Here is a 72,089-nt window from a genome sequence, read left to right as displayed (position 1 = left end):
AGCAAAAGCTGTACTAATTACATGACTTCACATGGTTGCGGCCTTTCTGCAAAAATTATTTTGGTTTGCCCTTTTCAAAGTGTCCATGCTGGCACTTAATGTAGGTGTAATGACTCCTCTGCTCCTGCATTATTGGATAATTGACACTACATATCCCAGGAGGCTTCAGGCTCCTACAGCAGTTAGAGGGGCAAAGCTTGTGTTGGGTGTAGTCAGTGCTGGGACAAGGTCATCTAGAGCTCGGGGCAAAGTTGACAAGCTGTGCCCCCCTCCCATGATGTATGAGCATATCTGGCTACAAAAACAGACTATTCTGCATGATTGCCTCTTAAGCGTTCCCTACACAAATCCTCTACCACCCTCAAATTTTCCCTTCTAGTACACATTGCCCACTTCACATACTACAGTACCCAGGGCACTGCCACCCTCTTGTCACAGCCCTGGGAGTATGGCAGCTGTCTGCACCTGGAAGCAACAGCTGCACTTCTGACTGCTGAAGATGGTGATGCAGTACTAGGCTTGGGAGTTGCAGGGCAACACTGAGTTACAGGATTGAAGCTTATGCAGCTAGAAGGAAGCCTTTCCTTGGTCTCCTCTTCAAGTGTTCAGTTTGTACAGCTAGGCTCCCTCTCCAATTGGCACAAATGTGTAGTGCTATACCAGTCTACTGACCACACTAGAGCTTGCTGCGTTTATTGTGCATTTGTTCTGCCTTTGTCCTGTATCCTATACTAAATAAGATTCTAAAGTCCAGAATGTTTATCCTTGCAGGGAAGCTTTGCAAAATCAAAACAGGGCTCCATGTGGTTGATTCAACTTTGCTCTTTGCAGCAGTATAGCACAAGAGCAAGAAGTGCATGCATACATGCAAATTTTACAGTATCTGGTTGGCCCTTAAGATGGATTCCAGAGAAAAGGAAAACCTTAAGAGGGTATCCAATGCACTCCATGACCGAGTGGACCATGCAGACCCCTCGTAGAAAGGGGATAGGGTACATAGAATAGAACCATTCCCAAGCATTACGAAGCTGTGTCAAAACTCTCAAACTGTTATATGCCTGTCCAAAACCCTTTCAGGGTGGCCATTCTCAGATCGTAACATGGAATCCACCAGAGGGAGGCTAGTGTAGTTTTCATTTAAGCACTACAAAACTGACATGAGATGGTATGATGGCTGCCTAGAACTTACTGCTTCAACTAACCTATACTCTGCCTCATGAATTCCCTAGCAGCCCATGCTAGCTTCCCTTAGCTCCTTGACACCACATTGCAGCTTTTGCTAGTCTAAGGGCCACTGTTATAGTTGGGGTCAGTGCTATCTTAAGAGTTCAAAGGCCCCAGGCAATTCAGTGCACTGAGGCCCTGCCTACACAATTACCCACAATAACAAAAATGCAAATTATCAATCAGGCGCTATTTATTGGTACAGCAGTGCCTGGCTAATGACAGCTTCCAAGATAAGCGGCTGGGTCTGGTGAAGCTTCCAAGATAAGCGGCTGGTTCTGGTGAATAGACGGCAGTCACTTGACTGTCCTGTGTCTGTTGCTGTGGAGGCAGTTGTGGGCTCCCCCCTCCATGGCCCAAGTGGCCTGACAGCAGCTCAGGGCCAACAGGTGCTTGCCACCTGCTAAGTTCGGCAGCAGAATGCACACAGGAATCGGGACTAATGCTTGGTGGGGCCCCCTGGGCAAGTTGAGCCCCTGGGGCAACTGGCCAGCATGCCCAATTCGTTAAGATGGCCCTGGTTAAGGTTAGACATACAAGTGGTGCTCATGGCTGGACCATTCCCAGAAGTAACCGGTTGCTTTGCATGGCACTGAACTCCTTGTTTGCATTAAAACACACCGTGAAGGACATGTCTAATTAAATGGGCCGTAAGCATTTGTGGAATCTCCACAAAGGGGTGTGAAAATGGCATGGCTCACTATAGTCTCAAGCGAGTGGCTACCAGTCTGGCATGCTAACTGGCCTCCTGTCAAGATGGTTCTATCGAAAATGTACTCCTAATCAAGATTAGGCTTGTTAGTGGGCGGGGTCCATCATAACGACTTGCAAACTAGCAGCTTTGGGACTATGCTAGTAGTTCAGTTCACTTTTGGCTTAACACTGTTGGCCAGTCAAGCCCTGATTAAGGGGGGGGGCCTTGAACTCCAAAATACTCTGCCTAACTTTTATTTTTTGATTCTGCCCCCCCCCCTCCTCCTGACTTAATCAAATAACATTGTATCTGGACCTCTTGGCATGGGTGGTGTTTATATCTCCTCACATGATTTGCATATAGTCTCCCATAAGTTTTGGATTTTTTTAATTTATTTTTTTAGCTATTCAAGAAGGCCTTGTTCCTTCCTCTTAGGGCTATTTCCCCAGGGTTGTGTTTTGAAGGATCACTTAACATGAAGAAGCTTGTTTCCCTTAATATGTAACTAACATGTTCCATTATGTAATGCAGATTTTAACTATGACTTGTACTACACTGATGAACAGTACCCTGTGGTCAAAGTGCTCAGAGACCCAGTCTACCTGGAGGTTCGCATCATCGGCAGAATGGATCCAAACCTGGTCCTTGTCCTAAACGACTGCTGGGCCACCAACTCCGCAGAGCCTACACTCCTTCCTCAATGGCCCATCTTGTTTGACAGGTGGGTAATCTGTAGTTTAGAAGCTATCCCATCTACCTTGTGCATATCTCCGTTCTGTATCTTAAGATTTTATTTTTTTCTTTTAGTTGCCCTTTTAATGGAGACAACTACATAAGCCAGCTGATCCCTGTTGGAGTTGCTTCACAGGCTGTACCTATACCAAGCTATTATAAGCGCTTTGTGGTCAGCACCTTCACATTTGTGGACTCCACCACCCAGCTTGCCCTTGAAGGCCTGGTAAATGAATACAAATTGTTTTGTCTATCTTCCTCCTTAATTCTTTGCTGTGATAAATATGTAAAACTTGTCTTCAGGTATACTTCCACTGCAGTGCTTCTGTTTGTGTTCCATCTGCCATGGACAGCTGTGTGGCTTCTTGTGGCCAAAGGAGGAGTGAGTATTTTTGTGAAGGGGTTCCCCCCCCCCCCCCCAAGGTGTCAATCGCTGAAATCTTGGTTTCCCAAAACTCACCTTAAATTAAAACAGTATAAACTTGGTGCTCTTGTCAAGCAGGCTGATCATGTAATTTCCCTTTTCAGGGAGAATGGCTGAACTCCAGTCTCTGAAGAACACAGTGACTTCTCAAGGACCTGTTGCATTTGTTTCTGTGGACAATGAAATCTTAAAACTGGAAGGTAATAAATCTGAGATGTGATTTTTTTTTTTTTTTTTTTTTTTTTTTTTTTGCAGGGGAGGATCTTTAGTTAAAATTCAGACAACTTTTTTTTTTTTCAATTTTATTTTTCCCTTTCCTATAGGTGCTGATCAATCGGATTACTCCACTCTGGACCTGGCTAGAGCACTAGCAACTGCTGGGGTTGTTGGGTCTGTGGCTGTTGCTGTTCTAGGATTGTGGCTTTACCGCAGGAGTCAAACATGTAACATTAAAACTGCAAATGTTTAAATAAAAAAATATTTTTAAAATCTTGTCTGTAAATTACTTTATTCCCAACATGGTTCCAGAAAGGCCTAAAACAAAAATCCACTTTTTGGTTTGAAATTGACTGGTCAAATTGCTGCCACCCAAAATAAAGGAACAGGTTATCTTCTAAATGGGCTGGGTTAGTGTATTATAACTTGCTTGCTAGCTCTGCTATTAGCCAATATAAAAACTTAAGGCAGGATATCATGTGACAAGCCTGAATGCTTGAGGTTGCTCTAACACCTTTAGTTGCTGGAAAATATTTGTGGTGGTTGGTGATACCACTAGGAAGTCACCTTTTTAACTAACTTAAAATGCTGTCCCAGTATAAGAGGGTTGTAAGAATGGGAAGGAAACAGACCTTGCAAATGGGAAGGTGGAGTTGTGAGAGGGGAGGAGCTGCCTATTTAAAGGCGGGCCCCCCGCCTCTTCTGGGCTGCCTATGGGATCGTTTATCCCTCCCGCCACTGCCTCTTTTCTACAACATTCCCTTCTTCCTTCCTTCTTGGTGGGCCCTCTTTATTTCACAGGCCTGCCCAAACGACGGTTTTGGCATGCTACTACCGTAGTTTATAATTATGCTATATTATCCATCTGGGCTCTATTCCCTGACCACAATTGAGTAATACACACCTTCAATGTGGTGGTCCATTAGGTGCTGAAAGTAGCAATAGCTGGTGATGAGACACACAACTAGGGTTGAGCGAACACCTAGATGTCCGTGTTCGACGGGTTCGGCCGAACTTTAAAAAAAAGTCCGGGTCCGTGTCCCGGACTTTTACCGAACTTTTCCCGGACACCGAACCCCATTGAAGTCAATGGGGACCCGAACTTTAAGGCACTAAAATGGCTCTAAAACACCAAAGGAAAGGGCTAGAGTGCTGCAAATGGCAGCAAAACGTAATTAAGAGCATGGCAAGTGCTCTGCAAACAAATGTGGATAGGGAAATAACTTAAAACAACAAAAAAAAACAGAAAAATAAAACAATGTTCTTCTTCATCTCTGAAGGACGAGGCCCATATGGAGTAGGAGGGAGGTTGAGGTGGTGGTGGATGTGGCGGTGACTAGACATATGCCGGTTTTCGGTAATTCGATATATCGCGGTATTGCATAGCCACGGTATTGTTATTGTGGCATTTTTAAAATACCGAGTTTCTCTGTCAAGTCTGCCTGACTTGTGAATTGATACATTTCAGTGAGCTGGATGACTCATTCACTCACTCAGCTAACACCTTTCAGCATTAAGTCTCCTAACTATAAACAAAAATGATTACATTTGTATCTTTTCCTTCCCTCTGCCAGGGAGAAAGGAAGTTTAACCTCTTAAAGACTGGATCTTTTTCTGACACTTGCTGTTTGCAAGTTAAAATCAGTTTTTTTTTTGCTAGAAAAGTACTTAGAACCCCCAAACATTTTATATATTTTTTTAGCAGAGACCCTACAGAATAAAATGGCGATTGTTGTAATATTTTATGTCACACTGTATTTGCGCAGCAGTCTTTCAAACGCAATGATTAGACTTTAATGAATAAAAAAAAAAAAAAAAACGTAACAGTAAAGTTATCCCAATTTTTTTTTTTTTTTTGTTACACAGAGAATCGTGAGAGAATCGTGATCTTTATTCCAAGCTAAAAAATCGTGATTCTCATTTTGGCCAGAATCGTGCAGCTCTAATAAATATATATATACACACACACACGCCTAGCAGCCCACATTACATTATTATATAGCCATCAAGCAGTGTCTGGCCTACCTGGTGATGACTGGTCCTGGCGCTCTGATCCGATGGCCTGGTCTTTAAAGGGGCAAATCCTTGCGATCCAGAAGTGGTTAAACCTGCAGGAGGACCGGTGTTTTTATCTATTAATGACTTTACTATTGCTTTAGGCCTGGTTCACATGTATGCGGGTTGGTGGTTCACATGTATGCGGGTTGGTGGTTCACATGTATGCGGGTTGGCGGCCCACATTTGCACAGGCATAGCAGCCCATTGATTTGAACGGGCTGCTATGCCCTCATTTTCCGCAGAAAAAAGGTGCATGCAGCATTTTTTTTAAATTCAGTGGCCTTGAAATCCATCCTGCTTTTGCACCATGCGACTAACCTGCAGTTCCTGCTCTGGCAAGCTTTCTGCATTTTTTGTATACGTGGGCACGGCATTTAAAAATAAACAGTTTGCGTGTGCAGCAACGGCAGGTAAGTCGCATGGTGCAAAAGAAGGATGGATTTCATGGCCACTGCATTTTTTTAAATTCTGCATGCACCTTTTTTCAGCTGAAAACGCAGGCATAGCAGCTCAAGCCCATTCACATCAATGGGCTGCTATGCCTGTGCAAATGTGGGCCCCCAACCCGCATACATGTGAACCAGGCCTAAAGCAATAGTAAAGTCATTAATAGATAAAAACACCGGTCCTCCTGCAGGTTTAACCAATTAATGACTTTACTATTGCTTTAGGCCTGGTTCACATGTATGCGGGTTGGGGGCCCACATTTGCACAGGCATAGCAGCCCATTGATGTGAATGGGCTTGAGCTGCTATGCCTGCGTTTTCAGCTGAAAAAAGGTGCATGCAGAATTTAAAAAAATGCAGTGGCCATGAAATCCATCCTTCTTTTGCACCATGCGACTTACCTGCCGTTGCTGCACACGCAAACTGTTTATTTTTAAATGCCGTGCCCACGTATACAAAAAATGCAGAAAGCTTGCCAGAGCAGGAACTGCAGGTTAGTCGCATGGTGCAAAAGCAGGATGGATTTCAAGGCCACTGAATTTTAAAAAAATGCTGCATGCACCTTTTTTCTGCGGAAAATGAGGGCATAGCAGCCCATTCAAATCAATGGGCTGCTATGCCTGTGCAAATGTGAACCACCAACCCGCATACATGTGAACCAGGCCTAAAGCAATAGTAAAGTAATTTATAAACAACACCTCCTTCAGGTTTAACCACTTCTTGACCACAAGGATTTGCCCTCTTAATGACCAGGCCATCGGATCGGAGCCGAGCGCCAGAACCAGTTATCACCAGTTAGGCCAGACACTGCTTGATGACCTATTTTAGGCCTGGTTCACAGAGTCTGTACTGACTGACTATATAATAATGTGCATAAGTGAACCAAAGCCCCTAAATTCAGCAATGAAATTGAAGTGAGGTGGAAATTTAATAATTTAAATTTAATAATAGAATACCGTGATAATACCGTATACCGTGGCAAAACCTTAATCAATTAATCGCAGCATGAAAATCTGATACCGTCACAAGCCTAGCGGTGACATAGGCGTGCGCACAGGGTGTGCTGGGTGTGCCTGGGCACACCCTAATCACCTAGGGCACATAGCATTGCCAGTGAGGAGATGGGAAAGATCTCCCTGGGACCTGCTCTGCTCTATTTCTCCTTGCCTACAGGTACATGGCCCCGATACATTACTCTCCCTGCTGGCAAACACATGCATGTGTATTTCAACTTTGGGGTGCACACCTTAATGCAATAGGCTGCGCACACCTATGGGCGGTGTAGGTGGAAGCGGCGGTGGAGGAGGACCAGGGCCGGATTAACAGCATCATGGGCTTGGTGCTGAGGATTTTGAAGGGCCTTAAGGGCCGTGCCTTGCCATGCACCCAGAGGAGGAAGGGTGCAGCCATGCATGCCTAATTCAACATGGGATGCTGTCTCTGAAGCCCATAAACACATCCATGCATCGCCAACTGTCCCTCCTTGTCCGGCCTTCACGCTGTGTGGGGAGGTTCTGAGGGTGCTGCCTGGGGAAGCGAGCATAGAAGCCAGACTTCTGTGTTTACAAGTGACAGAAGAGCGGTAACAGTGAATATGGCCAACCCGGGCCATAAAAGGTAGGGGCCTGGAGCTGCAGCTCCAATAGCCCCTACATTAATCTGGCCCTGAGGAGGAGGACGAGGTAGCCAACACTGCTTCTTTTCAAAAATTTTAAATGAGGGTACACCCCAAAAGAGTGAGAAAGAGCAAAAATGGAACAATGGGTGGGTAAGGTCGGTATCCATTGCTATTCTGCATAAGGTACGGAAAAGTCCCGTGGGATCCATGCCTGGTTCATTTTAATGAACGTGAGCTTGTCCACATTGTCTCTGGACAGGCGGCTGCGCTTGTCTGTTATAACGCCCCCAGCCGTGCTAAATACCCGTTCAGATAATACACTGGCTGCAGGGCACGCCAGCACCTCCAAGGCGTAAAGGGCAAGCTCAAGCCATGTGCCCAATTTGGAGACCCAGAAGTTGAAGGGGGCAGACCCGTCATTCACTACATGTAGGCGTGTGCACACATACTGCTCCACCATGTTGGTAAAATGCTGCCTCCTGCTAAGACGTTCCATCTGAGCTGCTGGTGCTGCTGTTTGTTGTGGCGTGCTGACAAAGCTTTTCCACATTTCGGCCATGCTAACCCTGCCTTCTGAGGTGCTGGCGGTGCCCTGGTTGCGTTGGCGACCTCCTCCTCCTCCTCCTCCTCTGCCTTGTGCTTCCACTGTGGCCCCGCTGTCAGATGGGAATGCCAGCAGCATGGCGTCTACCAGCGTGCGCTTGTACTCGCGCATCTTGCGATCGCGCTCCAGTGAGTGAATTAAGGACGGTACGTTGTCCTTGTAACGGGGATCCAGCAGCGTGGCCACCCAGTAATCAGCACAAGTTAGAATGTGGGCAACTCGGCGGTCGTTGTGGAGACACTGCAGCATGTAATCGCTCATGTGTGCCAGGCTGCCCAGAGGCAACGAAAGGCTGTCCTCTGTGGGAGGTGTATCGTCCGTGTCCTCTGTATCCCCCCAGCCACGCACCAGTGATGGCCATGAGCTGGCCTGGGTGCCACCCTGCTGTGAACATGGTTCCATCTCCTCCTCCAGCTCCTCCTCCTCCTCATCCTCCTCATCCTCCAGAACTGTGCCCCTGCTGGACAATTGCGTCCCTGGCGTTTGCGTGTGCAGGAACCCACCCTCGGAGCCCCTTGCGAATGACTGCCCTGAAAGCCTTGGAAATGTTACCTCTTCATCCTCCTCCTCCTCCTCATCCTGTGCCACATCCTCTTCCATCATCGCCCGAATTGTTTTTTCAAGGAGGCATGGAAGTGGGATAGTTAAGCTGAGAACGGCGTCATTGCCACTGGCCATGTTGGTGGAGTACTCAAAACAGCGCAACAAGGCACACAGGTCTCGCATGGAGGCCCAGTTAAATTAAATAGCGGAATAGAAAATATGATCCAAAAAAAGTGTATGTATATCACACGTACACAACCACACTGGGCCCCAATTACTATTGTTTGTACCCCTAAAAGGCTAGATGAGGAGTAGGGGGAGTATGGAACAGGCAGCACCCTCAAACCTTCAGAAGTATGAGATGAACCCCAACAACTTGGAAAGGTGGATCTCTCTCACACGTACCGACACAGACTATCCCGCAATTCAATTGATCCTCAAAGGTTTTTATTGAATAGCGGAATAGGAAATATGATCAAAAAAAGTGTATGTATCTCGCACGTACACAACCACACTAGGCCCCAATTACTATTGTTTGTACCCCTAAAAGGCTAGATGAGGAGTAGGGGGGGTATGGAACAGGCAGCACCCTCAAACCTTCAGAAGTATGAGATGAACCCCAACAACTTGGAAAGGTGGATCTCTCTCACACGTACCGACACAGACTATCCCCCAATTTAACTGATCCCCAAAGGTTTTTGATTAAATAGCGGAATAGAAAATATGATCCCAAAAAAGTGTATGTATATCACACGTACACAACCACACTGGGCCCCAATTACTATTGTTTGTACCCCTAAAAGGCTAGATGAGGAGTAGGGGGAGTATGGAACAGGCAGCACCCTCAAACCTTCAGAAGTATGAGATGAACCCCAACAACTTGGAAAGGTGGATCTCTCTCACACGTACCAACACAGACTATCCCCCAATTTAACTGATCCCCAAAGGTTTTTGATTAAATAGCGGAATAGAAAATATGATCCAAAAAAAGTGTATGTATATCACACGTACACAACCACACTAGGCCCCAATTACTATTGTTTGTACCCCTAAAAGGCTAGATGAGGAGTAGGGGGAGTATGGAACAGGCAGCACCCTCAAACCTTCAGAAGTATGAGATGAACCCCAACAACTTGGAAAGGTGGATCTCTCTCACACGTACCGACACAGACTATCCCCCAATTTAACTGATCCCCAAAGGTTTTTGATTAAATAGCGGAATAGAAAATATGATCCAAAAAAAGTGTATGTATATCACACGTACACAACCACACTAGGCCCCAATTACTATTGTTTGTACCCCTAAAAGGCTAGATGAGGAGTAGGGGGGGTATGGAACAGGCAGCACCCTCAAACCTTCAGAAGTATGAGATGAACCCCAACAACTTGGAAAGGTGGATCTCTCTCACACGTACCAACACAGACTATCCCCCAATTTAACTGATCCCCAAAGGTTTTTGATTAAATAGCGGAATAGAAAATATGATCCCAAAAAAGTGTATGTATATCACACGTACACAACCACACTAGGCCCCAATTACTATTGTTTGTACCCCTAAAAGGCTAGGAGTAGGGGGAGTATGGAACAGGCAGCACCCTCAAACCTTCAGAAGTATGAGATGAACCCCAACAACTTGGAAAGGTGGATCTCTCTCACACGTACCAACACAGACTATCCCCCAATTTAACTGATCCCCAGAGGTTTTTGATTAAATAGCGGAATAGAAAATATGATCCCAAAAAAGTGTATGTATATCACACGTACACAACCACACTAGGCCCCAATTACTATTGTTTGTACCCCTAAAAGGCTAGGAGTAGGGGGAGTATGGAACAGGCAGCACCCTCAAACCTTCAGAAGTATGAGATGAACCCCAACAACTTGGAAAGGTGGATCTCTCTCACACGTACCAACACAGACTATCCCCCAATTTAACTGATCCCCAGAGGTTTTTGATTAAATAGCGGAATAGAAAATATGATCCCAAAAAAGTGTATGTATATCACACGTACACAACCACACTAGGCCCCAATTACTATTGTTTGTACCCCTAAAAGGCTAGGAGTAGGGGGAGTATGGAACAGGCAGCACCCTCAAACCTTCAGAAGTATGAGATGAACCCCAACAACTTGGAAAGGTGGATCTCTCTCACACGTACCAACACAGACTATCCCCCAATTTAACTGATCCCCAAAGGTTTTTGATTAAATAGCGGAATAGAAAATATGATCCCAAAAAAGTGTATGTATATCACACGTACACAACCACACTAGGCCCCAATTACTATTGTTTGTACCCCTAAAAGGCTAGGAGTAGGGGGGAGTATGGAACAGGCAGCACCCTCAAACCTTCAGAAGTATGAGATGAACCCCAACAACTTGGAAAGGTGGATCTCTCTCACACGTACCAACACAGACTATCCCCCAATTTAACTGATCCCCAGAGGTTTTTGATTAAATAGCGGAATAGAAAATATGATCCCAAAAAAGTGTATGTATATCACACGTACACAACCACACTAGGCCCCAATTACTATTGTTTGTACCCCTAAAAGGCTAGGAGTAGGGGGGAGTATGGAACAGGCAGCACCCTCAAACCTTCAGAAGTATGAGATGAACCCCAACAACTTGGAAAGGTGGATCTCTCTCACACGTACCAACACAGACTATCCCCCAATTTAACTGATCCCCAGAGGTTTTTGATTAAATAGCGGAATAGAAAATATGATCCCAAAAAAGTGTATGTATATCACACGTACACAACCACACTAGGCCCCAATTACTATTGTTTGTACCCCTAAAAGGCTAGGAGTAGGGGGAGTATGGAACAGGCAGCACCCTCAAACCTTCAGAAGTATGAGATGAACCCCAACAACTTGGAAAGGTGGATCTCTCTCACACGTACCAACACAGACTATCCCCCAATTTAACTGATCCCCAGAGGTTTTTGATTAAATAGCGGAATAGAAAATATGATCCCAAAAAAGTGTATGTATATCACACGTACACAACCACACTAGGCCCCAATTACTATTGTTTGTACCCCTAAAAGGCTAGGAGTAGGGGGAGTATGGAACAGGCAGCACCCTCAAACCTTCAGAAGTATGAGATGAACCCCAACAACTTGGAAAGGTGGATCTCTCTCACACGTACCAACACAGACTATCCCCCAATTTAACTGATCCCCAAAGGTTTTTGATTAAATAGCGGAATAGAAAATATGATCCCAAAAAAGTGTATGTATATCACACGTACACAACCACACTAGGCCCCAATTACTATTGTTTGTACCCCTAAAAGGCTAGGAGTAGGGGGAGTATGGAACAGGCAGCACCCTCAAACCTTCAGAAGTATGAGATGAACCCCAACAACTTGGAAAGGTGGATCTCTCTCACACGTACCAACACAGACTATCCCCCAATTTAACTGATCCCCAAAGGTTTTTGATTAAATAGCGGAATAGAAAATATGATCCCAAAAAAGTGTATGTATATCACACGTACACAACCACACTAGGCCCCAATTACTATTGTTTGTACCCCTAAAAGGCTAGGAGTAGGGGGAGTATGGAACAGGCAGCACCCTCAAACCTTCAGAAGTATGAGATGAACCCCAACAACTTGGAAAGGTGGATCTCTCTCACACGTACCAACACAGACTATCCCCCAATTTAACTGATCCCCAGAGGTTTTTGATTAAATAGCGGAATAGAAAATATGATCCCAAAAAAGTGTATGTATATCACACGTACACAACCACACTAGGCCCCAATTACTATTGTTTGTACCCCTAAAAGGCTAGGAGTAGGGGGAGTATGGAACAGGCAGCACCCTCAAACCTTCAGAAGTATGAGATGAACCCCAACAACTTGGAAAGGTGGATCTCTCTCACACGTACCAACACAGACTATCCCCCAATTTAACTGATCCCCAAAGGTTTTTGATTAAATAGCGGAATAGAAAATATGATCCCAAAAAAGTGTATGTATATCACACGTACACAACCACACTAGGCCCCAATTACTATTGTTTGTACCCCTAAAAGGCTAGATGAGGAGTAGGGGGAGTATGGAACAGGCAGCACCCTCAAACCTTCAGTATGAGATTGTGTTCACTGTACCCCACAAAGATTGAGTTCACTGCACCCCACAATGATTGTGTTCACTGCACCCCACAAAGATTGTGTTCACTGCACCTCACAAAGATTCTGTTCACTGTACCCCACAAAGATTGTGTTCACTGCACCCCAAAAAGATTGTGTTCACTGCACCCCACAAAGATTCTGTTCACTGTACCCCACAAAGATTGTGTTCACTGCACCCCAAAAAGATTGTGTTCACTGCACCCCAAAAAGGATGTTGTTCACTGCACCCCAAAAAGGATTTTGTTCACTGCACCCCAAAAAGGATGTTGTTCACTCCACCCCAAAAAGATTGTGTTCACTGCACCCCACAAAGATTGTGTTCACTGCACCCCAAAAAGATTGTGTTCACTGCACCCCAAAAATGATTTTGTTCACTGCACCCCAAAAAGGATTTTGTTCACTGCACCCCAAAAAGGATGTTGTTCACTCCACCCCAAAAAGATTGTGTTCACTGCACCCCAAAAAGATTGTGTTCACTGCACCCCACAAAGGATTTTGTTCACTGCACCCCAAAAAGATTGTGTTCACTGCACCCCAAAAAGGATGTTGTTCACTGCACCCCAAAAAGGATTTTGTTCACTGCACCCCAAAAAGATTGTGTTCACTGCACCCCACAAAGGATTTTGTTCACTGCACCCCACAAAGATTGTGTTCACTGCACACCAAAAAGGATTGTGTTCACGGCACCCCAAAAAGATTTTGTTCACTGCACCCCAAAAAGATTGTGTTCACTGCAGCCCAAAAAGATTGTGTTCACTGCAGCCCAAAAAGATTGTGTTCACTGCAGCCCAAAAAGATTGTGTTCACTGCAGCCCAAAAAGATTGTGTTCACTGCAGCCCAAAAAGATTGTGTTCACTGCAGCTCACACACAGAAAAATGGATGTGGATCACTGACACCTGCCTATCTCCAATCCCACACCACACAGCAATATCGATTGTAGTTTGTAGAACACAGTTTCCCTAAAATTCAGCAGACTCTGTCCCTAACAGGATTGAGAAGAGATCGTAGATCAGGATTGAGTGCAGATTCACCCCACCCCCCACACAGCAATATCGATTGTAGTTTGTAGAACACAGTTTCCCTAAAATTCAGCAGACTCTGTCCCTAACAGGATTGAGAAGAGATCGTAGATCAGGATTGAGTGCAGATTCACCCCACCCCCCACACAGCAATATCGATTGTAGTTTGTAGAACACAGTTTCCCTAAAATTCAGCAGACTCTGTCCCTAACAGGATTGAGAAGAGATCGTAGATCAGGATTGAGTGCAGATTCACCCCACCCCCCACACAGCAATATCGATTGTAGTTTGTAGAAGACACTGACCCTATATAATTCAGCAGACTCTATCCCTAAAATGCCTACAACTCGCCCTGCCTAAACACTCCGACCTGTCCCTCAATTCTATCCGGACACAAATGGTTTTTTCCTGCCTATCTTTCCCTAATCAGCAGCCAGCACGTTGATGTGTGCTCTGTCCCTGAATCTAAGCAGCATAATGACGCCGCTGCGGCTGCCTCGAACTTATAAAGACTTGGTCACATGCTTCAGACGGCCAATCACAGCTACTGAGACATTTGCAGGCATGGCTGGGATGGCTTAAGGCACACCAGTTAAACGATTGTTGATTGGCTGTTGAAAGCCCGCCATGAAAAGAGCGCCAAAGCATGCAAAACCCGGAAATAAAACGACCGAACACGGATTTTTACCCGAACATACAGTAAAGTGTCCGTGTCCGTGTTCGGGTACAAAAAATCCAATTATTCGGTACGAACACGAATAATACAGTCCGTGTTCGCTCAACACTACACACAACCACAAGCCGTAACTTTGCTGGTGTGCGGTCGCGTGCGCACCCCCTAACATGTTGGCTTCATGAGTCCATCCTGGGCTTCCTCAAACCTAGCCTCAGCTTTCTGAAGGCTTTGGCTACTTGATGGTAGAACCTAATTCCTTGGAAAATCACCCAATTTTCCCAATGGGATTATGGCTGGGGGGTGTAATGTAGTTGCCACCCTCCCTATCAGCTGCTAATGCCAGGGGATATTGTTTGGTTAAAAAAAAAAAAGACTGACTGATGTATAAATTGACCAACTAATCTTGGAAGGGCGAGTAAAGCAGGGACTCCTTCTGCCTAGCACTGAGTGCCTTTTGGCCCCAGACTTGGCAGTTGTAGGCTTGCTATCCTAATAGTTGGTACATGTGTCCAGTAGAACCGCTGTAATGTTTTACTACCACAGGATTTTTACCTCAGGCTGTTGGAACACTATAAAAACACATGCTGCAATCTCTTGACATTTGCAACACTTTGCATGCAGGTCTTGAGCTAGGGTGGGCATTGTGAAGGGCTTTGACCTTCAGATTTTAGTCATGCACCCTAGGTCCCAGAAGGCTTTCTGGATATATTGATGGTTAAAAAAAAAAAAAAAACTCTGATGGGGGCAGTTGAGAAGGGAGCACTTGAGGAATTCATGGAAGACATTTAACTCTTTAGACTCCAATGAAGACTTATGTAATGGGGGCACAGGTTTAATCTTCTAATGCATACTTGCATTCCTTTTCCACTTCTGCACTGTGGGGGGTATAGGGAGTAAGAATTGTGCTAGGATTTTTTTTTTTTTGGATGTTTGGGGGGCATGTGTCAGGACAAATGCTACATCGGGGTCACTTTTATATTCCTGCCTTATTCAAAAATGGTTTATTTTCCTCAATCCTGCAAACAATCCCCCATAATGTGGAAGAAGTTTGTTTGAAACCTTATCAAAAAAAAATCCCAAGTAATTCAGACTTTAAAAAGTATTGATATGGGTCCCGCGCTATGGATCTAAGTAAGAGAATCTAGCTACTGCCCCACTGCAACTAACCACCCAAGGTGGCATCTAAATGAAAGTGGGTGTTGGCGTGTGAATTAACAAGAAATAGGGTATGGTTTTTAAATTATGACCGTGTGTGTATATGATAAACTATATGAAGTAGTGCATGTACAATAAATACTTAAAAAAATTCCATTACTTGCATATAAATCGAATGGTTCTATACACACTGTACTGTAAAGGTGCATGTGCAATAATGATAAAAGTGACTATGCGCCCAATACCTCAAGTGCAAAATATAACAGTGAAAAAAATGGCAGAAAAAAACCCTATATAAGGGGTATTCTGTAAAATGGGATGTATATCATTTACAAGGATATACAGTCCATACGATTGTGCTCAGCAGAGGTGTAACTAGAACTTTCAGGGCCCTGGTGCAAGAAACCATGAAGAGGGGGGTGCCCCCCACTGATCATGGGGCCCTTATGGTGTCACAAGCTCTGCACTCTGGGTCCATTCACACGTCTGTAAAATGGGTCTGCATCCATTCCACAATTTAGCTGAACGTTTACAGACCCATTGCTTTTCAATTCCAGTCTGAAAAATTAGGCATTCACAGGATAAAGAATTGTTGTCGGCCAGTACAGGCACCAAAAATTAGCCAACAGGAGTTCACCTGACAGCAAAGAACTTTGTATTCTGTGGCTGGAGGTTGCTGTGTGGAGCAGGGACAGACTGTATAGTGACAAAAGTCACTAGCTAATAAGTCCACAAAAGTCTTTTGTCAGTGTAGGGAGAGGTTGCTGTGTGGAGCTGGGACAGACTGTAGCAATTAGGCATCTAACGGACATAAAAGGCCTTTTATGCCGCTGTACCAAGACCGGGACCATGAATTGTTATGGGTGGTGGCGGATATTTGTGGCCTGTCATGAGGAATTTGAATGAAACATGGTCTACTGGTCACATGTGTTGAATTCCTCAGAGATCCATGCCTCATTCATTTTTTAGAAATGTGAGGTAGTCAACACTGTCGTGAGCTAGGCGAGTGAGCTTATCGGTCACAATCCTCCCTGCTGCGCTGAACGTCCTTTCGGACAGGACACTGGACGGGGGGCAAGCCAACAGTTCCATTGAAAATTGTGCAAGCTCTGGCCAGAGGTCAAGCCTGTCCACCCACTAGTACAGGGGTTCATCAATTCTCAGAGCATCCACATCGGCTTTTAACCCAATGTAGTTGGACACCTGTCAGTCTATGCGTTCCCTGATGCTGGAGCCTTTGCAGTCAACGCATAAGTCGCAGTAAGCTCAAAACTCACCTAGGAACAATCCACTGGACAGATGGAAAATAGGGTTTCCATCTGTCCAGATTTGACGGATCGGATGTCAGCGGACATGTCTCCGCTGACATCTGATGCCCCATAGACATACATGGGGGGACCGTTGAGATCCACCAAAAAAAAGACAGGCGGATCTGAACGGTCTGCCTTTGTGAAAGGGGCCTAAGAAGGCACCTGAACTCCATTACCGCGCCCAGTGGGAGCAACGCCGTCAGAACCCACAAAGCCACACTCCAGGCTCTCACCGTCCAGCCTCTTCTCCTTTTCCTCTCTCCTCACAATTGTCCTCCACTCCACCTTCCATCATGCCGTCCTCACGTTTTTCTAGAAAAAGGCAGGTTTCCGTGGCCCAAATGCTTGAGCGTAAAAAAAGATGATGCCGGATAACCCTCTTGCCCAACGGTTGACCGCTGGCTTGTCGGAACTGATAGCCCGCCAACTACTGCCATATAAACTGGTGGACTCTGAGGCCTTTCGAAAAATTGTGCCCATTGGAACACCACTATGGAAGGTCCCAGGAAGGAAATATTTCTTGCAGAAGAGCATCCCAGAGCTATATGGCCATATTCAGCGGTAAGTGAATGTATCTCTGGCACACAGTGTTGGTGCCAAGATACATCTGACCACAGACATGTGGTCTAGCAAACACGGGCAGGGAAGGTATATAACTTTTACTGCCTGCTGGGTGAACCTTCTGACGGCTGTCAAGCATGTAACCCGTGGCACCCGTGTAGATTTGGTTTTACCGCCACGGATTGCATGCAGGCCTGCCTCTTCTTCTCTTCCTACTCCATCCTCCCTCTCCTCTTTGGCTGACTCCTCCTTTTCCGCTGCTAACGTCTCTTCTGCTGCACCGCCCAAGATCCCTAGAACCTATTCGGCATGCTAGGTGAGACGTTGCTATGCTGTGCTGTGTCAGTTGTGCCTGGAAGCCAAGAGCCACACTGGTCCTTCACTCCTTTCATCTTTGCGTTCACAGGCAGATCAGTGGCTAACACCGCTCAATTTGACAGTTGGTAAAGTGGTGTGCGACAATGGTGCCAATCTGCTGAGCGTGCTGAAACAGGGCAAAATTGCACACATGCCATGCATGGCACACGTCCTGAACCTGGTCGTGCAGCGATTAGTTGTCAAATACCCTGGGGTCCAGGACGTCTTGCGGCAGGTCAGGAAAATCTCGGCCCATTTCAGAAGATCTTATACTGGTGTGAACCACCATGCGATCCGATTCTGCTGCGGACCAAAAAAAGGGTCCTGTGCGTGTTCACTACGATTGCGGTGTGAATTCAGCCATACAAACTGTATGACTGAATTTGCACCGCACAGACATCGCATGTGTAGCCCTGCCCCCTTGGGGGGGGGGGGTTGGGGGGGCTTGTTGCATGGCCGTCCTCGTCACCTCTTACACCCTGAACCTGCTCTGACCCATCTGACACCAGTGCCATCTTAAGAGCCTCATAAGCCCCTGGGCAATGCAGTGCACTGGGGCCCTGTCTACACAATCACCCACTAGAATAAAAATGCAAATTATCAATAAGGCTATATTTATTGGTACCTCCAACAAAATCAGTGTTTAAACATTAACACAACAAGAGAGAGAGAGAGAAAAAAAGCACACAGAGGATGTACATGGCAGATATAGGATGGCACACAGAGGATGTACATGGCAGGTATAGGATGGCAGAGACAGCGGATGTACATGACAGGTATATGATGGCACACAGTGAATGCACATGACAGGTATAGGATGGCATACAGAGGATGTACATAACAGATATAGGATGGCACAGTGAGATGACTTACAGGACAGGTACAGGTGGGCACATGGCAAGAATGTACATGGGAGGTATAGGATGGCACACAAGAGGATGTACATGACAGGTATAGGACGGCACACCGAGGATGGCTCACAGATAACGTACAGGACAGATATAGGATAGCACACAGAGGATGTACAGGGCAGGTATAGGATGGCATAGACAGAGTATGTACATGGCAGGTATGGGGTGGCACAGAGGGTGTACAGGACAGATATAGGATGGCACGCATAGGATGTACAGGACAGATATAGGATGGCACACAGGATGGCACAAAGAGGATGTACATGGCATGTAAAGGATGGCACAGACAGAGGATGTACATGGCAGGTATAGGATGGCACACAGAGGATGTACATGGCAGGTAAAGGATGGCACAGACAGAGGATGTACATGGCAGGTATAGGATGGCACAGACAGAGGATGTACATGGCAACTATAGGATGGCACACAGAGGGTGTACATGGCAAGTATAGGATGGCACACAGAGGATGTACATGGCAGGTAAAGGATGGCACAGACAGAGGATGTACATGGCAGGTAAAGGATGGCACAGACAGAGGATGTACATGGCAGGTATAGGATGGCACAGACAGAGGATGTACATGGCAACTATAGGATGGCACACAGAGGGTGTACATGGCAAGTATAGGATGGCACACAGAGGATGTACATGGCAAGTATAGGGTGGCACACAGAGGATGTACATGGCAGGTAAAGGATGGCACAGAGGATGTACATGGCAGGTATAGGATGGCACAGACAGAGGATGTACATGGCAAGTATAGGATGCCACACAGAGGATGGCACACAGAGGATGTACATGGCAGGTAAAGGATGGCACAGACAGAGGATGTACAGGGCAAGTATAGGATGCCACACAGAGGATGTACATGGCAGGTAAAGGATGACACAGACAGAGGATGTACATGGCAGGTATAGGATGGCACACAGAGGATGTACATGGCAAGTATAGGATGGCACAGTGAGATGACTTACAGGACAGGTACAGGTGGGCACATGGCACAGAATGTACATGGGAGGTATAGGATGGCACAGAAGAGGATGTACATGACAGGTATAGGACGGCACACCGAGGATGGCACACAGAGAATGTACAGGACAGATATAGGATAGCACACAGAGGATGTACATGGCAGGTATGGGATGACACAGATGATGTACATGGCAGGTATGGGATGGCATAGACAGAGTATGTACATGGCAGGTATGGTATGGCACAGAGGGCGTACAGGACAGATATAGGATGGCACGCATAGGATGTACAGGACAGATATAGGATGGCACACAGGATGGCACAAAGAGGATGTACATGGCATGTAAAGGATGGCACAGACAGAGGATGTACATGGCAGGTATAGGATGGCACACAGAGGATGTACATGGCAGGTAAAGGATGGCACAGACAGAGGATGTACATGGCAGGTATAGGATGGCACACAGAGGATGTACATGGCAAGTATAGGATGGCAAACAGAGGATGTGCATGGCAGGTAAAGGATGGCACAGACAGAGGATGTACATGGCAGGTATAGGATGGCACAGACAGAGGATGTACAGGGCAAGTATAGGATGCCACACAGAGGATGGCACACAGAGGATGTACATGGCAGGTAAAGGATGGCACAGACAGAGGATGTACATGGCAGGTATAGGATGGCACACAGAGGATGTACATGGCAAGTATAGGATGGCACAGACAGAGGATGTACATGGCAGGTAAAGGATGGCACAGACAGAGGATGTACATGGCAGGTATAGGATGGCACAGACAGAGGATGTACATGGCAACTATAGGATGGCACACAGAGGGTGTACATGGCAAGTATAGGATGGCACACAGAGGATGTACATGGTAAGTATAGGGTGGCACACAGAGGATGTACATGGCAGGTAAAGGATGGCACAGACAGAGGATGTATGTGGCAGGTATAGGATGGCACAGACAGAGGATGTACATGGCAAGTATAGGATGCCACACAGAGGATGTACATGGCAGGTAAAGGATGGCACAGACAGAGGATGTACATGGCAAGTATAGGATGGCACACAGAGGATGTACATGGCAGGTAAAGGATGGCACAGACAGAGGATGTACATGGCAGGTATAGAATGGCACACAGAGGATGTACATGGCAAGTATAGGATGGCACACAGAGGATGTACATGGCAAGTACAGGATGGCACACAGAGGATGTACATGGCAAGTATAGGATGGCACACAGAGGATGTACATGGCAGGTAAAGGATGACACAGACAGATGCTGTACATGGCAGGTATAGGATGGCACAGACAGAGGATGTACATGGCAAGTATAGGCTGGCACACAGAGGATGTACATGGCAGATATAGGATGACACACAGAGGATGTACATGGCAGGTAAAGGATGACACAGACAGAGGCTGTACATGGCAGATATAGGATGGCACAGACAGAGGATGTACATGGCAAGTATAGGATGGCTAACAGAGGATGTACATGGCAGATATAGGATGGCACACAGAGGATGTACATGGCAGATATAGGATAACACACAGAGGATGTACATGGCAGGTATAGGATGAAACACAGAGGATGTACATGGCAGGTATAGGATGGCACACATAGGATGTACATGACAGGTATATGATGGCACAGAGACAGAGGATGTACATAGCACACAGAGGGTGGCACACAGAGGGTGGCACAAAGAGGATGTACATGGCAAGTATAGGATGGCACACAGAGGATGGCACACATAGGATATACATGGCACACAGAGTCCCTTTCTTTTCACAGATCCGGCACATTCCACTCATCCACAGCCTGGGTAGCTTGAATCATCCAATTCTCAAAACTCTCTTCACCAGTAGGGGTGGGTGACTGCCCAGAAAAGAAGCGCAGCTTGCGATAATTCTGTGCGGTCCCACTGGCTCCGTTTAGGACTAGGCTATCCACCAACCGGCCCATGTCAGCATAGAAAGAGGCAGGGGGTACAGCAACCTTGTCTCCACTTTTGTTCACAGAGCTGGGACCTGGGCGAGAGCTCCCTGGTGGGGAAGGGGGTTTCCCTTCCCTGTCCTCATTCTTCTTCAGAGAGGAGAAAACTCTAGTCAGGACAGTCTCGTCCAGCATCACCCGGTCAGTTTGGAAGATGTCTGGAACTTTTCCCTTCCACTCTACCAATACTTGCACAGTGTCTAGGGCATAGTCATCCCTTGCATCCAGGATGTAGGCCGACTGCCCCGGTTTTAGGGCTCGCACCCAATGCCTGATCTCAGTTTCGGTGTGTTCGTATCCTGTGACTTCTAGGACCACACTCTGATCTAGACTAGCTCCTTGGTAAAGTGCCCACGACCTGGCAAGAGCAGGGTTCATTGCTTCTCCAGCTACTGGCCCTCTTGGAGGGGCACTCAGGGCAGAAGTGGCACTGGACATCCCAGGCGAGCCCCTAAATGTAGCCCTGCCCCCTTGGGGTTGGCTTGTTGTATGGGCGTCCTCGTCACCTCTTACACCCTGAACCTGCTCCGACCCATCTGACACTATCAGTTCTGTCATGGTAAATAATTGAGACCACAAAGGTTGCACTGAATGAACAATTTACTGCTCTTTTGGTTTTTGAAGTAAAATTAAAGTATTCAAACAAAATCAGAAATAATACAATTGTTGCAAAAGAGAGAAAGAGGATCCTGAATTCCCAACCAAGGATTTATGCCTTTTAGCTCAGCACTCAGGATCCAGAACACAGGCCACAAATATATATACACAAATAAATGTGTATGTATGCTAAGAGGATTGTGTTCAGCAACAGTTAACAATGCTTTAACTAGAAAATGTGGTTAGAGAGTGACCGCAGATAACAGTTACTATACTCAATTACTTAAATGCAAAGTAAACAGTATAATGATATAACATCAACTAGCAGAGTGCACTCTGTATGCTAACGGGGGCCCCCTTTAAGATGAATTGCAAGCGTCTCCTGGAGAGTGAGGCCTCACTTATCTTCACCGGCAAGAAATCCCACAATCCATGGAAAGTATTGTAATCCAACAAAGGAAAGGAGGTTGAACTATATTCCCCGATGTAATAGCAATTGTAATCCACAGAGAGGCAAATGCAGTTTGTCCTGTGAGTAACAACAGGTTAACAGCCTAGAACTGGATTGAGGGCTTAAGGCCTGGTTCACCCACCCCGCACTATATTTGTATCTGCAGTGTCCAGTGGTTTGACTGAGTGTCAGTATGGCCTGATCAAAGTACACAATCTGTTTGCCCTTCCCAGAATCAGTCTAGGTCTGAGTTGTAATAGAGATGTAGGTACTGGATGTCTCTCCCCCAAAACCGGGAGATCCGCTTCCCTCTGCGACCAGGCCCCGCTCTCATCAGTGTCACCGTCTGCCTGTCAGCAACCTTCCGCTCGGCCATGCTACCGAGGCTCCTCCGCACACTCACACCGCCGGCCTCACTCCAGTTTCCGCCACTAGGCCTCGGCCTAAGTCCCTGCGATCCGCAGCAGCTCTTCCCCTTCTTTCCAGTGCGCTGTCCTCGAGGCAAGAGAGCGAAGCAAAGTCCCGCCTCCCTTTATATAACCACTCCCAACAAGCTTCGCACGTCCTGTTGCTCCCTGGGAGAAGGATCCCTCTGTCTCAGCAGTGTATGGTCCTGGCTCCTCCCGGACTACATCTCCCATAATGCAAAAATCACTGTCTTGCAGAACATTAATAATAATAACAATGTGAACAATACTAGCCGTGCGACCCGGCTACATCCTCCCCCCACTTGAACATCTTTGATCCTTTAAAGATAAGGAGGTTCTCCTCCGGAAAGGTAAATGTTGACCCGGCTACTCATGTAATTTGTGAGTGAATAGAAAAGAGAATAAAATAAAAAAATAGAATAAACTAGAATGTAACCATCTTCTGAAATTTGGGTTTCAAATAGAATAATTTTAACGATACTGAACTATGGATGAACTCTCTCTTATCTGTAATCTGGTGAGTGTAACCCCCCCCCAATTGGAGGACACGAGTGAGAGCACTGGGAGCTGTCGCATCAAGGGAGTGTTTTTCCTGGATCTGTTTTCCAACCACCCCTGTTTTTGAAGCACTTTAACCACTTGCTACCCGCCCACCGTCATATGACGGCGCACCAGAACAGCCTCTCTTGCGTGCCCCCGGGGGCGCGCGGAGCGGCCATCGTGACGGTGCCGTTTTGTTAGGACACGGCGCAATCCCGATCTTGGTAGTCAATGACATGACTCTTTACAGATGTGATCGGCTGTGTCCAATCACAGCCGGTCACATGTAAATGAAGAAGTGCTGTTATTCGGCACTGTCAGAGTGTGAGGCGAGGAGAACCGATCAGCGGCTCCTCCTCATAGGGGAGACAAATACAAGTAATCAGGGCACTGATCATCAGTGCCCTGATTACACAGAATGTAAATAAAGTGCCAATTAGTGCCCGCCATCAGTGCCCACAATCAGTGCCCATAGTACTGCCAGTCTGTGTCCATCAGTGCCTGCTCATCTAGGCACTGATGGGCACTGACTGGCAGCACTGATTGTGGGCACTGATGGTGCTGCCCATCAGTGCTCATCAGTGCCACCCATCAGTGTCCATCAGTGCCGCCTGTCAGTGCCCATCAGTGCCACCCATCAGTGCTGCTTCTCAGTGCCCATCAGTGCCACCTATCAGTGATCATCAGTGCCACCTACCAGTGCTTATCAGTGCCACCTTTCAGTGCTCATCAGTGCCGCCCATCAGTGCTCATCAGTGCCACCCGTCAGTGTCCATCAGTGCCCATCAGTGCTGCCCGTCAGTGCCGCTTCTCAGTGCCCATCAGTGCCACCTATCAGTAATCATAAGTGCCACCTATCAGTGCTCATCAGTGCCGCCTATCAGTGCCACCTATCAGTGCCCATCAGTGTGGCATATTAGTACCTCCTCATCAGTGACACCTCATCAGTGCCCATCAGTGCAGCCTATCAGTGCCCATCTGTGCCGCCTCATCAGCGTACATCAGTGAAGGAGAAAAATGTATTTATTTTCAAAATTTACTCACAGAAAATAAGAAAAACTTTTTTTTTTTTTCAAAATTTTCTGTCTTTTTTCTTTTTTTTTGTAAGAAATAAAAAACCCAGAGGTGATTAAATACCACCAAAAGAAAGCTCTACTTGTATGAAAAAAAAAATAAAAATGTCATATGGATACAGTGTAGCATGACTGCGCAATTGTCATTCAAAGTGTGACAGCGCTGAAAGCTGAAGATTGACCTGGGCAGGAAGGGGGTGAAAGTGCCCTGTAGGCAAGTGGTAAATGGATATTAATACTTTGGAATGGTGAACAATTATAGAGCACTGAGCACAATCGTATTGACTGTATATCCTTGGAAATTATATACATCCCATGTTAGAGTATACCCCTTATATAGGGTTTTTTGCTGCTATTTTTCACTTTAACCACATAACGACCGCCCACCGCAGATATAGTGCGGCAGGCCGCCGCTGCTTTTTTTTTTGTAAGCCCGTGGCGTGTGAAACACACTCAGACTATCACCCGGTGCATAAAAAAGTGCACACACGCACAGGGTGTGCGAAATGGTCTTCCCTCCGAAGAGGTTGGACCCTGACTTTGATCCCCCAGGGCACAAGACTCCTAACAGGGACTGAGGTACTTCCAAAGGTTTGCCTGGCCAAAACCAGGCAAACCCTGTTCTCCAGGGGGACTGCCGAAACAGCCCACCCCAAGTACTAGGTGGGGCTCCCCCTAAGGGAGACCCCATGAGAGAGGGCAAACTAAGCCAGAAGGCCATATCCACCCCCTCCCAAGACTTTCAAGGCTGGGCCCAAGGACCCACACCCTACTCGTCATGCAGGAAAAAAAGGTGAAAGTGCAGTGACACTACAACAAAGAAAACACACACACAAACAAAAAGGTGGGGAAGGGGAATTGGGGAAAGTGCTATGGTGCCATAGTGAGGTACCATGGCAGGCCTTCCGGCCGGAATAAAAAAATTCCTCTGGTCCGAGCCAAAAGGCCTGTCCCAAGAGGCAGGTGTGAAAAAAAATGTGTATGGTGCAGTGACCAAGGTGCCGAAAAACTCAAGGCGAGCTGCCCCTCACCAGTGAGAATTAAGGCTCCCCTGGGCTGCCACCCCAGGGGCACGTACACCACAGGATTTTTTTCCGGTCTCGACCTCCAGCCAGACCCAGTGTAGCCCATCCTACCAGGAGGCATCGGATCTTTAGACAGTTTAGGGAGAGCCTGCCTTCAACTGGGGACAAGCCTTTTGCAAGGCCAGATTCAACCCAGGAGGAAAAGCCCTTCCACCGCCATCACCATTCCTTACCAATCACATCCAGGAGCAGTACTAACCGGTGGAACTACGCCGACTTTCCCGCTCCCTTCAAACTGATAGGGGCAGTTCCCATTCAAACCAGGAGGCAATGGACCCATCTGGCTTTCTCTGACAGTGCCTACTTCCCAGTCCCCCAGATTCTCCTGGGTGCCGTGGTTAATTTCAGCCCCTGCCGATACTAACCATCAAGGTCCATACCAACTGATAAGAACATATACTACACTTGATCTTAGCCAAAAGGCAGAGAAGCTGAAAACTGTATGGCTGAATTTGTACCGCACACACATCGTATGTAATTTTAGGAGCAGTGCGCTCCGAATTACATGCATTTACCTAGCACCTACCTGTAGGGTGCTACACCCCCCCACACCAAATGAGTCAGGTCCCTCTGACTCCGAGGCAGCCGCCTCCTATCAAAAACTCTGCCAAAAATCAGGAGTATACTACAAACCTGGAAAGGAGGAAAAGGGAAAAACTAATGTACAAATAAATTAGCGTGAAAAAATAAATCTTTACAATCTGCTGTACATGTATATTACACAGTTTAAGGTGCATGATAACTGAAGCACCCCCCACCAAATAAACTCATTTGGTGGGGAAAACACAGTGCAAACATCCTGACTGTCTGACTATAAGGTGGTCCCACCTGTATAGAGAAAAGGAAGAAAAAGTTAGTCAACTGCATACACATAGGAAATACAAGCCTAACTATCTGAACAGTTGAGGGGAAAGACCCTTCTTCTTGGGATGTAAGGGCGACCTTTTCACTCCCTCCCTGACTACCTCTGCTAGTCAGTGTCTTGACACGCTGGGGTCCTCCTTTAACTTGGAAGATCTTGTCCCCTAACACTAGCTGTCTAGACAGAGTCCTTTTTATTGAAGTGAGGTGCAGCGCCTCTGCTGTCCTTCCAAGCACTTCAGTAAGGAAACAGGGCAGGCCACAGTCTCTCATGGCCTACAGTCTTGCTGTATCAGGGAAACACAGGGGTCCAGCAGGGCTCCCCACACCAAAGTTCTTGACCGCTCACAAACTTTGTAGAGGCTTCTTCTGTAAAGACTGTGGATGAAGTCCCACACAGCCATTTGTAATCCACAACAGACCCCGACCCGATGGCCTAAAAAGGTCTAACAATGCAACACTTGACTTTCTTTCCCAAAGACCCTGGCCCGATGGCCCAAGGGGTCGATATCTCTTCAAAAGATGCAATTCAAAGTCAGCATTATATTTTCCAACAAAAGATTTCCTTGTTCAGTTGTGGTAGCCGGCCGGCCACACAAATTTTCTTTGTCTTAGTTATTCCTGAACTCCTTCCACTTTTGGTGAAGTACAGAAGAGTCTTAATTTTAAATGTAGTACTCTGGATGAGGCACTTGAACATATTCTCAGTTCTCATTCTTGACCCGGATGGACCAAGCATGTCTTGAGCCATTCGGGCAGCGGACCTCCACCCTATCAATATAGATGGAGCGTCCGTAATACCACTGAGCCTTGATTTTAGCAAACTTTTCTTTCAATCCCTCCTCTGGGGAATCCCGATATGGTTTGGGGACAAAGAGATAGTCCCAAATAAGCTCATCACACCACCAGTCCCTGAATTTCTCCACCAGCAGCATGACCTCCCTTGGAGCATAGGGGTAGTCATAACCATACTCCAGTGCAACCTTTTTTTGCTTCCAGCGCTGTATTCTAGATAACCTAGGAAGGGTTTTCTGGTTACCTATCCCTGGTGGAGAAAATGGGGTGTGAACTCTCTGCATCATTTCCTCATATGCAATGTTCTGATCTCGGGCCCTGGCAATGTTCCCTGGTGGGGTGAGGTCTGGTACCCTTGTAACATAGGCCACACAAAACCCCAATTTTTGAGCCAGTTCTCCTCTTTCAATGGCCTCTTTGGCTTCCTGATCAAAAGGCACAACAACTGATGTATAGCAGTAAACGTGTGACAGTGCTGGTGAAGGAGCCGGAACCGGAAGTGAGGGTTCGTGCGGTTCGTGCGGCAAGGGAGAGAGGAGGAAGGAAGAGGAGCTGCGGGGACACGTGCGGGTGCACCGTGCAGGGACCAGCAACTGAGCGGAGGTGGAGGACGGGAGCCGAGGCAGAGAGCGGCGGCGGCGGAGGTCAGAACCCGCCTTCCTTAGTGCCTGGAAGAAGAGGAGGAGGAGGACCGTCCGTGCCCAGTGAGGAGGAGGAGACATCCGTCCCAGTGTGTGTGTGTGTGTGTGGCAGCAGCTGTGAGTAGAGCAGCAGCTGCAAACAGGGGGAAAGCTGTGTGACTGTACTCTGTAAGAAATCAATAGCTGTTTGTCTGTACTGCGACTGACTGCTGTGTGACTGTCTCTGCAACTGAGTACCTGGTAAGTATCCTTGCGACTGGTAAGTATCCTTGCGACTGGTAAGTATCCTTGCGACTGGTGAGTATCTTGCGACTGGTGAGTATCTTTGCGACTGGTGAGTGTCCTTGCAACTGGTGAGTATCTTTGCGACTGGTGAGTGTCCTTGCGACTGGTGAGTATCCTTGCGACTGGTGAGTATCTTGCGACTGGTGAGTGTCCTTGCGACTGGTGAGTATCCTTGCGACTGGTGAGTATCCTTGCGACTGGTGAGTGTCCTTGCAACTGGTGAGTATCTTTGCGACTGGTGAGTGTCCTTGCGACTGGTGAGTGTCCTTGCGACTGGTGAGTATCTTTGCGACTGGTGAGTATCTTGCGACTGGTGAGTGTCCTTGCGACTGGTGAGTATCCTTGCGACTGGTGAGTATCCTTGCAACTGGTGAATATCCTTGCACTGGTGAGTATCCTTGCGACTGGTGAAGTAACTTGCGACTGGTGAGTATCTTGCGACTGGTGAGTGTCCTTGCGACTGGTGAGTGTCCTTGCGACTGGTGAGTGTCCTCGCGACTGGTGAGTATCCTTGCGACTGGTGAGTATCCTTGCGACTTATCCTTGCGACTGGTGAGTATCCCTGCGACTGGTGAGTATCCCTGCGACTGGTGAGTATCTTTGCGACTGGTGAGTATCATTGCGACTGGTGAGTAGCTTTGCGACTGGAAGTATCTTTGCGACTGGTGAGTGTCCTTGCGACTGGTGAGTATCTTTGCGACTGGTGAGTATCTTTGCGACTGGTGAGTATCTTTGCGACTGGTGAGTATCCTTGCGACTGGTGAGTATCCTTGCGACTGGTGAGTATCTTTGCGACTGGTGAGTATCCTTGCGACTGGTGAGTATCCTTGCGACTGGTGAGTATCCTTGCGACTGGTGAGTACCCTTGCGACTGGTGAAGTATCTTTGCGACTGGTGAGTATCTTTGCGACTGGTGAGTATCCTTGCGACTGGTGAGTATCCTTGCGACTGGTGAGTATCCTTGCGACTGGTGAGTATCTTGCGACTGGTGAGTATCTTGCGACTGGTGAGGATCCTTGCGACTGGTGAGTATCTAGTGACTGGTGAGGGTATTAGCGACTGGTGGGTACCCCAGGTTTTGTACCAGGGAAGTTAGAGGTAGTGTAGGTAAGGAAGAGCAGGTTGTTAATATTATCCCCATAGAGTAGTGGGTAATAATGTCCGACAGGATTGGGGATGCCACTCAGTGCACTTCTTGCGGCATGTATGCGTTCCTTGATGAAACAATCGAGGACGAATACTGCTGTGCAAGATGTGAGCGACTTGTTGCTCTGGAAGCCCACATCGTGGATCTAGAGAACACAGTGACAAGACTGCGTGGCATCTACAACCTGAAAAGGAGCTTGGACATTACCCAGCAGGCGCTGGCAGGGGTCAGCATAGAGGAGGGAGGAATAGAGGAGACGCAAGCAGCAGAGGTACGCAGCTGGGTGACTGTTAGGAATGTTAGGGGGAGGAGAGTCAGGGAGGCCAGTCCTGAGTTGGTAGACCCTAACATGTTTGCTGAGTTGCAGGTTGAGGGGGATATCAACTCAGGGGTGGCAGAGCTGGAGCATGCGCCCTCCCCCAGCTGCCAGGGGAGGGACGGCTCCAGGAAGAAGGGGGGCCGTAACGCAGGAAAGGTTAGACAGGTTGTGGTAGTTGGGGACTCAATTATCAAGAGGACAGAGAGGGAAATCTGTAAAAAAGATCTCGTGAACCGAACAGTTTGTTGTTTACCGGGCGCCCGAGTTCGGCACATCGCAGATCTGGCAGACAGATTGTTGGGCGGGGCTGGGGATGACCCAGCGGTCATGGTGCATGTGGGCACTAATGACAAAGTTAAAGGTAGGTGGAGGATCCTTAAGAACGATTTCAGGGACTTAGGTAATAGATTGAGGAAAAGGACCTCCAAGGTGGTTTTCTCTGAAATACTGCCGGTACCTCGAGCCACACAGGAGAGGCAGAAGGAGCTTAGGGAAGTTAACAAGTGGCTGAGGAATTGGTGTAGGAAGGAGGGGTTTGGGTTCCTGGAGAACTGGGCTGACTTCTCAGTCGGCTACCGGCTCTTTAGTAAGGATGGGCTGCACCTTAATGGGGACGGTACAGCTCTTTTGGGGAGAAAGATGGCCACCGAGTTGGAGGGGCTTTTAAACTAGGAGACGGGGGGGAGGGCTCAGAAGTAGAATCAGTCAGGAGGGAGCAGAGGACTGAAGGCAGTTGTAGGGTCAACAGCGACAGTAGGTCAACAACATCAATTGGCGGGTCTGTGCGGGAGAACAGCAGACCAAACAGAAATAAACAAAACCGCCAATCACGTTTAACTTCCGTAAAACTAAGAGGGGTATATGCTAATGCCAGGAGCCTAGCTAATAAGATGGATGAGTTGGAAATGTTAGTACATGAGGAAGACATAGACCTTGTGGGAATAGCGGAGACTTGGTTCGACCCCTCACATGACTGGCTGGCCAATATCCAAGGGTATTCGGTGTACCGGAAGGACAGGGTTGGTAAAAGAGGGGGAGGGGTATGTCTCTATGTCAAGAACAATATAAAGGTGCTAGAAAGGAGTGACATTACGGATGGGATGAGCATGGATTTAGAATCTGTGTGGGTTGAACTCGATAGGGAAGAAGATAAGGGAAAAGTAGTTGTGGGGGTTTGCTATAGGCCACCTAACCAAGGGGAGGAGGTAGAGCTGGAATTTTTAGCACTAATAGGTAAAGCGGCAAAACTAGGATCAGTCATCATATTGGGGGACTTCAATTATCCCGACATTGACTGGGAAGAGGGGACTGCACACTCGCATAAGGCCCGGCTATTCACGGAAACCTTACAGGATAACTACATGTCGCAGTTGGTGGATTCCCCTACTAGAGAGAATGCTATCCTGGATCTATTGATCACTAATGACCCAGACATAATCTCGGAGGTAGGAGTCCAGGACAACCTGGGCTCTAGCGATCACAGGATGATCACATTTAGTATAAATAACAATATAACAAGGCAAGTGGGGAACATAAGAACCCTAAACTTCAGAAGGGCAAACTTTCCAAAATTGTACTCATTGATGGAAAGGGTAAACTGGGACCAAACCCTGGGATCACTGACCACAGAGGAAAAATGGGAATGCTTTAGAACAATATTAAGCAAAGGCATCTTGCAGTGCATTCCTATGGGGAATAAATTTAGAAGAGACAAAGCCAAACCTGGCTGGCTAAACCGTAGCGTTAAAAAACTTATTAGGGGAAAAAAATTGGCCTTCAAGAAATATAAATCAGAGGGCACAGTATCGGCCTTCCAGCAATACAAGGAGGAAAATAAGAAGTGTAAACACGAAATCAAGATGGCTAAAATCAACTTTGAGAGACAAATAGCGGAGGATAGTAAAAAAAACCCAAAGAAATTCTTTAAATATATCAACAGCAAAAAAACTAGGGCAGTGCATATTGCACACATAATTAACGATGATGGGAGGATGGTTACAGAGGACACTGAAAAAGCAACCGTGCTGAATTCTTTTTTCTCGTCAGTTTTTACGCAGGAAAAGGAAGGGTACACTGACCATGACTGTATGGTTAGTAGTAATACACAGGACTTGCCACTATGGCTAACAGAGGGGGAAATCAGGGAAAGACTGGATAAACTTAACACAAACAAATCACCAGGCCCGGATGGCGTACATCCGAGAGTGCTCAAGGAACTCAGTATGGTTATATCTAGACCACTGTTCCTGATCTTTGCTGACAGTATTAGGACAGGAGATGTACCAGGGGATTGGAGGAAGGCTAACGTGATTCCGATATTCAAAAAGGGCCAGAGACATATCCCGGGAAATTATAGGCCTGTCAGTCTGACATCAATAATATGTAAACTTTTGGAGGGGATGATAAGGGACTATATCGTAGAGTATGCTAAAGACAACAACATCATCAGTAGTAACCAGCACGGGTTTACAAATGGGCGTTCTTGTCAAACCAATCTCTTAGCATTCTACGAGGAAGTGAGCTGTGAGCTAGATAGGGGGAGACCAGTGGATGTGGTGTACTTGGATTTCGCTAAGGCGTTTGATACAGTTCCCCACAAGCGCTTAATTTATAAAATAAGGTCTGCAGGTATCGACAGCAGGGTTTGCTCTTGGATACGGAATTGGCTAAAAGGCCGTGTCCAAAGGGTAGTAATAAACAGCGCATACTCAGACTGGTCTGAGGTAGTAAGCGGGGTGCCCCAGGGCTCAGTCCTGGGACCAACCTTGTTCAATTTATTCATAAACAGCATTGAGGAAGGGATCAGTAGTTCGTTATCAGTTTTTGCAGATGACACAAAATTGGCCAGGGCAATAACTGCACAGCATGAAGCAGATATCCTACAGAATGACCTGGACAAAATTACGGAGTGGGCAACGACATGACAAATGAGGTTTAATGTGGAGAAGTGTAAGGTTTTGCACTTGGGGACCAAAAACATAAAAACACAATACACGTTAGGAGGGGAACCCTTGGGGGAATCAAAAATGGAGAAAGATTTGGGAGTCTTAGTTGATGATAGATTAGGCAACAGCATGCAATGCCAAGCGGCAGCTTCCAAAGCCAACAGAATATTAGCATGCATAAAGAAAGGGATGTATTCCAGAGATAAGACTATAATCCTTCCACTTTATAAAACTCTGGTCCGACCGCATCTGGAGTATTCTGTCCAGTTCTGGTCGCCAGTCCTCAGGAGGGATGTGTTGGAGCTGGAGAAAGTCCAGAGAAGGGCAACTAAACTGATTAGGGGGTTGGAGGACCTTACCTATGAAGAGCGGCTGCAATCGCTCGATTTATTTTCCCTGGAGAAAAGACGTCTGAGAGGGGACATGATAGCAATTTATAAATATCTTAATGGGGATCTCAGCTTAGAAGAAAAGCTGTTCATTCGAAGGAATTACATGAGGACTCGAGGACATACAATGCGATTAGAGGAGAAGCGTTTTAACCTCAGGCAACGTGGGGGGTTCTTTACTGTTAGGGCTACAAGATTGTGGAATTGTCTACCACAAGAGGTGGTTTCTGCGGGTAGTATGGTGACTTTCAAAAGACTCTTAGACTTACATCTCAAGGATCAGGAGATTGAGGGCTATGTTAGATGATTACAGTCACACACACCTACACAGGTTGAACTGGATGGACTATTGTCTTTATTCAACCTCGCCTACTATGTAACTATGTAACTATGTAACTTCGGGACCTGGGGAGCTACTGCCAGTCTCTGACCCCCATTCCCACTCTGTTTCCTCAATGGATCCCCAATCATCTATATCTTCCTCCAAGGACCCATATTTTCCGTAGAAAGATGGGGAATCCACTCTGACAAGGCACTTGTCACCCTCACTACTGGTGCTGGAAGAAGTCACTTGGGTAATGTCTGTCTGCACAGGCTGGGGAATACTGATAGGGGCGGATGCCGTTAGGGCCCTGATTTGCGGTACTTCTGGCCAGGTCCCTACTGTTTGGGTGGACACGGATCCCCTTCCTATGGAGCTCTGCGACTGAACTCCCTCCCCGCAGAGTGTGAGCCCACCGCCTGCTGGCAAGGTCTCCATCTGCATCATCAGCCTGAATACCCCTCTCCCTGCACCACGGAGAAACTTGGACTCGTTCCCCGTTACCTCCTGAGTGAGGCCTGTATCCCACATGACTGTAAGCTTCTTGGGACGGCCCTCGCTCTTCTCCGCCCTGAGCAGCAAATCACCACATTGCCCACATTGAACCCACGCCTGCACCCTCAGAGTAACAGTGGCACACTGGGGACATACCACTCCAAGGAACTCCCGGCCTCCTCCGGTGCACAACGTGAGTCCACCATCCGGTACCATCCGGATACCGGTATCCCAAACTAGCGGGGGATTAGGCTGGTGAATCTGCTCTCGGCTCTGCTCCGCAGGGTTTTCGCCCATGGTGGCAGCAATAGCGGGAACACCTTTCGCTCCTCTGGTGAACGACATGTCCCCTTCCTCTGCACGTGTCTCCCGCACGGCCCCCGCCCAAAGGAGGGGATATTAATAGGGTCCCCTGAGCCTCTCCGGATTGGCCGGATGTTCCCGCTGTTTTCTTCCTTTCGCCATATTGGGCGATCACTCCTCCCCTTGGGCAGTCCTGCTAGTGGCACGCTTTCCTGCGCGGTACTGCAACTCTTCCCCCGCCATGCTGCTGCGCTGCAAACATTTGGGAAGTAGCTGCAAAGCGGAGTGTCACTTGCCAGACATACATCCGCCCACCTTAATTGCACTGGGGTCCTCTCTGCACTTTTCTTGTTTAAAGCCAGCCGCCCCTTCTTGCTCAGCAAGAGTAACATCCCGCCACCGACTGCACGGTCGATACCCCTCTTCCTTGCCACACATGTGCAATAAATATCTTCCATACTGGCTCCGGGACTAGCTCCACGGCCTTCCTCAGTTTGGCCGACTACAATCCCCATAGTATGTGTGCACCAGCCATATAGAATAAATGTCCTTCTGTCGAATGCACGGTCAACATTCCTCCACATAACTTGCACCACCACGCGGCTCCTGGCTCCTCTCTTCCCGTGCCCCTGGCCTCCGTTTTCACTGTCCACACTAGGACCTCCGGCGTCCACATCTCTGTCCTTCCCTGGACCCTTGATGCCATTTACAATGTCCACACTAGGACTCCTCGCTATTAGGCAGTTGCTGTATTCAGGCATCCTGACACACTTGTCTCCTGCTTTCCATCTCCTGACAGCAGAATACATCTCACGATACATGTGAAAAGTCTTTATCACTGTACAGTCCCTCCTGGAACATTTGCATTGCCACAAGCATCCCTCTTTGTGGGCCTCCAGCCTCAGTCCACTCTCCCTGCCTCCCACAGTTGCAGTCTCACACCCGGCCTGATGCTGATGTAGCAGTTCCGGACACAAAAATTGATTTTTTTTACTTTTTCTTGTGCCTTTGCCAACGGCAACTGGCCCAGTAGCTAATGGCAAAATCCCGGACGAGCCCCCAAATGTAGCAAGGTTTCTAGGCCTATGGCCTGATGTGGGTCTGCCATTAGTACCGGTATTTTCCCCAGCCCACGTGAGCTGTGACCCTGGGTGTGATAACTGAAGCAGCGACAACTCCGGCATCTTTGTTTGTGGTTTTTATTTGTTTTGTAGGGGATGGGAGAAGGGAATGAGTGGGATACTCCTTGAGGCTTAACTATACACACTTGGGACTTTTACTCCTGAAAACACTCGTTGGCGCTTCCTTGACACCAGCCAACGCTCACTAACGCTGAGAATACTTTGTAGAACACAGAAGTGCTGAACCCTCGACTTTTAGTCCAGAAGATCCAGGACTGAATACTGTAGACCACCTGACACTGTTTTGCTGTGTAAGTCACTGAATACTGTCCTCCGCTTTGGCCAGCTTGAGGTAGTATGAAGTAGAACTCTGTATAGCTGTGCTGGCAACTGACACACTCTGTAGAATTCAGGGACCAACTGCAGGCACTCCCTTTACTTGAACTCCTCAGGGTCCACTGACTATGTACCCCCTCTGTAACTTTAGGGTCCTCAACCTAGGCACCCCCTTTACAGCGAGCTGACACTGGATCCCAGAACCTCTTCTGGAGTGGTCCCCTCTGACACTAGGCAGACCCCCAGGGGCAATCCTCAGTACTCACGACCTGTGTAGGCTTTCCTATAGAAAAAACACACAGAGCGCCACTAAGTGCAGTATTTAATGATGACAATAGAAGCACAGAATGTAGTAACTCACATGAAAAGTGAGGTATCGAAGGCTTGTAATGACTCTGGTGGACCGTGGAGGGAGGCTGTGTAGTCCAAATGTCCCAGAAAGATGGATGTTAACCGCCGATGAGATGGAACCAGTAGACGAGAAAGACCGGCCGGGCGTCTTCCGGGTTCGGCTGGTATACAGGGACCAGGTAGTAACGCAGCCTACGCCACGTGACATCACCGGAGCAAGGGGTGACACAACGCGTTTCAGAGCATGCGCAAGGCACACAATGAGCATGCACGCTCTTTTTTCAAGTGTGGGATTTCAAAGAGCGCGCATGCTCATTTTGAGCCTTGTCCATACTCTGAAACGCGTCGTGTCACCCTGTGCTCCGGTGACGTCACGTGGCGTACGCTGGGAATCCACACTCCAATTTTGGACTTGAATACCTTTTAACTAAGTTCCCCCGTCATGCATTGTATCAGCGTTCCATGATCCTGGAACAGCGGATTACGTGTTTTATTAGACCCTTGTAAGTTCTAGTCTCTCAGAGCGCTTGTTTTCTCCTTCCACCATGTGTAGGCTTTCCTGGGACTGGACCCCTCTCGCTCTCCGCAGGTTCTCGGCACACCCGATCCCCTCAGCTCACTCAGCACTCTTTGGATACTCAGGCGACACCACGAGACATCCACCTTCCTCAGACAGGAGGAGAGAGACAGCCGTACTCTCCTTCCTGGGACTCTGCTCCCGCCAAAGACACTGTGTCACGCGCTTCCCCCAAACTTATACCCACTCCCAGAATCCTCTGCGGCATAATCTGCCTTCTGGGGTAGTTACAAGCTTGGATATGCCCCCTGATTGGGCTTCCTCCACTGTCCTATGAGAAGCCTCTCACAGGAGCCAGTGGGGAGACTTCCCTCTCAGCAGGCACATCTGGAAGCCATGGCACCCTGACTGAACAAATCACAGCCCTGCTGTTAGGCAGACAAGGCCAATATACCTTTACCTAGCACCTACCTGTAGGGTGCTACACTTTTTTAGTTTTTAATTTATTTTATCTTGTTTATTTTTATATTTTTTTCTTAAGAGCACTGAACCTTTGGAATGGGCATTATAATACAAATAAGGTCCAAATGAGTACAAATATTTAATTCATTAACCAGTTGCCGACCGCCCGCCGCCTTTTTACTGCAGCAGTGTGGCCCTCCTGCGCGAACCGCCACAGACCTACGTCAGTCGTGCGCCTGCAGCTAGGGGGCGAACGCGCGCCGCTGGAGTCGCGTTCCTGCCCCCACTCGGCAGCGGGGACTCCGGTGCACGAGGCAGGCGGCTCCGATTGCCGCCTGACACCCACGATCGCTCCCCGCTGAGAGAGAAGAACGTTCGGCTGTTGTAAGCACAGCCGACTGTTCTTCTTTCTGGAATGATCACAGAGCGCCTGTGATCCTTCTATAAAGGATCACATGTTTCTATGATCATTTCACAAGCCACGCCCCCCCCCCCCCACAGTTAGAATCACTCCCCTAGGCTCACATTTAACCCATTGATCACCCATAGTGTTAACCCCTTCCCTGCCAGTGTCATTATTACAGTAACAGTGCATATTTTTAGCACTGATTACTGTAGTAATGTCACTGGTCCCCCCAAAAGTGTCAAAAATGTCAGTCAGGGGTCCGATCTGTCCACCACAATGTCGCAGTCCTGCAAAAAATCGCAGATCGCCGCCATTACTAGTAAAAAAAACAATAAAAATGACATAAATCTTTCCCGTAGTTAGTAGACACGATAACCTTTGCGCAAACCAATCAAAATACGCTTATTGCTATTTTTTTTATTTTTTTTTTTAACAAAAATATGTAGCAGAAAACAAATTGTCCTAAACTGTTAAAAAATTTTGATTTTTAAATCTTTTTTTTTGGGAATGTCATATAGCAGAAAGTGAAAAATATTGGGGTTTTTTTTTCCAAATTGTCGCTCTTTTTTGTTTATGGCGCAAAAAATAAAAATCGAACAGGTGATCAAATACCACCAAAAGAAAGCTCGCTTTGTGGGAAAAAAAGGGATGTAAATTTGTGTACAGTGTCGCGCGACCACGCAATTGTCCATTAAAGTAACGCAGTGCCGAATTGCAAAATAGGGCCTGGTCAGGAAGGGGTTAAAATCTTTTCGGGGCTGAAGTGGTTAAAGTTTTTTTTTTTTTTTAAAACAATTTGCATTTAAAAAACTGCTGTGCAAGTTATCATCGACAGCTTATTATTTGTGTATTGTTGTTCTTTACAAATTAATTAAAATTGATTGTTAAAAAAAAAAAAAAAACTGCTGTGGAAAACCCGCCATATTATTCTCCAGGGCCTATGCAAAACAATATATAATGTTTGGAGGTTCTGAGTAATGTTTTTAGCAAAAAAATAATGATTTTTACATGTAGGAGAGGAATGTTAAGCTGGATACACACTATACAACTTTGTTGGTAGATTTCCTTTAGATTAAAGCCTCGTACACACGCAACGATTGTTGGCCGTGAATTTTCGGCCAACGTCCGATCGGCCAATTGTCGGCGGAACAAAATCTGGTGTGCAGGCTATAAAATTTTTTTTGGCCGTCACCACAACGCCGATTTTCCGTCAGTCAGTACAGATGTCGGCAGACAAAAATCTGATGAGCAAAACTGGGCATGCTCAGAGAGGAAAAAACACACGGAAAGTAAACCAGCACATGACATCACTTCTGAAGTTGGTTGTTGTTGGCCGAGAAAATTTGTGTGCAGTCTAGAGCACATTTCAACCAACACAACAACACTGGACAAAAGACGGCCGATCGGTCGGCCAACAATCGTTGCGTGTGTACGAGACTTTACCTTCAACTATGTAATGCAAGGGCCTGCCTGATTGCATACACATTGAAGGTGTTTAGGTCTGACCTCATATTATCTGGTTTTGGTAAATCTAAAGTAAAAAATCTATAGAAAATTGTATAGTGTGTATCCAGCTTTAGAATTGGCCTGGGTGGGAAGTAGTTAAAGCCCAGCTGTTAATGGCTCTGCAGCTTTTACTTTTGTAATTTCCTTGCTACCCAAAGCAAAACGTGTTACAGAATAATACAGAATATACAGGACCCCCTCAGAACCCCTAAAACAAGGGCTTGACATTGAAAACTGGAAGCTAAAATAAAAACCGATCTCTTGGGTGAGGTTATTGGTTGCTATGGGCAGTAGCCCAGCTTTTCTAGCTTTCATTGCTCCAGTTTTCATAAATCAACCAACATTTTTGCACATTCATAAAATATATAAAAAAAAGTGCAAGGAAAAAATACAAAGTAGTAACCAATTATACTTTTTTTTATTTAACTCAGAGCATGAACCTTGATTAGTTTGAAGAGACTCACAATCAATAGATCTTGGCCACCTTTGCAAGTATTGGGATCACCTGTGTGCATAGCAATCCCCATCCAATCAACCTGAAGCCCAGCCCTCTCTCTGGGATATAAATATCAGGCCAGGGCTGAGGGTCATTATTGCAATTCACCATCAAGATGGGTTCTTCCAGGGCAGGAATGGGCTTAGTGCTGTTGTGTTGGAGTTTCAGTTTGTCTTGGTTGCTGTGCGATGCTAAAGGACACTTTGATCGCTCCTCTCTCCTCCACTGTTCTCTGGACAAGATGGAATTGTCCTTTTCTGTTCCTGTTGAAGGGGTGGCCTTTTCTCTGAGAGTGTTGGGTAAGGTGTTTTTTTTTTTTTTTTTTTTTTTTTTTCTTCTGGGTTAAGGATGGAAGTTGCTAAATGTAGGGGCTGCTGTTGCTCCTTATCTAGAGGTAGCTCACAGAACGTGGTGGATGGGATTAGCACATGTTGAATAAGGATCAGTGTGCTATTATCCAGGATATGCATTTGAATGTAGCCAGTGTCATTCAATTTTATATCTATTGACTGAGTTTACTTATTACAAATTGGAGCTGAAGGTTATACCTCCCCCTTACCCCCCCCCCCCCAATCTGTGTCCCATTGGGGAGATTTTTCCTTACTTCCTGTGCTACAGACCAAACAGGAAGTGGTGGGGAAATTTTCTCCAGTGAAGTAATCCTTGGTCTTCACAAGATGTTAAGCCTAGGAGGCTTCTCCCTGTAGCCTAGGACTAGTGACCGCTTTTCACTATCTTGGAGAGAATGGGCTACCCTACCCATGAAGCACTAGTGAGTCTTGGAGGAAACATGTCACCATTGTTGGTACTTCTGAACTGCCACATATGGGGGGGTAGCATGTAAAGATGGGGTAAACTAGGGATTCTAATGGAATGCCACACTCTAATCAACTTTTAGAAACCTGCTAGGTCAAAGTTGAAGTAAAGAACCTGTTACTCAACCATAATTTAGGTTGAAACCTATTTTTACACAGTAAAAGCCATATGTGTAGAAATCCAAAGGCCCAGGCCCTTATGTCTTGGGATATGGTAGTAGACTTGGCACTCCAGATGTTTTGAACTACATTTCCCATGATCATGCACTCTGAGGTGTAGTTGAGCACCATGGGAAATGTAGTTCTGAAACATCTGGGGTGCCAAGGTTCACCATCACTGGTTTATGGAATGCACCTTACTGATGCAACAAGGCAAGCTGGCTTGCAATCAGCTTGGTTCTGCAGGCCTCAGTGCATGGGATTCCAGTCTGGTGCACAGAAGACACCGGTATACCATCCAGCTGCAGCAGCTTTTAGAATTTTACAGGCTGCTGGCAATAGGGCTGCACAGTGTGCCTATGCCTTCTGCCTGCACCAAAAAGCCAATGTCTTGTGGACTGGGGCTAAACATTGTCTGCATGACTGAGGCCTAATTGGGAGATATAAGTTAAAGAACCGTGACCCTGGAGGCTCATTCTGCAATTTTAGTATGCTGGAGTGAGCAAAGTTCCCCCTCTGTAGGCGAAGGTGTAATACATCTTAGTCACACCATCTTACTAGGATTCTTCAATGGTTACTTTATCGTACTATGGATCTGGTTTAGATGGGCTGAACATGGGCTATAATTGCTCTGCTTTAAAACCCCCATGCGTAACTGCAGGGGTTGCAATTGCAGCTGGGCTACAGGGGGCCTGTGCGGCACTGCTACTTAACAAAGGTGCGAGTTGTGCATCAGAACTTCAATTGACCTTTTAAAAGAATAATCTGACTTTACAGTAGTAGTTCTGTTCTTGGGCACCTATACTGAATTGTTCAATCAACATGCTATATTTAATATATACTTCCTGGTTTCTGGCCTAGATTAAAATGAAGGGCTTTCTTGGCTAGGCACACTCTCCTGACTGCATGCCTGAGCTAAGGGCAGATGGGACCCCAGGAAGTAAATGCTACATGATTCATCTGCCCTAAGATGGCTGTGGCTAGAAATTCTAGGGTAGAAATTCTAGGGTGTTTATTTCTCAAAGCAAAAAAAAAAAACAAAAAAGAGTCCATGGATGGGTGAGTTTGCTTTGGATGTTATGTTAAATGGTGTCCAGTTTGTGGTGTTCTGATTTAAAAATGTTTGTCTAACAAGGACTGATTCTATTGAGCATTGACTGGTCTAACAATCTTGTGCCATGTGAGCAGACACTGGTGCCAGTCTGCCTTCAGAAGTGAAAATATGATGGATCTGGTTTAATAAATGTGCCTCTGTAAAATTTTTTAATTTCTTACTTTCTGTTTTTAGATTCCCAGGATAAATTTCAGAGTCTTGCCAATGATTCTACTTGTGGGCTCTGGGTAGGAAAGGAATCCAATAACACAATGGTGATTGCTGCTGCCTATGATGGATGCTACGTAAGAGAAGAGGTAAGCTTAACACTGATGGGGGGGGGGGGGGGGGGGTTTCTCTAACAATACACACTATATACAATTTTGTTTAGATTTTTTTTTTTCCCTTCACTTACCAAAACCATATAATATGAGGTCAAACCTAAACACTTTCAATTTGTATGCAATCAGGCAGGCCCTTGCACTATATAGAAAAGGTAAATCTAAAGGAAATCTGACAACAAAAGTTGTATAGTGTGTATCCAGCTTTAGGGCCAACTTGTTTCAAAGTTCTAGGGTCCTAAAAGAATCCTGAGAAACCTTATCTATGCTAGCTAATAATGCATGCCTTTAGGTCAATATATAGCTAAAATGTTAGTTCTGGCGAGCGAAGACCTGTCTAGCTTTTAAAGCCAATTCAGCCAGCAGCTCGATAACTGCTTGGTATTATCCTTTATTTGGATACATCATATACAAAGGATCAATGCTGACATGTTTCAGCCACTATAGCCTTACTCGTCAGCATTGATCCTGCTAATGAGTAAGGCTATAATGGCTGAAACATGTCAGCACAGCATTGATCCTGCTATGTCTCGGCCATTACAGCCTTACTCATAACATGTGTATGATGTAGCCAACTAAAGGATATTACTAGGGAGTTGAGTTGCCAGCTGAATTTCCATGTTAAATGTTCATACAAAGGAGTGGGGATTCCCCTACCCCCCCCCCCAGCACTTGCAAGTGTCTCAATGCACTTTGGTATTTTCTGCTTGTATTTGCCTAGGTTTAGTCTGCTTCCCCCCCCCTTTAATGGGTCATCTCAGTCTGGCAACCATTGCTGTAAATGTTGAACCAAGCTGTTGCCAGAACAAGTGGTGAAGGGATTTTAAATGGTGGCACATCTTGGAAGAAAATGCCCTTTAGTTTTCACTTTTGGCATCTTCAGGACAGAAGTGAATGAACATACAAATTGGATAGTACGCAACCCTGTTCTGGCTTGACTTGTGCTGGCAGAGTGGAAAGCCCTTGGTAATTTGTACAATAAGTGACTTATGACTCCTTGGTGAATGGGGGAGTTTTTAGACCTGTATCCTGAGATTTTTGGGAGAATGGGCTGAGCAACTAAAGTTGATTGGTGTGATGTAATGGGGGTTTTCCCTCCCCCTTTAGGACGATGAATATATGATGGTTCTGCTTCTGGAAGAAATTGAAGATGGTGCTGTTGACCAATACAAGACAGAGAAGAGATGTCCAATACAGAAAGGTAACAAGCCATCTATTCACTAAATGGGAATCCTCATAGCATGGTCCCCGGAAAAAAAGAGCACTATGTAGCGTTAACATGCAGGAATGGGTGCAGTTGCCTCCCAATAGAGTAATGTGGCTTATCTGGCAGAGTGGCTCCTTATCCACATGAACCATATAAACAAAGCCAGCACGCCAGTGTATGCTCTGAAATCTGTTTATTGGCGGATGGTGATGCCAGCTTGTCACCCAACTAGCTTTATTCACAATTAAAGCCAATTTGGCTGAAAAGCACTTACTAATGACTGTCACTTGAAGATTGTTGAGCGTACACCATGGGGAGTTTTTTTTTTTTTTTTTTGTAGCCTATTTTAATGGGGGTGGGGGAACTGAGGGTAAACTGCCTAGTTTCTAAGCCCTAATCGCATATCTAGCTCTTCTGCATATTGATGGAAGCTCTTGTTTTCTTGTATAGAAGCCCTGGATGCCCCCCGCCCTGATGTCTGCTCTGCAGTTGCTCAAGCGGACAAACTAGCCTGTGCTGCAACCCCTGTAACCAGTGACACCTGTGCTGCAATGGGATGCTGCTACTCCCCAAATGATGCTACAATGCCCTGTTTCTTTGCTAATAAGTGTAAGTAGGTTAATGCTTGATCCACTAATGTTGGGTAGCATAGCAGTATCAGCCAACATCCCTATGACTAGGTCTGTAGGTAAAACATAACTTGCTATTGGCAGGTAAGGTTGTGAGTACCTTGGCATGGCCAAAAGCATTTAAAGCTTGCATTTCACAATTGGGTGACCTTGAAGTCCAGTCTAGAATGTATTTGCTCAATGGTGTTTATACCAGACCGATGTCTTACCAACTTGACATTATTTTAGACTAGGCAATACTTGTGACCTTTCAGGTAAGATGGACTACCCTCTGGGTGTCATCAGACTTTATGATCTTCTCTGTATAATTGTGCTCTTCACTGCAATAAAACCTGTATAGATGTGAGTTCAGTTAGACTAAAATATAAATACTGCAGTGGTCACAATATCAGTGATTAGATAATTGCATGTGTGATCTAGATTGGTGACTGACCCAATATTTGTTTTCTAGTGACCACACAGTGCACATTTGATGGCAATATGGTGATTGCAGTGTCCAGTGAATTGACCATGCCATCTCTGCTTCTGGATTCGGTCAGTGTGATTGGATTGAACTCCTGCAGTGGGCTGACAGCCGATACCAGTAACTCATTTGTAGCATTCAAGTTCCCATTGTCCTGTGCCACAGCATCTCAGGTGGGTATTGCAGTAGTCTGGATATCAGTCTGACCATGGTGCTAGGAAAGCTAACCTCTGCATTTTCTCTACTATACATATGAAATATGAAAGGATTTGGACTGCAAGTCCTGGGGGGGGGGGGGGGCTATTTTGGTGAAGATGAACCAATATTTACCTTCACAAAGTGATGAGGATGTTGAACTTCTCAGTATTGCATCACTGCTTCTAAAGGTTATTCCAGTCCAGCATAAATTTTAAAGCTGGCTATAGACCAGTTGTAATTCTAACTACTTGCTTAACTAGTACTCTGATAATCTAATGCAAAGATCTCAACTTTCCCTAAAACGTCTTTCAGGACAGCACCTTAGAGAGATGGCTCCTCCCTCTCCTCATCAGGAAACACCCCATCCACCAGATTTTAAAAGGAGGCTTCTCCCACCATTCATCAGTTTTTGTGTTTCCTCCGGCCGAGGAACACCTCTGTGGGGAGCTGGGCTCTTAAGGTGCTATCCTGAGAGACCGGGCTTCCTACGTCCACCTACCCTTTTTTTGGAGACGGTTGCTTCTCCCATTCACGCGACCGACTGCAGTGCATGGGCTCCTTCTTCCTCTTCAGTGCTCTAGGCTGAGTCAGGACCCCGCAGAGCACAGCCCTGGGAAGGCATCTTGGAGGAGCGGAACGATTTTTCTTAGGCTTCCGCCGCCTTTTTTTTCAAATTTGCCGCCATTTCTCCGGATCGAGTGACGCTCGTCCGGACCGGAAGTGAGGTTCCGGAAAGGGCAGCGTTCTGCAGGGGGCGTATGGCGTCATTTCCGCCGGACGCAGAGGAAGAAGGGAGGAGCAAGCTGGTGCCTTATTCCGGATCCGGTCCAGTGCAGGTGCGCTTTGGTCTCCGGAACCGGTACCGAAGCCACGGGTGATACCGCTGCCAAGCGATGGAAGCTTCTTCAGCAAGTGGGACAGGCACAGGCACCAGTAAGGCCCAGGTAAGGGGTATCTTTATATGGCCTATCTTACTGTGGGGTCTCTCTCCATCCCTTTTACTATCCCCCCGGTGGCTGGGGGCCTGTCAGGGCACATGGGACTTCCCTTTAAATGTCTTTCTGTGCACCTTTGGTGGCCCTGAGAATCAGGCTGACTTTTAAGAAGCATGTGTATGTTTTCCCATTCATGTCTTCCAGGCTAAAAGCTCAAACTGTTTTCAAGAGAAAGTGTCCTTCATGCAAAGCAAAGTTGTTGGAAAAAGACACTTTGCCAGGGATGTATTGATGCACTAGTAAAGGAAGAAGCATCTGCAGTTTGTGGCGATTTAGTCGCATCTGTGAGGAAGGAATTGGATGCTACCATCCAATCTTTTCGGTCATCCCTACAGGACCCTGCCCTGAGTCAGCCATCAGCCTCACTGTCCTCTCAGGGTTCACAATTGCTTCCTTCGGTGGGGACAGAAGGGGTTCCTTCCACCCAAGGAGATAATTCCCCCTCACATTCCAAGGAGGATTCAGAGGAAGAGGAGGGAGGGGCACAAAGCAGGCCCACTAAATACAAACTATCCTTAGAGCAAGTGGATGGTCTCCTGAGGGCAGTTTATATCACCCTGGGTCTAGAGGAAGAAAAGAAGGAACTGTCCCTACATGACAAAATGTATGCAGGCTTGGAAGAGCCTAAGGGCCGTATCTTCCCAGTACATCAGACCATCTCAGATGCAATAAAACATGAGTGGGCTGATCCGGAAAAGAAAACCTTCTTCCCTAAAGCCTTTAAAAGGCGATTTCCTTTTGATGAGGACCCAGGAGCTCCCTGGAATAAGATGCCAAAGATTGATGCAGCCTTCTCCCAGGTTTCTAGGTCAACAGACCTAGCATTTGAAGACATGGGAATACTGAGGGATCCCATGGATAAGAAGATGGACCAGCAACTTAAGAGATCCTGGCAATCCATCATGGGGAGTCTGAAACCTGCCATGGCAGTAACCTGTGTGTCCAGGAATCTGGAATACTGGCTTAGCCAGCTAAAAGCACACATCACAGCAGACTCACCTAAACAGGAAATTTTTGGATTCCTTTTCCACGCTCTCCACGGCCATAGCCTTCATTTCTGACGCTTCAGCAGAGTCAGTGAAGATGACCGCAAGATCTGCAGCTTTATCCAACTCAGCCAGAAGGGCTCTTTGGTTAAAGACATGGCCTGGAGATACAGCTTCTAAAAATAAGCTATGTGGACTTCCTTTTCAAGGGGATCTACTATTCGGGCCTGGGCTAGACTCTGTTCTAGATAGAACAGCAGACAAAAAGAAGTCTTTTTTCCTGTGAAGAAGAAACAGGCAGCAAAGAAGCTTTTTCGACCTCAAAAAGCTCAGCAAAATAGCAGACCCCAGGAGAAGAGAAGAAACTGGTTGACACAAAAACCCAAAGGTAAAGGAGGTGTTCTCTTCCATCCTCCTGTGTCAACCAACAAAACACAATGACAAGACATTGCCGGTGGGAGGAAGATTGAGGGAATTCCTCCCCTATTGGGCAGCCATAACAGAAAATCAATACATTCTGGGTATGCTGTCCCAAGGCTACAACATAGAGTTTTCAGAGACGCCACCCGAAAGGTTCTTTGTCACAAACCTCCCAAGAGATGCAGAAAAAGCCCTGGCTATGATGGACCTGTTAAAGGACCTGAGGCGACGGGGAGTTGTCTGTCCAGTTCCAGTGGAGGAACAACATCAGGGATTCTATTCCCACATATTTTTGATAAAGAAACCATCGGGGGATTTTCGTCTTATACTGAATCTGAAACCATTAAACAGGTCAGTTCTGTACAAAAAGTTTCGAATGGACTCAATTCTTAGTCAGAACCCTGTTAACAAAAGGATGCTTCATGGCATCAATCGACTTAAGGGATGCTTACCTACATATCCCTATTGCCCCTCACTCACAGAGATTCCTAAGGTTGGCAGTAAATCTGGGAAAGGAAATGCTCCATATCCAATTCAAAGCACTCCCTTTCGGGCTATCATCCTCCCCTCGTATTTTTACGAAGGTAATGGCAGAGTGTCTAGCTCCCCTCCGCCTTCAGGGAATCTCTGTGGTGCCTTACCTGGACGACCTGCTTTTCTTTGCCCCGTCAAAGGAAAAACTTCAAGAGGACCTGCACAAGGCAAGAGGTCATCTAGAAGCTCTGGGATGGATAGTGAACATCAAGAAATCGAATCTCACACCGGCTCAGCGGGTTCAGTTCCTAGGGTTTCAGTTATGCTCTGTGGAACAAAGAATCTTCCTACCAGAAGACAAACAGGTCAAAATACAGAATTTGGTAGCAAGGCTACAAACAAATCAGTGGTGGTCGATCAGAGAGATCATGTCAGTCCTTGGAAACCTGACTGCATCAATTCCAGCTGTCCAATGGGCAAGGCTGCATTTTCGACCACTCCAATATTTCCTCCTCAGAATCTGGGATCACAATCCAGAGACTTTGGACTTAAAGGTAAAAATCCCCACCAAGGTCAAGAGGTCCCTTTGGTGGTGGAGAAATCGGACAACCTTGTCTCAGGGTTTGGCCTGGTCCTTCCCGGCAGACCAGAGGTTAACAACGGATGCCAGCAGGTGGGGGTGGGGAGCCCACTGGAACCAAAACCTGGCACAGGGGGTTTGGTCTCAGACCGAGACAAGAAAATCCTCAAATTGGAAGGAATTAAAGGCAGTCGGCCTAGCCCTAACTGCCTTCTCTCAAAATCTTCAGGGGACTCATGTTCAAGTCCTTTCAGACAACGCCACTACAGTGGCATATCTAAACAAGCAAGGGGGCACAAGAAGCAAAACCCTACAGCTTTTGGCAACGGAAATTCTGCAATGGGCGGAAAGGCAGTTACTTTCCTTGTCAGCAATCCACCTAAAAGGTACACTAAACAGTGTGGCGGATTATTTAAGCAGGCAGAAGATCTGAGAAGCAGAATGGAGCTTGAACCCAGAAGTCTTTATGTTGATAACCAAGACTTGGGGAAAGCCAGAGGTGGATCTGTTTGCAACGAAAGAAAACGCAAAACTTCCACTTTACTTCTCACTCCACAGAAGCGACAACTCTCTGGGAGTAGATTCCCTGGCACATCCCTGGAGGTTCAGGTTGGGGTATGCCTTCCCCCCCCTTCCAGCTCATTCCGTTGGTATTGAGAAAAATCCAAATGGAAAGAGCCTCAGTGATCCTGATCACACCCTATTGGCCCAAAAGGGTTTGGTTTTCGACTGTCCTTCAACTGTCAGTCAAACCTGCTTTTCAGCTCCCTCTTCGTCAAGACCTACTGCTTCAAGGTCCAGTCTATCATCCAGAAGTGGAAAAGCTAAAGCTCACCGCCTGGTATCTGAGGAGCAACTGCTGAAAAGGAAAGGATTTTCAGACGCATTAATTGCTACTCTACTTTCCAGTAGGAAAAAAGTCACAAGGAATATATATGCAAAAGTTTGGAAGACATATAATACCTGGTGTGAATCGAAAGATCAAAAATTGAACAGTACTACTTCAATTTTGGAGTTCCTACAGGAGGGCGCAGGAAAAGGTTTGGCAGTAAGTACCCTCAAGGTACAAGTTACAGCCCTGGGGGTATTCTTGGAAAGGCCCATTTCTTCAGAATCTTTAATCATCAGATTTTTCAGGGCCCTTACCCGCTCCAGACCAGTGCCTGTCAGAAGCTTCCCCAAATGGGACTTGTCGGTGGTCCTTCAGGCCTTCACAAAGGAACCTTTTGAACCACTAGAAACGGTTACACTAAAAAACCTTACCCTCAAGACGGTCTTCTTGGTGGCAATAACATCAGCAAGAAGAATCAGTGAATTACATGCTTTATCAGCTATCGAACCTTTCTTGTCCATATATCCAGACAGGATAATTCTCAAGACAGATCCAGGGTTTCTCCCAAAAGTAGCTTCAACGAGAAACCGCTCACAAGAAATTGTGTTACCTACCTTCTGCCCTAATCCATCAGGAGATAAGGAAGAAGGCTTTCACTACCTAGATGTAAGAAGGGTTCTTATACACTACTTGGAGGTTACTAAAGAGTTTAGATCATCAAACTCTCTTTTTGTTCTTTTCTCTGGCAACAAAAAAGGTCGCCAGGCATCAAAAGGATCAATAGCCAGATGGCTCAGATCCGCTATTTCAGAGGCTTACTCCCAAATGAAATTGTCTCCCCCACAGGGGATCAGAGCTCACTCTACTAGAGCGTTAGCCACTACATGGGCAGAGAAAGCTGGTGCCACTCCAGATCAGATCTGCAAAGCGGCTACGTGGTCAAGCTACTTTACATTTGCAAGACACTATAGGTTGGACCTTTTGGCAGCTGAAGATCAGGCTTTTGGCAGAAAGGTCCTGCAAGCTGTGGTCCCTCCCTAAATTGAGTAAGTCTCGATAATCCTCTCTAAGGTGCTGTCCTGAAAGACGTTTTAGGGAAAATTCAAGTTAGACTTACCGGTAACTTGTTTTCCAATAGTCTTTCAGGACAGCAGGAGGATCCCGCCCTATTGTATAAAATGTATTGCTGTGATTAACCATATCTGTTTATGTGTTCCAGCATGGGCCGGAGGTACTCTTCTACAAACTGATGAATGGTGGGAGAAGCCTCCTTTTAAAATCTGGTGGATGGGGTGTTTCCTGATGAGGAGAGGGAGGAGCCATCTCTCTAAGGTGCTGTCCTGAAAGACTATTGGAAAACAAGTTACCGGTAAGTCTAACTTGAATTTTCTAAATGGGCCATTCACTGTCCTTTATGACTTTAGGGGTGGGCAGTGGAAGAACAAAATGCTCCATCAGTGGGACTAAAAAAAAATGAATGGTGCCTAATTTATACAGTGGGAGTAATTCTGACCCAGTATCACTGGAAGGAATAGTGTCATCAGTGGAAGGAAAAATGACTCATCGTCGCTGAGTGAGTTCTTCTTAACCCCCCCACTGTTGGTGCCAGTGGAGGAACGATGTCCTGAGGGGCTGCAGTTTGGAAACCACTGCACCTAATACACAAATCATGTGCAAAACACATTTTTGTAGGTTTCTTGCCATGTACAGAAAGCCACCCTTTGCATTTCGACACCTTAAGTGTTGAATGTGGTGCAGAAGACTTGTGTAGCACAGTCCCCGTAGGGCTTGCTGTGACAACTTGGGTCTCCTTCAGATATCTGCAACGGTCACTAGGATTTTTCACACCCATCCTTACTCCGGTTTGCTTGTTACTCAAACAGTCCAGGGTATCTGGTTTGATATTTATTGTGGAACTTGGATGGTAGAATAATGGATACTCCAACTGAACAATTCAAAGTAGATAAGGACAACTCTCACTTGGCCTTACCAGGTTATTTGTGAAAGCAGACCCTACTTTAACAAAACTGCAACTTGATGAAGTCCTCTTGATCTCCCAGCAGCAGGTTCAATGTAACTAATCTTCAGGACTCTCTAGCATCCATTTGACTGACTCTTCCTCTGAAGGGATGGCTCTCACATGACAGGCACCATGACACAGATCTGTACTCTGTAGGCAGAATCTGATCCTTTCTAGTGTCCAAGTCCACTCTGCAGAACCTCTGGGTTCAGCTCCTATTTGACTTTCAGGCCCTCAGGTTGACAACCTGAGGCCACATGGCAGCTTCTACAAAAGGGCAGTTGCCCCCTTCCTCCAGGACCCCACTCTCCAGTCGAAGACCCTGAGCACATGTTCCCTTGGCATTTATACAAGTCACCCAGCATGCAACAAGTGCACTTCCTCTGCCAATCACCAGGGCTGTAACAATGCTTGTGCCCTCACTTGTTGGGATGCCTCCCTATTGGACTAGTGACACTTTAGACAGCTGAGCTGCACCATGAGAAAACCCTACCAATGGATCTTGCTCTCTTGTAAGCAGAGACCCCCAAAAAAACTACACTATCTTGGCACCTACCTAGGAGGGTGCTACACTTGTGGTGGGAAGTATTGCTTTTAAAAGCTCTACCTATTCTTGGTTTGTAATTTTTTTTTTTTTTTTTTTTTTTTCCCCTTACCAGGTACCCAATGGTCCAATGAACTATGTAGCTACTATTGAAGCCAATAGACAAATGCAGACATGGCAAGGATCTTCTATCACTAGAGACAGTACAATGAGGTAAGATGAGCAAACCTGCTGTTGTACATGGGGGGGGGGGGGGGTGTGCTGGGGAGCACTGGATCTAATTCTGTACTGTTTTTCTAGGGTGACCGTGCAGTGCAGCATCATTCAAACGGGTATTGTGCCGCTGCTGAGTTTTACAGTTAACACTTTGCCACCGCCTCTTCCTGTCAGTACATTTGGTCCTCTTGAGCTGGAGATGAGGATTGCACAAGGTGAGAATAAGTCTTCAGCTTGCTAGAAGCAAGCCAACACACTTCCACTAGTCTAGTGCCCATTGGTGTAATGCAGGTATCTCCACTTTCCAAACAAGGGCCAGTTTACTGTCCTTCATACTCCGGGGGGGGGGGGGGGGTCTGGCATGTTGCCAGTTGAGTAAGAAAATGCCCTGCCATCAGGAGTAAGCAATGCTCCATTGATATTGGGGAAGTAATGGTGCCCCATCAATCGGAGGGGCACCAGTCAAGCCCAGATAGGATTTTTACCTTGCCATTAGATGAATTTAGGTCAAGTCTCTATCCAGACAACTTAGTTGGGTAGATATCTTCGGGATACCAAGCAGGTATCCTATGTTACTCCAGACTGACACCCATCCTATGACTATCCTACACCGGGGTGCCCCCCCCTCAGGTCAGACTCCTAGACACAATCCCCTGTAATCACGATACTGTTTTTTGAGGGTCTCCAGTGTCTCTACCCCTTTAAGTCAGTTCTCCTGGGTTCAGTTCCTTTCCTCTGGTCCTCAGGCCGACTGCCTCTGACTACGTGCCACTGAGGAGGCAGCCGCCACCCTCCCTCCAGGACTCTGCTCACCAGCCAAAGACCCCAGCAGCATGTGTGATCCTGGCTTTTATACATTATCCCATAATGCACTGAGACAGCCAGTCTCTAACAATCACTGGGGCTGTACGAAAGCCTGTGTACCCAATGGTCTGGCTTCCTCCCACTGTCCACACTGGTCCAATAGGGAGGCATGTGAACACTCTCTAGACCCAATAAATTGCACACTGAGCAGACTTTACTCACAGATCTTGCTCTCTGGTAGGCGGAAGGCAATCTAGATTTCCCTGCTGCTTCTGATGGGCAGACAGAGCAAAAAACTATACTCTCTAGCACTTGCCTAGGAGGGTGCTACATGACTAACACATGTTTATGTAATGCAGATTTTGACTATGCCTTGTACTACACTGATGAACAGTACCCTGTGGTCAAAGTGCTCAGAGACCCAGTCTACCTGGAGGTTCGCATCATCGGCAGAACGGATCCAAACCTGGTCCTTGTCCTAAATGACTGCTGGGCCACCAACTCCGCAGATCCTACACTCCTTCCCCAATGGCCCATCTTGTTTGACAGGTGGGTAATCTGTAGAATGGAAGCTATCCCATCTACCTTGTGCAGATCTAAATTCTGAATCTTTGGGTTTTGTCTTTCAGTTGCCCTTTTACTGGAGACAGCTACATAAGCCAGCTGATCCCTGTTGGAGTTGCTTCACAGGCTGTACCTATACCAAGCTATTATAAGCGATTTGTGGTCAGCACCTTCACATTTGTGGACTCCACCACCCAGCTTGCCCTTGAAGGCCTGGTAAATGAATACAAATTGAATCTGAATCCAAATTGTTTGTCTCTTACTTAATGCTTTGCTGTGATAAATATGTAAAACTTGTTTTCAGGTATACTTCCACTGCAGTGCTTCTGTTTGTGTTCCATCTGCCATGGACAGCTGTGTGGTTTCTTGTGGCCAAAGGAGAAGTGAGTATCTTTTCAATGTGTCAAACTGTGACAATCTTGGGTTTTTCACAACTACCTTAAATAAAAGGGGAAACTTGGTAGATGTGTTCTTGGCAGGCAAGCTGACCATGGAATTAAAACGTTGCATTTTTATTTTTAAGGGAGAATGGCTGAACTCCAGTCTCTGAAGAACACGGTGACTTCTCAAGGACCTGTTGCATTTGTTCCTGTGGACAATAAAGAAATCCTAAAACTGGAAGGTAATCTGAGTTTCAATTTGGGGGGGGGGGGGGGGGGGGGACGTCTGTAGTTAAAAATTGAAATTGAAGACCCACTTCTAACTTTTTCCTATAGGTGCTGATCAATCCAATTACTCCACACTGGATCTGGCTAGAGCACTAGCAACTGCTGGGATTGTTGGGTCTGTGGCTGTTGCTGTTCTAGGCTTGTGGCTTTACCGCAGGAGTCAAACATGTAACATTAAAACTGCAAATGTTTAAATAAAATATTTTTCTAAATCCTGTCTGAATTGCTTATTTCTAACGTGGTTCCAGGAAGACCTAAAACGATTCCACTTTATTTTTGGGTGGCAGCAATCTGACCAGTTTCAAGCCACAAAGGACAAGTTATCCTTCTAAATGGGCTGTGTTTAGGGTATTATAACTTTTACTTGCTAGATCTGCCATTGTCCTGCCTCAGTTTTAATAATATATTAACCATTCATGCTTATCACATGATTGTGCCAAGGTTGCTCTAAAACGCCTTTAGTTGCTGGAAAAGTATTTGTGGTGGTCAGTGATGCCACTGGGAATTCACCCTGTGAGTCAACTGGGACTTAAAAAATTCTGTCCCAGCTACCATAAGAGGGTTGTGACAACAGGAAGGGACCACAGACCTGTTTTAAGGTGTGTATCTATTACTCAATGTATTGTTCCCATTAGGTGCTAGGTAGCATTAGATTGCAAGTCACACAACCACTAACCATAACTCTACTGGGGTGGCCTCACCCCACCTTGACGTTTTTGGCTTTTGTCACTTGTCCATCCTGGGCTTCCTCAAATCTGAAGGCTTTGGCTATTTGATGGCAGAACCTTAGTTCTCAGCAATCACCCACTTTTCCCAATTGGATTATAAGGGTGCGGGGTGGCTGTAGTTTAAGACTGCTTATTTGCCACTATCAGCTGCTAATGCCAGGGGACAATAGGTTTGGTAAAAACATGACAACTGAGGCCAGTATTGTGACTAATTGACTGACTAATCTTGGAAGGGTCAGCAAAGCAGGCAATGAGTGCCTTCTGGCCTCAGGCTTGCAACCGGCACCAATTGGATAATGTCCTGTGGGAAAAACACACCTGGCCTGTAGTCCATAGAAAGGGTAACCCCCACCACAATTTTCAGAGCTGCAGCATATTGAGTAAGGGTGTATAGTGCATCCAGAAAGCATTCACAGCGCTTCACTTTTTCCACATTATCTTACAGCCTTATTCCGAAATGGAATTTTTCAGGCTTTTTTTTTTTTTTTTTTTTTTTTTTTTTTTTCCTGGGTCTAAAAGACCCCATACCCCTCCTCTGCACTTAAAACGCATTCAAAATGCCTTTATCTGTCGCCAGACAGTACCCGGAAGACCGCTGACCGTCGGCTATGGGTACCGGTGTGATGCCTCCGGGTGCAGGCATCACTCCGGTACAAGCACTTTCCCAAAAATATCAGTAACCGCCTGGGCCGATTCCGAGTGTATCAGCCCTCGCCGATAATTGATCGATTCCCTACTGTAGTAGTATGAAACTGCTGCCCCTAACACAAAAACATACAGCAATTTGTGTGGGATCATCTAAAATTTTCCTTCATCCTTTAGCACATGTCAATATGGCTGCTGTGACCTTACCCTTTTAGTGGGGGGAGGCTTAGCCAAAAAAACCCTGGTTGGCCTCTGTAAGCCAACTGACTTTTGTTAAAAGGCCAGGCAGTGCATTATGGGTACTATAGTGAACTCTCACATTATTTTGCAAGGTTCGTAAACCCATAACATGCAGAATTTGGTGCCAATCCCAGTCCTAATGGCCTGAAATAACTCCAGGTCTTACAAATATATGTAGCACTGCCCCCACAGGGGTTGCTGAGTAAGTTCAGATCTTTCTCACTTCATTGACCCTGGGTTCCTTCTGACACTATGGGTTCTGACATACTGAGTAAATAGACACCACCAAGTTTCAATATAAAGGATCAGTTTTACTGTCTAGTCAGTAAATACAATATAACATGAATAAGAGAACAAAAAGATCCTGAAACCCCAATGTAAAAGGGCTCAGCACTCGGGATCCTAATTGGTTAAAAGAGAGCAATGGTAATACTATTTCAAATAAAGAAGAATGTATTCACTGACTTTAACAAACGATTCCTCCTGTTAATGTGAGTGATCAAACAAATGTAATCCGATATGCTTTAGCTTATGCAAGAATAATGCAATTATTCTAAAACTTTAAGCAGCCATACTAATGAAATACTGTACTAGCAGAGTGCACTCTGTCACCTATAGGGGCCCCCTTTTCTCTATGGATGATGCGGGTCTCCTATGCAAGGCCTTGCTAGTCTTCGCCGGCAATGAAGCTCTCAATCATTCAAAGAATGATATTTGTAATCCAAGCTGAAAGGAAAAGTAAGATATCGGGCTCTGTCAAATACAGTCTAGGGGTATTGAATGTGTAGGTTATATATTCAAGGGGGAAAATCCTGCGCTAGGTGATAACAATATGATAAACCAAAAAATAGCAGCTAGAACACTGGACCTGTATAATACTGTTTGGATTTCTATATCAAATAGTGCAGCGCTAGAAACCTGTAATTAATCACAGAAACAAACCTAGGTGCAATTAAAACTAGACCAGAGGGATACAAAAGTCCATAAAAATCCTGGATTAAGAATCGGATGTAAAAACAAGCCAGAAAGTCCACACAGGGGGTGAGATCCCAAGATATGGTTAGCAGAGGGAAAGAAACACCTGTGAAGATGGATTAACGGTGGCTGCTTACCACAGGGAATGGGGCCCCCCCAATTTAATGGTCAGGCCACTCAGGCATGTGATGAAAACACTTAGGATGGACTCTCTCCTCTTTTTCCACTTTGTTTTCTTCCCCTCTTGTTTCGGGCTGGTTTAGTCCTAGCTAGACCCTGCCACTTCCACTGATACTCCTTCAGTCTGTTATTCACAGAGACAGGGCTCAGGAAAGTCATTAACTTGAAGACTAGAAAAACATCTTCTGTACTGCAATTAAATTCAGTACTTCTGTACTGAAGTAAAATTGTGTTGGATTATACTTCTGATTGAAGAGTTAAGCTGCCTGTGAATGATGTCAAGTAAGAAGGTGACCAATAGACATGTGCAGAATGAAAAAAAATCATCTGTTTTGCTTATTCCTTTGAGACCTGGATTCAAATTTTCCCAACAGATTGGAATCAAAAATATCCAAATTGTGAAGAATAGCTGGTATTCAAAATTCGAATTTCAGAAGACAGCTATATGCTTTATTTTACATTCTTTTCTATTTTACATTCTCTTTTCTTTTCTTTTATATTTTCCTTTCCTTTTCTTTTTTATTTTACTTTTCCTTTTTCTTTTTCTTTTTTTGAATTTTGGAAGATGGCTATACAGTATTCTATTTTTTCTCTATTCTTTTGTTTTTTTATTCTGTTCTTTTACTTTATTTTCTGTTAAATTTTCTATTTTCAAAATTAAAATTTGTGAAGACTGCTACATTCTTTCTAATCTATTCAATTTTTTTTTTTTCTTTTAAAATTTTGGGCTGCTACATTCTAACACTAAGTGGCGGTTCACACTAATACGACTTGTCAGGCGACTTGGTCAGCCTGGCAAGCTGTGCACGGTCATTGAGTAGTACAGGACCGGTTCTAATAGGAGCAACACAAGTTGCTCCGGCTTAGAAAAAGGGTCCTGTACTACTTTGGGGCGACCTGGAGGCGATTTGGCATGTGAAGTCCATGCATGTTGCGCTGCACTCGACTTCACAGGTCGCCCCCTAAGTCAGAGCGACCTAATGTGAACGGGCTCTAATAGATATAGTCTTTGAAGGAAATCAGCAATAGGTTTACATTTTTAATTTGTTCTCGAATTCCATCTGAATTAGGACAATTTGTTTTTTTTGGATTCATTTAAATTCGTTTTGTAATTTGGATACACCTGAATCTCTGAATAATGAAAATTTTTGTCTGAATTTCCATTTTCAGAATGAAACGATCTGCCCACGTCTAGTGACCATACTAGTCTATAAGACTAAGGAGCTATGTTAGTGCATAATGCAGCATTTGTAACGGAACAAGGCCGAAAGCGATTATCAGCACACTGACATCAGACAGACGTGGAAGATCGCAGCTGACACACCATGGACTTTCCGATTACTTTTATAGGCAGAGCTGTCCGGGAAGTGGCAGCTTTTGATCCGTCATCTGTAGTGTTGAGCGAACACGGACTGTATTATTCGTGTTCGTACCGAATAATTGGATTTTTTGTACCCGAACACGGACACGGACACTTTACTGTATGTTCGGGTAAAAATCCGTGTTCGGTCGTTTTATTTCCGGGTTTTGCATGCTTTGGCGCTCTTTTCATGGCGGGCTTTCAACAGCCAATCAACAATCGTTTAACTGGTGTGCCTTAAGCCATCCCAGCCATGCCTGCAAATGTCTCAGTAGCTGTGATTGGCCGTCTGAAGCATGTGACCAAGTCTTTATAAGTTCGAGGCAGCCGCAGCGGCGTCATTATGCTGCTTAGATTCAGGGACAGAGCACACATCAATGTGCTGGCTGCTGATTAGGGAAAGATAGGCAGGAAAAAACCATTTGTGTCCGGATAGAATTGAGGGACAGGTCGGAGTGTTTAGGCAGGGCGAGTTGTAGGCATTTTAGGGATAGAGTCTGCTGAATTATAGGGTCAGTGTCTTCTACAAACTACAATCGATATTGCTGTGTGGGGGGTGGGGTGAATCTGCACTCAATCCTGATCTACGATCTCTTCTCAATCCTGTTAGGGACAGAGTCTGCTGAATTTTAGGGAAACTGTGTTCTACAAACTACAATCGATATTGCTGTGTGGTGTGGGATTGGAGATAGGCAGGTGTCAGTGATCCACATCCATTTTTCTGTGTGTGAGCTGCAGTGAACACAATCTTTTTGGGCTGCAGTGAACACAATCTTTTTGGGCTGCAGTGAACACAATCTTTGTGGGGTGCAGTGAACAAAATCCTTTGTGGGGTGCAGTGAACACAATCTTTTTGGGGTGCAGTGAACAAAATCCTTTTTGGGGTGCAGTGAACAACATCCTTTTTGGGGTGCAGTGAACACAATCTTTTTGGGGTGCAGTGAACAAAATCCTTTGTGGGGTGCAGTGAACACAATCTTTTTGGGGTGGAGTGAACAACATCCTTTTTGGGGTGCAGTGAACAAAATCCTTTTTGGGGTGCAGTGAACACAATCCTTTTTGGGGTGCAGTGAACACAATCTTTTTGGGGTGCAGTGAACACAATCTTTGTGGGGTGCAGTGAACACAATCTTTGTGAGGTGCAGTGAACACAATCTTTGTGGGGTGCAGTGAACACAATCATTGTGGGGTGCAGTGAACTCAATCTTTGTGGGGTACAGTGAACACAATCTCATACTTCTGAAGGTTTGAGGGTGCTGCCTGTTCCATACTCCCCCTACTCCTCATCTAGCCTTTTAGGGGTACAAACAATAGTAATTGGGGCCTAGTGTGGTTGTGTACGTGTGATATACATACACTTTTTTGGGATCATATTTTCTATTCCGCTATTTAATCAAAAACCTTTGGGGATCAGTTAAATTGGGGGATAGTCTGTGTTGGTACGTGTGAGAGAGATCCACCTTTCCAAGTTGTTGGGGTTCATCTCATACTTCTGAAGGTTTGAGGGTGCTGCCTGTTCCATACTCCCCCTACTCCTAGCCTTTTAGGGGTACAAACAATAGTAATTGGGGCCTAGTGTGGTTGTGTACGTGTGATATACATACACTTTTTTGGGATCATATTTTCTATTCCGCTATTTAATCAAAAACCTTTGGGGATCAGTTAAATTGGGGGATAGTCTGTGTTGGTACGTGTGAGAGAGATCCACCTTTCCAAGTTGTTGGGGTTCATCTCATACTTCTGAAGGTTTGAGGGTGCTGCCTGTTCCATACTCCCCCTACTCCTAGCCTTTTAGGGGTACAAACAATAGTAATTGGGGCCTAGTGTGGTTGTGTACGTGTGATATACATACACTTTTTTGGGATCATATTTTCTATTCCGCTATTTAATCAAAAACCTTTGGGGATCAGTTAAATTGGGGGATAGTCTGTGTTGGTACGTGTGAGAGAGATCCACCTTTCCAAGTTGTTGGGGTTCATCTCATACTTCTGAAGGTTTGAGGGTGCTGCCTGTTCCATACTCCCCCTACTCCTAGCCTTTTAGGGGTACAAACAATAGTAATTGGGGCCTAGTGTGGTTGTGTACGTGTGATATACATACACTTTTTTGGGATCATATTTTCTATTCCGCTATTTAATCAAAAACCTTTGGGGATCAGTTAAATTGGGGGATAGTCTGTGTTGGTACGTGTGAGAGAGATCCACCTTTCCAAGTTGTTGGGGTTCATCTCATACTTCTGAAGGTTTGAGGGTGCTGCCTGTTCCATACTCCCCCTACTCCTAGCCTTTTAGGGGTACAAACAATAGTAATTGGGGCCTAGTGTGGTTGTGTACGTGCGAGATACATACACTTTTTTTGATCATATTTCCTATTCCGCTATTCAATAAAAACCTTTGAGGATCAATTGAATTGCGGGATAGTCTGTGTCGGTACGTGTGAGAGAGATCCACCTTTCCAAGTTGTTGGGGTTCATCTCATACTTCTGAAGGTTTGAGGGTGCTGCCTGTTCCATACTCCCCCTACTCCTCATCTAGCCTTTTAGGGGTACAAACAATAGTAATTGGGGCCCAGTGTGGTTGTGTACGTGTGATATACATACACTTTTTTTGGATCATATTTTCTATTCCGCTATTTAATTTAACTGGGCCTCCATGCGAGACCTGTGTGCCTTGTTGCGCTGTTTTGAGTACTCCACCAACATGGCCAGTGGCAATGACGCCGTTCTCAGCTTAACTATCCCACTTCTATGCCTCCTTGAAAAAACAATTCGGGCGATGATGGAAGAGGATGTGGCACAGGATGAGGAGGAGGAGGAGGATGAAGAGGTAACATTTCCAAGGCTTTCAGGGCAGTCATTCGCAAGGGGCTCCGAGGGTGGGTTCCTGCACACGCAAACGCCAGGGACGCAATTGTCCAGCAGGGGCACAGTTCTGGAGGATGAGGAGGATGAGGAGGAGGAGGAGCTGGAGGAGGAGATGGAACCATGTTCACAGCAGGGTGGCACCCAGGCCAGCTCATGGCCATCACTGGTGCGTGGCTGGGGGGATACAGAGGACACGGACGATACACCTCCCACAGAGGACAGCCTTTCGTTGCCTCTGGGCAGCCTGGCACACATGAGCGATTACATGCTGCAGTGTCTCCACAACGACCGCCGAGTTGCCCACATTCTAACTTGTGCTGATTACTGGGTGGCCACGCTGCTGGATCCCCGTTACAAGGACAACGTACCGTCCTTAATTCACTCACTGGAGCGCGATCGCAAGATGCGCGAGTACAAGCGCACGCTGGTAGACGCCATGCTGCTGGCATTCCCATCTGACAGCGGGGCCACAGTGGAAGCACAAGGCAGAGGAGGAGGAGGAGGAGGTCGCCAACGCAACCAGGGCACCGCCAGCACCTCAGAAGGCAGGGTTAGCATGGCCGAAATGTGGAAAAGCTTTGTCAGCACGCCACAACAAACAGCAGCACCAGCAGCTCAGATGGAACGTCTTAGCAGGAGGCAGCATTTTACCAACATGGTGGAGCAGTATGTGTGCACACGCCTACATGTAGTGAATGACGGGTCTGCCCCCTTCAACTTCTGGGTCTCCAAATTGGGCACATGGCTTGAGCTTGCCCTTTACGCCTTGGAGGTGCTGGCGTGCCCTGCAGCCAGTGTATTATCTGAACGGGTATTTAGCACGGCTGGGGGCGTTATAACAGACAAGCGCAGCCGCCTGTCCAGAGACAATGTGGACAAGCTCACGTTCATTAAAATGAACCAGGCATGGATCCCACGGGACTTTTCCGTACCTTATGCAGAATAGCAATGGATACCGACCTTACCCACCCATTGTTCCATTTTTGCTCTTTCTCACTCTTTTGGGGTGTACCCTCATTTAAAATTTTTGAAAAGAAGCAGTGTTGGCTACCTCGTCCTCCTCCTCAGGGCCAGATTAACGTAGGGGCTATTGGAGCTGCAGCTCCAGGCCCCTACCTTTTATATAGGCCCCGGGTTGGCCATATTCACTGTTACCGCTCTTCTGTCACTTGTAAACACAGAAGTCTGGCTTCTATGCTCGCTTCCCCAGGCAGCACCCTCAGAACCTCCCCACACAGCGTGAAGGCCGGACAAGGAGGGACAGTTGGCGATGCATGGATGTGTTTATGGGCTTCAGAGACAGCATCCCATGTTGAATTAGGCATGCATGGCTGCACCCTTCCTCCTCTGGGTGCATGGCAAGGCACGGCCCTTAAGGCCCTTCAAAATCCTCAGCACCAAGCCCATGATGCTGTTAATCCGGCCCTGGTCCTCCTCCACCGCCGCTTCCACCTACACCGCCCATAGGTGTGCGCAGCCTATTGCATTAAGGTGTGCACCCCAAAGTTGAAATACACATGCATGTGTTTGCCAGCAGGGAGAGTAATGTATCGGGGCCATGTACCTGTAGGCAAGGAGAAATAGAGCAGAGCAGGTCCCAGGGAGATCTTTCCCATCTCCTCACTGGCAATGCTATGTGCCCTAGGTGATTAGGGTGTGCCCAGGCACACCCAGCACACCCTGTGCGCACGCCTATGTCACCGCCACATCCACCACCACCTCAACCTCCCTCCTACTCCATATGGGCCTCGTCCTTCAGAGATGAAGAAGAACATTGTTTTATTTTTCTGTTTTTTTTTTGTTGTTTTAAGTTATTTCCCTATCCACATTTGTTTGCAGAGCACTTGCCATGCTCTTAATTACGTTTTGCTGCCATTTGCAGCACTCTAGCCCTTTCCTTTGGTGTTTTAGAGCCATTTTAGTGCCTTAAAGTTCGGGTCCCCATTGACTTCAATGGGGTTCGGTGTCCGGGAAAAGTTCGGTAAAAGTCCGGGACACGGACCCGGACTTTTTTTTAAAGTTCGGCCGAACCCGTCGAACACGGACATCTAGGTGTTCGCTCAACCCTAGTCATCTGCAGCTCCATTCATGACATTCCTGGCGTGTTCTTTTTCTGGTCACCTTGATGTGGAAGTCATTAGAGGTGTCCTATAAATTGGCCCAGATGTTTCCCTGACCCCTCTCATCGGAGGTTCCTCTTCTATTACACATAATGTGCTGATGTGTCATATAGAGGCGTGAGTCATCCCTGGAATCCTGCAATGGGTCAAGCTTTCTAGAGTATGCCCACCTCAAATTTCATTCCTGAAGTGGTCTTTGGGTTTTAGACTGATTGTGAACTAAGATGGTTATTTCTCAAGGACCAGGTCTAAATATAAGATCCTGATGGGCTTATATGTATTTCATACTCCAAGAACGGTGGTGTGAACACCGCATTATGGGCACAGCAAATCTTTAGACCTTGGAACTCGAGAATGCAGCACAGGGATGGTGGGAACCCCTTATAATGGGCAGAGCAGGTGCACAGACCTGGGAACTCAGCACAGGGATGGTGGGAACTCCTCATTATGGGCACAGAAAATCTTCAGACCTTGGAACTCAACACCGGGATGATCGAAACCCCTTGTAATGGACACAGCAGGTGTACAAACCTGGGAACTCAGCCCAGGGATGGTGGGAACCCATCATAATGGGCTCAGCAGGCGTACAGACCTTGAAACTCTACACAGGGATGGTGGGAACCCCTCATTATGGGCACAGCAAATCTTCAGACCTTGGAACTCAACACAGGGATGGCAGGAACCCCTCGTAATGAGCACAGCAGATGTACAGACCTAGAAGCTCAGCACAGGGATGGTGGGAACTCCTCATAATGGGAAGGGCAGGTGCACGCACCCAGGAACTCAGCTCATGGATAGTAGAAACCCCTAATAATGGGCACAGCAGGTGTACAGATCTGGGAACTCAGCACAGGGATGGTGGGAACCACTCATAATGGGCACAGCAGGTGTACAGACCCCGGGTCTCAGCAGAGGGATGGTGGGAACCCCTGATAATGGGCACAGTAGGTGTACAGACCCAGGAACTCAGCACAGGGATGGTGGGAAACCCGCATAATGGGTACAACAGGTGCACAGACCCAGGAACCCAATTCAGGGATGGGGGTGGAACCCCCTTATAATGGGTATAGCAGGTGCACAGACCTGGAAACTCAACACAGGGTCAGATAGAGCCCGCCTCTTTTCCTGGCTAAAGGACAGCCAACATCACCTAACACTTTCCTCCCCAGCTTGACTGCCTCTGACCAACCCCTTTCAATCATTTTCTTTTAATGGAAAGTCAGCATCACATGTGGGTGTTGCCTAGGGCAGTCTTATTAGACAGGCAGACAGTCTGTTGTTTCACTGAACGCTGCTGCTTCTTTTGGCGCAGGAACTATTCTTTTTATTACTCTTTTGAGGCATAGACAAAACATGAACTCACAAATGTAACACTGCCATCTAGTGGTCATACAATGTAATAGGCACACAGCAATGACATACAGTGGTTGTTGCTGATTAAATACAAGCCTTGTATGCTAACAAGTCTAGGAATACGCGCTCCCCCCAGAGTGACACCCACTGATTAAAGCATTTTATTTTTTGCATAACACCTACCAAGAGCCAGGGAAGGCAAAATATGAATTAAACTTCAGCTTTTCTATTCTCTTCTTTTGTAGACAAGGTGAAAATGTATTTAGTTGATCGTTCCCCTTTAATTCCCCCTTCTTTGGTCCGGGCACATTCCATAAGATGATATAACTCCCCGGGATCTGTTATATGGAGATATCCTCCGACAGCCAAACATATGCTGTAAATATGATTGCGTCTGGGACGGGGCCAGCGATATTGTTCTATTTACACAATGTGAGGAGAATGGTACATTTGTATCTTGATGCGAAGTCGTGTTTTGAACTTGTGAACACAGTGTGAATATGTGGAGGGGGGCGGAAAGAGTGCGGGAACAAGAGATACAGTGTGCTGCTCATGTACACAATGCACGTAAAGGGCCAGCGAGGGGGCTTCCTCTACTCGGGGTCAGAGTGCATGCAGAACTTTACCACTTAAAGCCTAATTTCAGCTTTTTTTTATTTATTTATTTTTTTTTTTAAATAAAATGGGCCCCCGGGAGCAGCTTAATATAAAAAAGCAGCACCAGCTGCAATGCTAATCTTCAGTCCAGAGCTGTCCTCTGCAATACTTCTTCTCTCCACAAGATGTCCTCAGTCTTCTGGGTTGATTAATGTGCAGCAGGAGACTGCAGATATACTGTGAATAAAGGGTGTCATTGAATGCATGAGCATTGTGTGTCAGCAAAATTCCCCCCCCCCCCCTCCCAAAAAAAAATAAAAAAAATTGAGCACTAATCTGCATGTTTGCCCCCCAAAAGTATAAATTCCCTCTCCTTCCAGGACAAATTCGCCCTCCTGTTGAAATCTACTTCCCAGCACAAATTTTTGCCCCATCCCAGCTAAAATCCTCTCTCTTCCCAAATCCCCCATAAACAAAATCATTCCTCCTAGCACAAATCCTTTACTCCCAAAAAATGTTCCCCCCGAGGTACACATCCTGTCCACCCCCACTCCAACCCCCCCACCCCAAAAAAAAAAAAAATTAAGCATAAATCCCCCTCCTCACAGGACGAATCCACCCTCCTGCTAAAAATATCCTTCCCAGCACAAATATTTGCCCCACTGAGTGGCGTACCTAGAGCATTTGGCACCCGGGGCGGATCCTATATCTGGCACCCCACCCCCCCCAAATTTAAAATGTAAAAACACCCACAAAAATTTGTAATGTTTTCAAGAATATTTATTGCACAAATTTCACAGCCCCCCATCACAGTGCCCCTTGCAGTCTGCCCCACGTCTCTCTAATCACAGTTCCCCCTTTCTGCCTCCCCTGCACAGTCCTACCTTCAGCATAAATAGATAGCTAATATTATTAGCAATGTGTTTAAGTTTGAGTAAGAGATTGGAGACTTGCTAAAGGAGATGGTCAGAGACTGCAGACATAGTACAGGAGACGGTCAGAGACTGTGGACATGATACAAGAGAATGTCAGAGACTGCAAACGTGATGCAGGAGATGGTCAGAGACTGCAGACATGATACAGGAGATGGTCAGAGACTACAGACATGATACAAGAGATGGTCAGAGACTGCAGACGTGATACAGGAGATGGTCAGAGACTGCAGATGTGATACAGGAGATGGTCAGAGACTGCAGACGTGATACAGGAGATGGTCAGAGACTGCAGACATGATACAGTATATGGTCAGAGACTGCAGACGTGATACAGAAGATGCTCAGAGACTGCAGACATGATACAGTAGATGGTCAGAGACTGCAGACGTGATACAGAAGATGCTCAGAGACTGCAGACATGATACAGTAAATGGTCAGAGACTACAGACATGATACAGTAGATGGTCAGAGACTGCAGACATGATACAGGAGATGGTCAGAGACTGCAGACATGATACAGGAGATGCTCAGAGACTGCAGATATGATACAGTATATGGTCAGAGACTGCAGACGTGATACAGAAGATGCTCAGAGACTGCAGACATGATACAGTAGATGGTCAGAGACTGCAGACGTGATACAGAAGATGCTCAGAGACTGCAGACATGATACAGTAGATGGTCAGAGACTGCAGACATGATACAGTAGATGGTCAGAGACTGCAGACGTGATACAGGAGATGCTCAGAGACTGCAGACATGATACAGTAGATAGTCAGAGACTGCAGATATGATACAGAAGATGGTCAGAGACTGCAGACATTAAACAGGAGATGGTCAGAGACTGAGGACATGATACAGTAGATGGACAGAGACTGAGGACATGATACAGAAGATGGTCAGAGACTGCAGACATGATACAGGAGACGGTCAGAGACAGCAGACATGATACAGGAGATGCTCAGAGACTGAGGACATGATAGACGATAGAAGAGCACTAAGGGGGCCGGAGAGCACAGGCGAAGCAGAGAGCACTGGAGGAGCTGAAGGGCACGGTGGGGGGGGGGACTGGAGAGAATTAAGAGGGGGTTTGGAAAGCATTGCAGGGGGGTTGGATGGAGCAGGGGGTGGAGGGCCCTGGGGGGGACAGGGAGCATGCGGGGGAGGGAGATGAAAAGCACCGTGGGGAGCTGAAGAGCACCGGGGGGGGGGGCTAAAGAACAGGGGGGGGTCCAGTGCACTGGGGGGGTAAAGAGCACTGAGGGGGGTGATAAGAGCACTGAGGGGGGATAAGAGCACTGGAGGGGGGGTTAAGAGCACTGAGGGGGGGATAAGAGCACTGAGGGGGGATAAGAGCACTGGAGGGGGGGTTAAGAGCACTGGGGAGCCAGCAAAAGACGTTGTATAGGAGGGGGATGGGGCAGCTGCATATAGATGAATTGATCTTTCCCTATTCTTCCTGCAAGAGGGAGAGGAGAATCAGTTATTCAGCAGCTGCAGGAAGAATAGGGAAAGATACATTCCTCTATATGCAGCTTCCCCATCCCCCTCCTATCCAGCACACACACTTGGGCAATGGGCACTCACCTTCTTCCCGCCGAGGCTCCATCCCTTCTTCCTGCCGAGGCTCTGCCCCCTTCTTCCAGCCGAGGCTTTGCCCCCTTCTTCAAGTCGTGGCTCCGCCCCCCTGCTAGCAGCGCGGACTGAAGGAGCTGCCACTGCAGCTGCCTTCACATTGCGATACGGGATCTGTCAGAAGAACACGCTGGACAGGACACCGGCTGACAGCCCCCAGTGCGTGGCAGCCGTGGCAGGCCGCCCCCCCCCCCCCATTGGTACGCCACTGGCCCCACCCCAGTTCAAATCATCTCTCTTCCCAAATCACTCCCCATAAACAAAATCATTCCTACTAGCACAAATCCTCTACCCCCCCCCAAAAAAAATGTCCCCCCAAGGTACACATCCTATCCACCCCCACACCAAACCCCCCCCCCTAAAAATCTCCTTCCCAGCACAAATCACCCCCCATAAACAAAATCATTCCTCCTAGCACAAATCCTCTACCCCAAAAAAAATGTCTCCCCAAGATACATATCTTGTCCACCCCCACTACAACCCCCCCCCCCCCCAAAAAAAATTAAGCACTAATCTGCATGCTTACCCCCAAGCATGAATCCACCCTCCTCATAGGACAAATTCACCCTCCTGCTCAAATCCTCTCTCTTCCCAAATCCCCCCTGCCCCACCCCATAAATAAAATCACTCCACCTAAAACCTCTACCCCTAAAAAATTACCCACCAAGGTACACATCTTTCTCATCCCCACTCCAAATCCCCCCCCCCAAAAAAAATCCCCTCCTAGTTCAAATACCCCCCCAATCATCCCTACTAGCACAAATACCCTCTCCTCCAAAAAAAAAATTGACCCTCCTGCTAAAAAGCTCCTTCCCAGCACGAATCTTTGCCCAACCCCAGCTCAAATCCTCTCTCTTACCAAATCCCCCCTCCCCGGCCCCATAAACAAAATCACTCCTCCTAGCGCAAATCCTCTGCCCCTAAAAAATTGCCCATCAAGGTACACATCTTTTTCATCCCCCCTCCAAATCCCTCCCCCCCCCCAGAAAAAAACAGAAAAAACTAAAAATTCCCCTCCTAATTCAAATACCCCCCCCCCCCCAATCATCCCTACTAGCACAAATTCCCTCCCCTCCAAAAAAATAAAAAATTCCCCTCCTGGCAGAAATCCCCTCCCCTCTCTATCTTATCACCTCTTCCAGCACAACAATCCCCCCCCCCCCCCATTCAGATCATTTTTATTATATATATATATATAGATATAGGACATTCACATCAGTTCCTTCCCAGAGGGAGCTTACAATCTAAGGTCCCTAATTCACATTCATACATACACATACTAGAGAAAATGTAGACAGGAGCCAATTAACCTACCAGCATGTCTTTGGAGTGTAGGAGGAAACCGGAGTACCCAGAGGAGACCTGCACAGGCACAGGGAGAACATGAAAACTCCAGGCAGGCAGTGCCGTGGTTGGGATTCGAACTGGTGCCCTTAGTGCTGCCAGATGGAAGTACTTACCACTGTGCTGCCCAGATCAAATTAAATTCCCCCATTTCCCCTCCTCCTACCAACACAAATGCCCCCAAATCACTACTTCTAGCACCCCCCCCCCTCAAATTTCCTCTCCTAGAACAATTCTTACCCCCACTTCTCCCAAATTCCCCCTCCCAACACAAATCCCCACACCCACAATCTCCTCATGGTCCCTCCCCCCCCCCACCTCACATCATACTACAGTGCCCAGGGCAGCAGTCCCTCCTGCCCTCCCCCCTTTTCCCATCCTTGTGCCCACTTCTTCCTTACCTGAATTGATTGGTGAATCCTCCGCCTGCACAGATGCATCATCAAGGTCTGGGAATGGCGATTAAAAGTTACTACAAGTCCCATCTGCCACCGTGTCGGGGGGACTTACAGGGCATTGTACCCACAAAGCACTGACCTCAGATGCAATGCTTTGCAGACTTACGTGCAAAAAAGTGCCCACTGACCATAAGATCATTGCTGCTGTATTTACCATGTTTTTGTTTTGGAAAAGGTGGACTGATCCTTTAATCAGAGGATTCCAGTCTGGTCCCCAGCGTGACACGATGTGTAGATGATTCATAACTGCTCCGTGAGTCACCATTCACAGCTGAGAATACAACGCTTTGCGGGGTCTCGTGAATTACAATGAGGCCAATTAATGGAACCTAGGTGGAAGAATGGCCTCTTTGTAGCCCACACCAAACCAGATGGATGACTACCTTCCTTTTCCTTCCCACAAGAAACATGACAGTATGGCTCTGATGGCAATCCAGACGTTTTCCTCCAATAATTATTGAAGATGAGCAAACTGATCTGTTCTCAGCATGTATGTCAACCCTAACAATGGACTTCTCTAATTCGCTACCTTTTGGTCTCTTAACCGCTTGCTGACCGCCTTTTAGCAGTTTTGCTGCTACAGGGCGGCAGCTGTATGCCAGATCACATATATATATATACAGCCATATCCCTATCGAGGACGTCTATTATGACGAAACATACGTCGGGCGGAGGAAATAGCGTTGACGTCAGCCCGCCCGCCGGGGCTGTGGATGAATGTATTAGCTTTTCATATCCTTTTCCATCTTTGTAAAGTTCCATTAACTTGTTACGCAAGTCTTTTGACAGTTATTTTCTGCTCCCCATGGCTCAGTACCTAGCCTGCTCAGTGCATCCACGTGAGAGCTTACAAATTCATTGACTATTTATACACAGAAACGAATTGCAATTTATAAAGCCACAGATGTGGGACATTAACCTTTAACCTCTTCCCGACCGCCCGCAGTCTATTTACTGTGGCAGTGCGGCCCTCCCTACGTCGGTCGCGCACCTGCAGCTAGGGGGCAAGCGTGCGTCACCAGCGGCACGTCCCGCCCCCACTTGGCAGCGGGGACTCCGATGCATGGGGCAGACGGCTCCAATTGCCGCCTGCCACCCGCGATCATTCCCTGCTGAGAGAGAAGGACGGTCAGGTGTTGTAAACACAGCGTACCGTTCTTCTCCCTGGAATGATCATAGAGCTCATGTGATCCTACTATATAGGAATACAGGTCTCTATGGTCATTTCACAAGCCACGCCCCCCCAGTTAGAATCACTCCCCTAGGCTCACATTTAACCCCTTCATCACCCACAATGTTAACCCCTTCCCTGCCAGTGTCATTGGTACAGTAACAGTGCATATTTTTAGCACTGATTACTGTAGTAATGTCACTGGTCCCCCCCCAAAAGTGTCAAAAATGTCAGTTAGCCATTACAGTAAAACCTTGGTTTGAGAGTAACTTGGTTTAAGAGCGCTTTGCAAGACAAGCAAAATTTTCAAATAAATTTTGACTTGGTTTACAAGCGATGTCTTGATATACAAGTAGCTTCAAGTCACAGCTGAGTATAAAAGAGAAGAGAGGCGCCTCTAAGTGTAGCAATATGGTTACATTTAATGAAGGTACAACATTTAGCAACTCACATGGTTGATGATTGGAACAGGCACATCTAAGTATGCAGGCATCCAGGCTAAAGCTGTCCACATAGACCATCCTCTGCACCGCCATCTACATCATCCCTTCCATGCTGCCCCTCGCTTTTAGATCCCTTTACTCCAGGGTGGTCTTCCCGGTCAGGATTACAGACTGGCAGCCGGCGGTGCAGAAGATAGTCCATGTGGACAGCTTTACCCCGGATGCCTGCATACTTATGTGTGCCTGTTTTATTCATCAACCATGTGAGTTGCTAAATGTTGTACCTTCATTAAATGGAACCATATTGCTACACTTAGAGGCGCCTTTCTTCTCTTTGATACTCTGTAGCTCCTACTGGATTTTGCTTCTTATCCCCTTGTGGAAGCGGCTATTTGTGGATGGACATTTTATGGTTATATAACCTATCGCAATGCTATAATCTTTTTATATGGACTATAAACTGAAGGACTTATGAATAAATGGTTGTGGAACGAATCATCTGAGTTTCCATTATTTCTTATGGGGAAATTTGCTTTGATATAAGAGTGCTTTGGATTACAAGCATGCTTCCGGAACAAATTATGCTCGCAATCCAAGGTTTTACTGTACTAGTAAAAAAAACAATAAAAATGACATAAATCTTTCCCGTAGTTTGTAGACGCGATAACGTTTGTGCAAACCAATCAAAATACGCTTATTGTGATTTTTTTTTAAACCAAAAATATATAACAGAAAACAAATTGGCCTAAAATGTTAAAAAAAAATTTTTTTTTTTTTTTTTTTGGTAATGTTATATAGCAGAAAGTGAAAAATATCGTTTTTTTTTTAATTTTTTCATAATTGTCGCTCTTTTTCTGTTTATAGCGCAAAAAATAAAATATTGCAGAGGTGATCAAATACCACCAAAAGAAATCTCTATTTGTGGGGAAAAAAAAGGACATCAATTTTATTTGGGTGCAGCGTCGCACGACCGCGCAATTGTCCGTTAAAATAACGCAGTGCCGAATCGCAAAATATGGCCCGGTCATTAAGGGGGCAAATCCTTCCGGTCCAGAAGTGGTTAATTGTCATTTGTGTCACCTTGTGTGTCTGTACCAAGGCCAAACATTTCAGGGGATGAAAACTTTTCATCAGGACCATCCGGGTGATTTCTGGTATCATTAGGATTTAAAAGGAGCAAAAAAAACAGTATACAAGTTTCCACTTATTTTTCACCCCAGCGTCCTATTCTGTCCACCCCCTTCCCTGGTTATAGGGGGGCAATGTGGGGGGGGGGGGGGACCATTATGTACTATCACAAATCTATAGAATATTCAGTGATAGGAAATTTTAGTTTGGCAGATCTGTTACATTGTATGTATTTTTATTGTCTGGGTAAACAAGTCCATTTAATTGCCCCCCCTCCCCCCTCGGGGCTGATACCTGCGACTCCTAGGATGCAGCATGGTTCTTAATATCGAATGTTTATCAGGACGGTGACACGAATATTAGG

At 46.5% G+C, this 72,089-nt stretch overlaps 2 protein-coding genes across 2 annotated transcripts in view; both read left to right on the top strand.

Moving 5' to 3' along the window:
• LOC309549196 (zona pellucida sperm-binding protein 4-like) overlaps nt 1–3,543 on the top strand; it is a gene marked incomplete at both ends in the record, with an annotated part of 7,694 nt that extends 4,151 nt beyond the window's left edge. Inside the window, 5 exons of the mRNA XM_082249312.1 lie at nt 2,450–2,639; nt 2,726–2,876; nt 2,954–3,032; nt 3,179–3,274; nt 3,398–3,543. Coding sequence (XP_082105438.1) covers nt 2,450–2,639; nt 2,726–2,876; nt 2,954–3,032; nt 3,179–3,274; nt 3,398–3,543 — 662 coding nt within the window. The remainder of the gene's footprint in view (nt 1–2,449; nt 2,640–2,725; nt 2,877–2,953; nt 3,033–3,178; nt 3,275–3,397) is intronic.
• A 35,888-nt stretch (nt 3,544–39,431) lies between these two features.
• Nucleotides 39,432–53,744, top strand: LOC309549205 (zona pellucida sperm-binding protein 4-like; the record flags this gene model as incomplete). Its single annotated transcript, XM_082249321.1, has 12 exons — nt 39,432–39,841; nt 41,805–41,926; nt 43,058–43,151; nt 43,608–43,766; nt 44,238–44,422; nt 51,414–51,511; nt 51,599–51,729; nt 52,678–52,867; nt 52,948–53,098; nt 53,187–53,265; nt 53,406–53,504; nt 53,599–53,744. Exons 1-12 carry the CDS (start codon nt 39,658–39,660, stop codon nt 53,742–53,744), a joined length of 1,638 nt encoding a protein of 545 aa, XP_082105447.1. The 5' UTR covers nt 39,432–39,657.
• Nucleotides 53,745–72,089: the final 18,345 nt, after the last annotated feature.

This window comes from Pelophylax lessonae (assembly GCF_965119305.1).
Source record: "Pelophylax lessonae genome assembly, chromosome: 3".
In the NCBI taxonomy this organism is placed as follows: domain Eukaryota; kingdom Metazoa; phylum Chordata; class Amphibia; order Anura; family Ranidae; genus Pelophylax; species Pelophylax lessonae.
The sequence above is the reverse complement of the archived record's forward strand: the minus strand, read 5'-3'. Positions and strand labels throughout refer to the sequence as shown.